The 72,089-nt window shown below is 43.8% G+C and overlaps 4 protein-coding genes and 1 long non-coding RNA gene across 5 annotated transcripts; 4 read left to right on the forward strand and 1 right to left on the reverse strand.

Moving 5' to 3' along the window:
- The first annotated feature begins 22,198 nt into the window (after positions 1 to 22,198).
- On the forward strand, positions 22,199 to 24,434 carry LOC147864242 (Putative lysine decarboxylase family protein). Its single transcript, XM_087320021.1, has 4 exons — positions 22,199 to 22,489; positions 23,175 to 23,303; positions 23,392 to 23,576; positions 23,829 to 24,434. Exons 1-4 carry the CDS (start codon positions 22,214 to 22,216, stop codon positions 24,184 to 24,186), a joined length of 948 nt encoding a protein of 315 aa, XP_087176147.1. The 5' UTR covers positions 22,199 to 22,213; the 3' UTR covers positions 24,187 to 24,434.
- Positions 24,435 to 25,312: 878 nt separating this feature from the next.
- Positions 25,313 to 54,112, forward strand: LOC147864243 (triacylglycerol lipase OBL1-like). Its single transcript, XM_087320020.1, has 5 exons — positions 25,313 to 25,664; positions 52,353 to 52,546; positions 52,699 to 52,732; positions 52,893 to 53,587; positions 53,730 to 54,112. The coding sequence occupies exons 1-5, from the start codon at positions 25,328 to 25,330 to the stop codon at positions 54,030 to 54,032; spliced, it is 1,563 nt and encodes a 520-aa protein (XP_087176146.1). The 5' UTR covers positions 25,313 to 25,327; the 3' UTR covers positions 54,033 to 54,112.
- LOC147864244 (triacylglycerol lipase OBL1-like) lies at positions 25,889 to 27,941 on the forward strand. Its single transcript, XM_087319279.1, is given in 7 exon segments — positions 25,889 to 26,113; positions 26,256 to 26,289; positions 26,460 to 26,866; positions 26,868 to 27,053; positions 27,055 to 27,147; positions 27,284 to 27,358; positions 27,390 to 27,941. Coding segments are annotated over 7 exon segments (1,140 nt in total). The 3' UTR covers positions 27,510 to 27,941.
- Positions 54,113 to 55,455: 1,343 nt separating the features above from the next.
- On the reverse strand, positions 55,456 to 59,268 carry LOC147864245 (acetylajmalan esterase 2-like). Its single transcript, XM_087320238.1, has 5 exons — positions 58,950 to 59,268; positions 58,418 to 58,657; positions 57,736 to 57,893; positions 56,051 to 56,315; positions 55,456 to 55,895 (listed from the first exon to the last, which is right to left on the reverse strand). The coding sequence occupies exons 1-5, from the start codon at positions 59,251 to 59,253 to the stop codon at positions 55,654 to 55,656; spliced, it is 1,209 nt and encodes a 402-aa protein (XP_087176364.1). The 5' UTR covers positions 59,254 to 59,268; the 3' UTR covers positions 55,456 to 55,653.
- On the forward strand, positions 56,391 to 57,680 carry LOC147864246 (uncharacterized). Its single transcript, XR_015529849.1, has 2 exons — positions 56,391 to 56,524; positions 57,612 to 57,680. It is a non-coding gene; the product is annotated as an uncharacterized LOC147864246 (long non-coding RNA).
- Positions 59,269 to 72,089: the final 12,821 nt, after the last annotated feature.

The raw sequence follows: 72,089 nt of genomic DNA on the forward strand, positions 1-72,089 counted from the left end.
GTCTTCAACGGTGTGACCCACAGTTTCCGGTTGTGGTCGTCTATAAACGTCACAAAGTACTGTGCTCCGGCATGTGACTTCGTGTCCACTTGACACACATCGGGATGCACCAACTCCAGTGATGCATTACATCTCTTCGGTGGCCTTGAGCAGAAGGAAGTCCGGTTTTGCTTATCGGCCAGGCAGTCGGTGCACTTCTCAAGATGCACGTCTTTCACCGGAATGAGGTTGTCATCGGCAAGCCTCCTCATCCCCTTCTCGCTCATGTGACACAATCTCTTGTGCCACAGTTTACCGGCAATGTCGGATGCTACATTCACATCTTCCGGGCATAACCGGGCATTCATCAGGTACAACATGTTGACTTTCCAAGCCCGAGCCACTCCTTTGTTGAACTTCATGACTCCGTTCCGGATGCTACCCGTGTAGCCTTCATCGTCTAGCCGACCGACTAATATTAGGTTCAGTCGAACCTCCGGAACGTGTCGAACATCCTTTAGCAGCAGCTTGCATCCGGTTGGTGTTGTCAACCACACATCTCCTATGCCGACAATTCAGCATGTGCCTTCATTCCCCATCCGGACACAGCCATGCTCACCGGTTGTGTAGGATGCGAAGCATTTCTGGTCCGGGGTTAGGTGGAACGACACTCCGGAATCAACAACCCACGTTGTCTTTGTCGAATACGAGTGTATAATGGCCGTATTCACACTGTCCCCTTGGACAACCCAAGCTTGGGCTATTTCTGTAAATAGCACAAAAGGCAGTTGCCCTAGGACAGTCACTATATAAAGTGACTTTGTAACCTATTAGTGTTGGTTGGTTGTAATTCTTGTAGTTGTTGCTATTGACAAATAAAATCCTGATTATTTGTGCCTATCTCTCTCTCTCTCTCTCTGTGTATCTAGTGTTAATTCACATACGCAGGTTCTTCACCATAACAGACGTTGTCTGCTCTTCCGCATTGATGGCCTTGTCCCCAACATTTGGTATCAGAGCGTTGGAGGTTCTTCAACCCGCTACCAGCCATCATAGTACACCACACAACATTTCATTTCCGTTTTCATTGAAGAACAGAGAAGGGAGAAGAAAAAAAAAGAACAAAAGCTCGCATCTCACTGTGTTAAATCACAAATTGGAGTAAGCTAGTCGGCTGTACTCTGTTCCTGTGATTGTAACCGCTTGAGGGGAGCTCCTTGAGCAACAACCGACCCAATCGTGCTTCACTTGGCTGATAGACATTCGGGAGGATCAGTTGGATCCATCCCTCTCATCGTTGCAGTCATCCGAAGCAGAATAGGCCCAAACAATCGGTTTCGTGTAATCGGTATTCGGCATACAATCGGAAGCTAACCGGGCTCACTCCGACTCAGCAACATTCGGGAAGACAAGCCAATTTTGTCCCTCAAGTTACTGGAGTCACTCCAAGCAAGTTCAGCAACAAGTATCCGAAACCAAACCGACTCGGGTTCAAATCCGACTAGAACGATATCGGGTAAGCCGACCGGCTGCACCCCACTAAGGTTCGTAGTCAAATCCGAACCGAGTCTTCCCAACCGAAACCGAATTAGATGGCATCAACATCTGGCTCATCGGAGATGAGTCTAAGGAGGTTCGATGGTTCAAACTTCAACTTCGGGAAGGAACAAATGCAAGACTATCTCATAGTCAAGGGTCAGATAGACCCGATTGAGAATGAAAATCCTCCAGAAGCATAAAAGGCAAACGAGTAGCTAAAGCTGGACAGAATCATCCGAGCCACGATTCGGATGCACTTGTCGAAGTCAGTGTACTTCACAGTGCAATCATGCATGACAACGTTTGAACTTTGGAAAACACTGTTGGAAACTTATGAAAAGAAGGTAGCCGCAACGAAGATGTATCTGATCTGGCGCCTCTACAACTTGTGGATGAAAGAATCCGATTCGGTTCAAGCACACCTCAACAAGTACGAAAGCATAAACTCCCAAATCTCGTCTCAAGGGACGGCAATCGAGGATGAACTCAAAGCAATGATACTCATGAGTAGCCTCCCCTCTTCATGGGAAACTTTCGTTACAACCGTGTGCAATGCTTCAACAGCTGTCGTTAAGTACTCCGAAGTCACGAGCACAATCCTGACTAAAGCAGCTCGGAGAAAGTCTTTTGCCAAAGACTCGGCAGATGAAGCTTACGTAGTACAAGGTTCGATCGACCGATCGAACAATCGGGGAAGAAGTTCTTCCCGACCGCCGAACAATCAGTGAAGCCGGAGCAAGTCCCGGGACAACTAAATCTGCAACTACTACAAGAAACCGGGACACATCAAAGCCGACTATCGGGCACTCAAAAAAAAAACCGACAAAGCTCAGAGAGCGGATTAGAAGAGTAGTTGGCATGAGGAGGTCAACTACGTCGGCTCTTCAGCCAAAATTTTGACGATCGACCCGAACATACTGTTCATAGAGAACCCAGTCGAATCAGAAGTTCTGCTTACAACTGAGGAATCGAGCACATGGCTCCTAGACTCGGGCGCATCGTATCATGTGACACCTCACCGATCTCAGTTTCGGCAATACTCAGACCGGCACTCCGACTAAGTTCGAGTCGGAAACTCGCAACATTGTGCTATAATCGGAATAAGCACTGTAGAGCTCAACCTTTCGGGTGGTTCTACACTCGTACTACACAACGTCTGACACGTTCCTGTTGAAAACAGTGCTCGGCCACAACCGAGGAATAGGATCGACTCACAGAAAACAGGAAATACAAAATACACGAAGACAACAGAGAGAAAGGTACACAGGATGTTTTACGTGGAAAACCCTAAATGGGAAAAACCACGGGAGTCCTCAAACTCCAACTATCACTATAAACAGAGATGTACAATGGTGAAGCTACAAGGCAACTACCTTGAGCTCACTGTCTTCGCCACAGGCGGCGGTAATACACAGAGGCAACGACCTCTTCGTCTCTCTCTCTCTCTCGGCTGCTCTCACTTCGCTCCCTCTAAGTGGAAAAACAGAAAAATGAGCAACAACTACAAAACTGTTTGCCCTAAGTCATATTTATACACATATGACTTTCGGGCTATTTACAGATGTAGCCTAGAGGGCCCTTGGCAAACATATTCACAAATATGTCCCCGCATCCGGATCTCTCTCCGGGTACATTCATCATCCGGCTCCGTAGCCGGGGTCTTCATCATCCGGCTCCGTAGCCGGGGTCTTCATCACCCGGATCCGGAACCGGGTCTTCATCATCCGGATCCGGAACCGGGTCTTCATCATCCGCTTCCCGGACATCCGACCATCCCATCCGGAGGGACCGTAATCCCAACAAACTCCCCCTTCACTTCGGCATGGGATGTCTTTCCAGTCCGACCCTCTTCCGGCACGCTTCCAGCTTGTCGGGTGTGAGCACTTTGGTCAGCATATCTGACCCGTTCTCGTCCGTGTGGATCTTCGTCAGCACGAACTCCTGGTCTTCTATCCTTTCCCGGATCCAGTGATATCTTCGCTGGATGTGCTTCGTCCGGGAGTGATAGGCCGCGTTCTTCGCAAGGTGGATGGCACTCTGACTGTCGCAGTAAAGTCGGTACTCCTCCTGCCGGATACCGAGCTCTCTAATGAAGTCCTTCATCCATATTATTTCCTTGCCGGCTTCAACAGCCGCCATGTACTCCGCCTCCGTGGTTGACAACACAACCGTCTTCTGCAGCCTCGACTGCCACGAAACAGCTCCCCCTGCATACGTCATCACATATCCTGATGTGGACCGGCTGGTATCTACATCAACCGACATATCCGAATCGGTAAAGCCGTCGAGTTCGGGCTTACCGGAGCCGAATCGGAGGCACACGTTTGCCGTGCCCTTCAGGTATCGGAGTATCCACTTGACCGCGTTCCAGTGCTCTTTGCCGGGATTGCTCATGTACCGGCTCACCACTCCGACTGCATATCCTATGTACGCATATCCCATTGCGTACATCAAGCTTCCGACGGCAGAGGCATATGGTACTTTCATCATGTCCTCCTTCTCAGCCTTTGTCTTGGGGCTTTGCTTGCTAGACAACTTGCAGTTTGCCGGGAGGGTTGACCCGACCGGTCTTGCTTCTGACATGTTGAACCGGTGAAGCACCTTTGTCACGTACTTCTCCTGTGACAGCCACAACTGCTTCTTCTTCCGGTCCCGGATGATGTGCATCCCTAGTATTTGCCTCGCCGGACCCAGGTCCTTCATTGAGAAGGTTCAGTGAAGCGCTTTCTTCAGCATCCGTATCTTGCCCTGGTCCCGTCCGACGATCAACATGTCGTCCACGTACAGGAGGAGTATTAAAAAATCTCCTCCTTCGAACTTCTTCACAAACACGCAGTGATCGGACTGTGTTTTGTGGTACCCTTCATCGGTCATGAAGGAGTCGAACTTCCGGTACCATTGCCGGGGAGCCTGCTTCAGTCCGTAAAGGCTCTTCTTCAACCGGCATACCAGGTGCTCCTTCCCTTTCTTCTCGAATCCTTCCGGTTGCTGCATGTAGATCTCTTCTTCGAGGTCACCGTGAAGGAATGCCGTCTTCACGTCCATCTGTTCTACCTCGAGGTCCATGCTTGCCGCTATGCTCAGCACCGTCCGGATGGAGGTCATCTTCACTACCGGGGCAAATATCTCGTCGAAGTCGACGCCCTTCTTTTGCTGGAACCCCTTCACCACGATCCTAGCTTTGTATCTCGGGGGGTTTCCGGCATCTCCCGGTTTCAGCTTGAACACCCACTTGTTTCGAAGTGCCCGTTTTCCTTTCGGCAACTCCACAAGTTCATATGTGTGGTTCTCATGCAGGGAATCCATCTCCTCCTGCATGGCACTTAACCACCTGCAGCTATGGGTGTCGAGCTTTGCTTCTTCAAAACTCTCCGGCTCCCCCTCGTCGGTTAGCAGCACGTGCTCTGGTTCCGGAAATCTCCGGGGGGCCCTTCTCTCTCTTAGAGGATATCTCCGTTCCGGAGCTTCGGTAACCGGCTCCTCCGTTTCCTCTTCATCCGAATCCATTTCGGGATCGGGGCCGGTTCCGGTATCAGTTTCATCTTCCTCGGCCGGTTCTGTTTCTTCACCGTCTTCGGCCGGATCCTCGAGTGCTAACCGGTCCCTTGCCGGTCGGGACTGCTCCTCGTAGAGTTGATCCTCACCGGTCGACTTGGAGCTCTTCATCTTCTTCTCCGACTCCCAGTCGGCGAGTGTCTTGTCCTCCATGAAGATGATATCTCGACTCCTGAATATCTTCTTGTCGACTGGGTCCCATACTCGGTAGCCGAACTCGTCATCGCTGTAACCGAGGAATATGCATGGCCGGGTCTTTGGATCTAGCTTTCCTCTCCGGTCCTTTGCCACATGCACATATGCGAGACACCCGAACACCTTCAGATGCCGGTAGGATACTTCCCTACCGGTCCACACTCTCTGCGGCGTGTCTCCGTCCAAAGGTACTGAGGGTGATCTGTTTATCACGTATGTCGCCGTCGACATTGCCTCAGCCCAAAACCCCTTGGGTAATTTCGCATGCGCCAGCATACTCCGGACCCTCTCCATTATGGTCTGGTTCATCCTCTCGGCCAACCCGTTCAGTTCCGGCGTCTTCGGCACAGTAAACTCGAGCCGGATTCCCTTCGAGCGACAGTACTCCTCGAACTGCCCCCGGTATTCCCCTCCGTTATCCGCTCGTATCGCTTTCAGCTTCTTGCCGGATTCCCTTTCCACTCTCGCGTGGAGTTCTTTGAAGACGCACAACACTTGGTCCTTTGTCTTCAACGGTGCCGTCCACAGCTTCCGGCTGTGGTCATCAATGAATGTCACGAAGTACTGGGCTCCGCCATGTGACTTCGTTTCTACCTGGCACACATCAGTGTGTACCAACTCCAATGGTACATTACGTCTCGTCGGTAGCCTTGAGTGAAAGGAGGTCCGGTTTTGCTTACCGGCCAGACAGTCGGTGCACTTCTCCAGGTGCACATGCTTCACTGGAATAAGGTTGTCTTCTGCAAGCCTCTTCATCCCCTTCTCACTCATGTGGCACAGTCTCTTGTGCCACAGCTCACCGGCAGTGTCGGCTGCCACGTTCAGCTCCTCCGGACATAGCCGGGAATTCATCAGGTACAGTGTGTTGACCTTCCGGGCCCGAGCCACTATCAGGCTCCCTTTGCTGAACTTCATGACACCGTTCCGGATGCTACCCGTGTAGCCTTCATCGTCTAGCCTCCCGGCCGAAATCAGGTTCAATCGAACCTCCGGAACGTGTCGAACATCCTTCAGCAGCATCTTGCATCCGGTTGATGTCATCAGCCACACGTCTCCTATGCCGGCAATCCGGCATGTACCTTCATTTCCCATCCGGACACAGCCGTGCTCACGGCTGTGTAGGATGAGAAGTATTTCTTCTCCGGGGTCAGGTGGAACGACGCTCCGGAATCGACCACCCAGGTCATCTCTTCACCGGCAAGGTTCAGCTCCCTCTCTTCAGTAATGAGCATTATCTCTTCTTCACTTGTCGCGAGTGCCGTCGTTCCTTTCCGGTCCTGCCCTCGCCGATCCGGACCTCTCCGGTCCGTGGCTCCCCGGTATGCACCGTTTCGCTCCGGTGACTTCTTCGAATCGGTACCGTCGGTTCCGTTGTCTTTCCGGAAATGCCGACAGTTCTTCTGGAAGTGCCCCAGCTTCCCACAGTAGAAGCATGTAGGTCTTCCCCTCGACTGCGACCGTGTCCCCGACTTCTCCCGTCTTTGCGGACTCCGGTTCCGTTGTCTTCCCCGTTCCGATTCGGTAAACAGCGCCTTCGAGTCGGAGGCCAGTTCTTTATCTCTCCGACGCGCTTCTTCATTTAGAATACTTGTCTTTACCGTTAGTAAAGACAAGTTCTCTTCCTTACAGGAGGTGCTAAGCGTAACTACCAAGTTCTCCCAGCTCTCCGGAAGGGTACACATCAGCATGATGGCTTGCATTGCGTCATCCAACGGGAACTTGATCGCCGCAAGCTGGTTCACAAATCCCATGAACGTGCTGACGTGTTCGACCATGCTCTCGCCGTCCCGGTACTTAAGATTCACTATCTTCCTCATCAAGGAGGTTCGGGTCAGAGCATTCTTCCTCTCATACAGTCCGGACAGCTTCTGCCACATCTCATAGGCGTTCGTATCGTTCGCCACATGTTGCAGGACACTTACATCGACATATTGCCGGATCGTCGCTACGACTTTCCGGTTCAGGAGCTTCCACTCCGACTCTATTACCCCCTTGGGTATCTCGGCATTGTCGATCGGTTCGTACAGGTCTCGGACAATGAGAAGGTCTTCCATCTTTATCTTCCAGTCGGCGTAGTTCTGTGAGTTCAACACCATCATGCCCGGAGGCCCACTACCGCCGCCTTCCATTTTCTGTGTTACTGTTGCTCTGATACCACTTTGTTGAAAACAGTGCTCGGCCACAATCGAGGAATAGGATCGACTCACAGAAAACAGGAAATACAAAATACACGAAGACAACAGAGAGAAAGGTACACAGGATGTTTTACGTGGAAAACCCTAAATGGGAAAAACCATGGGAGTCCTCAAACTCCAACTATCACTATAAACAGAGATGTACAATGGTGAAGCTACAAGGCAACTACCTTGAGCTCACTGTCTTCGCCACAGGCGGCGGTAATACACAGAGGCAACGACCTCTTCGTCTCTCTCTCTCTCTCGGCTGCTCTCACTTCGCTCCCTCTAAGTGGAAAAACAGAAAAATGAGCAACAACTACAAAACTGTTTGCCCTAAGTCATATTTATACACATATGACTTTCGGGCTATTTACAGATGTAGCCTAGAGGGCCCTTGGCAAACATATTCACAAATATGTCCCCGCATCCGGATCTCTCTCCGGGTACATTCATCATCCGGCTCCGTAGCCGGGGTCTTCATCATCCGGCTCCGTAGCCGGGGTCTTCATCACCCGGATCCGGAACCGGGTCTTCATCATCCGGATCCGGAACCGGGTCTTCATCATCCGCTTCCCGGACATCCGACCATCCCATCCGGAGGGACCGTAATCCCAACAGTTCCTGAGCTCTCAAGACCCTTGATCTCAGTCGAACAACTCGATGAAGCCGGCATTCATGCCAGATTCTCATCAGGAGGGTGGACACTCCACAAAGGGAACCTCCTGCTTGCTCGAGGACCAAAGGTACACTCTTTGTACCCTTTATATGTCACACTTAAAGAGGGTGACTTATTTTTGGTTGATATCCCCGTGTCATCGTTATGGCACGGACGACTTGGACACCTCAGCAAGGCCGGCATAACGCACCTATCCAAAGCCGGTTACATCCCCAAGCTCTCCTTCTCGGATCACCAATTCTGCGAGCATTGCCAGTACTGCAAACAAGTACCCGCATCACATCCAACATCAACACCGAGAGAATCGAGTCCCCTCGATTTGGTCCACTCAGACGTCTGTGGCCCGATGCCACATCAGTCTCTCGGCGGTGCTTCGTACTTCGTCAATTTTATTGACGACTCGACTCGGAAGGTGTGGGCTTACCCCATCAGAACCAAAGATCGGGTGTTCTCGATCTTTACCGAATGGCTTGCAATGGTCGAAAACTAGACCGGTCGGAAACTAAAATGTCTCCAAACCGATAATGGAGGAGAATTCAAGTCTAAAGAATTCGTCAAATTTTGCAGCGAACGTGGCATTCAACGTGAATATACGGCACCCTACAGTCCAAAGCAGAACGGAATTGCAGAACGCATGAATCGGACGATTCAAGAATGCGTAGTATCCATGCTCCAACACTTCGGACTGTCGGATGGCTTCTGGGCGGAGGCTCTACTTACGGCAGTACACATAATAAATATGTCACCAAGTAGACGTCTAGGACTTCAAATACCTCAGGAAATATGGACCGGCAATAAGCCGAATTATGACAAGTTGAGGATCTTCGGTTGTGAGGCATACGCCCTCATACCGAAAAACGATCGCTGGAAACTCGAACCAAGATCAAGGAAATGTGTTTTCCTTGGGTATGGACCCAACGGCGAGATCGGATACCGACTCTGGGACCCCGAGCACAGACAAATCATCCGAAGTTCGGACGTCACGTTCAATGAGTCGGCTATGCATAAAACGGCTGAAAGGCCTATTGAAGTCCGAAGGGTAATATTCTCCAAAGTGCCAACCCTTCATGAAGGCCCAGCCCACAACACGAGATCGGTTTCACGGGTAACCGACACCTCTCATCCCGAATCCACCGATTCAGCACAGCCAAATGGCTTGGCTCTCGACCATCCGACATTGACACTCGGCACGACTAGTTCAGTTATACCTCGCAGATTCGAGAGACTATCGCAACCTCCGGAGAGGTACTCTCCCGGAATTTTCTTTACCGACGCCGGCGAACCGACTTCCTACGAAGAAGCATCGGCATCTGCTGATTCAGCCACATAGCATCTGGCGATGGAGTCAGAAATGCACTCCATTCGAGCAAACAAGACTTGGGACTTAGTCGACTTACCGGAGAATCGACGTGCTCTTCCATGTAAGTGGGTCTATCGACTAAAAGAGACATCCAACTCGACCAACCCAAAGTACAAGGACAGATTAGTTGCAAAGGGATTTAGATAAGAATATGGCGTCGACTTCGACGAAATCTTTTCACCAGTGGTGAAAATGACGACCCTTCGTTTCATGCTCGGCGTCGTGGCCGCCGACAACTTGGAGCTAATTCAGCTAGATGTAAAAACGACATTCCTCCACGGTGACCTACAAGAGGAAATCTATATCGAGCAGCCAAAAGGCTTTGTGGCATCCGGCCAGGAACATCTAGTCTGCCAACTCAGGAAGAGTCTCTAAGGCCTCAAACAGGCACCCCAACAGTGGTACAAGAAGTTTGACAACTTCATCCAATCGGTCGGCTTCTCAAAGAGCGATGAGGAACACTGTCTCTTTACCAAAACAGCTCAAGACAGGTCTCCCGTCTTCCTCATCATCTATGTGGACGACATGCTCCTCTCCGACCGGCATGCCGAAGAGCTCACCGAACTCGTTCGGAAACTACGATTGAAGTTTGCCATGAAGGACCTTGGTCTGACAAGACACATACTTGGTATGAAAATCAGTCGGCATCTCGATATACAACAACTTTTCTTGTCTCAAACCGACTACATCGGACGTGTCTTGGAACGCTTCAACATGCACTCGACCAAGTCTGCTTTGACCCCGCTCCCCATTAACCTTCGGCTGTCTCAGCGTGACTGCCTGACATCTGGTCCGGAGGGGGAAGATATGAAGTCAATACCGTATGCACCGGCAGTCGGCTCCCTTATGTATGCGATGGTTGCGACATGGCCTGATATTTCTCATGCCATAGGAATCGTCAACAGATTCATGCACAACCCCGGCCGATCGCACTGGAACGCAGTCAAGCATGTGTTCAGATATCTAGCTAGCACAAAAGACCACGACATTCTTTTCAGCCCGAACTCAACCTTAGGCGTAGTCGGTTACACCGACTCAGACTTCGCCGACTGTGTGGACAGTCGGAAATCAACAATCGGATACTGTTTCAAATTCGGCAATGGAGCAATCTCGTGGAAGTCGAAACCTCAAAAGTGCGTAGCCACCTCAACGACCGAAGCGGAATATGTAGCTACGTTCGACATGGCAAAAGAAGCTTTATGGCTCGCTCGACTGGCGCACACATTCCGACAGGTTGACTCTGACTCGGCTCCAGTTGTCTATAGCGACAGTCAGGGTGTTGTTGCTTTGTCAAAAAACCCAGTTCACCACAACGCCTCCAAGCATATCAACGTTCAATATCACTTCGTTCGGGACTGCGTCATTTTAGGGAAAATCGGTCTAGAGAAGATATCCACAACCGATAATGTCGTAGATGGAATGACCAAGTGTCTTTCAACAGATCGTTTCTGGTCCCTTCGGCACCAGATAGGCGTAACGAAAAATTGGTCCGATTAAAGTCGGACACACAACACATGACGGTTTCGAACCACCGACATCGGTTCTCTGAGGATCGGCTTCAGCTCTTCCGACCCGACCGGTTCGGTCTTCTGTCTTCGGATCTTGCCGACTCTAAGAAAACCGATCTGTCCGATAAACCTTGTATATATACCTATAATTCTTTAGATAACCCATGTATACACCCATTACGGGGGAGTGTCGAATACGAGTGTATAATGACCATATTCACATTGTCCCCTTGGACAGCCCAAGCTTGGGCTATTTCTGTAAATAGCACAAAGGGCAGTTGCCCTAGGACATTCACTATATAAAGTGACTTTGTAACCTGTTAGTGTTGGTTGGTTGTAATTCTTGTAGTTGTTGCTATTGACAAATAAAATCCTGATTATTTGTGCCTATCTCTCTCTCTCTCTCTCTCTCTCTCTCTCTCTCTCTCTCTCTCTCTCTGTGCGTATCTAGTGTTAATTCGCATACGTAGGTTCTTCACCATCACAGACGTTGTCTGCTCTTCCACATTGACGGCCTTGTCCCCAACAGTCTCATCGCCGGCAAGGTTCAACTCACTCTCCTCGGTGATGAGCATCAACTCTTCTTCACTTGCCGCGATTGTCATCGTTCCCTTCCGGTCGGTCCGGTCCCCTCCTGTCTTTACCGTTCTGGTCCGGTGACCGCTTTGAGTTTGTATTGTCGGTTTCCTTGTCTTTCTAGAAAGGCCGACAATTCTTCTGGAAGTGCCCCGGCTTCCCACGGTAGAAGCAAGTGGGCCTTCCCCTTGACTTTGACCGTGTCCCCGACTTTTCCCGGTTCTGGGGACTCCGGTTCCTTTGTCTTCTGCGTTCCGATTCGGTAAGGAGCGCTTTAGAGTCGGAGCTCGTATCCTTGTCTTTTCGACGTGCCTCCTCATCTAGCAAGCTCTACTTGACTCTTGCTAGGGATAACTGTTTTCTTTCCATCTCGGCGTTGCCCAAAGTGACAACTAACGTCTCCCAGCTATCTGGGAGGGAACCGAACAGGAGCAGTGCTAGTACCTCATCGGCGAGAGGTACTTCCAACGATGTTGCCTGGTGAATCAGCCCCTAGAAGGCATTCATGTTCTCCACCATGCTGGAGCCATCTTGGTACCGGAGTCTTACTAGCTTCCAAAATACCGAAACCCAATTAACAACATTTTTGTTCTGAAACATAATGTCGATCTTCTCCCAGAGCTCATGAGCCTTGCTCTCCTCATAAAAGTTGTTGTACAGGCTCATGTCGATGAAGCACCTGATGTATGTCGTTGTCTTCATGTGCATCACCTCCCACACCGTGGCGTCGATCTTATCCGGTCTCTTGTCACCGAACTGAACAGGCAACCAAAGATCTTTAACCACGAGCATGTCCCTCATCTTCGACTTCCACACTAAGTAGTTGGAGTCGGTGAGCTTGAACATGCCTCCAAACGAATCTTCCATTTCCTGTGTCGTTTTGCTCTAATACCAGATTGACATGAAATATGCGGAATATTACTCGGCCAAGATCGTGTCGTTTAGAATCGAACACCAAGAATGGGAATGGAGGTGAATACACGTACACTTAGACAATATGAGAGAGGGTACATTGGATGTTTACGTGGAAAACCCTAAATGGGAAAAACCACGGGAGTCCACAAACTCCAACTATCACTATGTAAAGATTACAGTAGTAAGTCACAAAGGCAACGACCTCGTGCTCTCAATCTTCACCAACAGGCAGTTACAACAGACACTGTTCAAGGTCTCTCTCTCTCTCTTTGTTGCGCTCTATACAACAATTACACCAATAACTCTATACAATGATAATGACAACTCACAAAACATGTTTGCCCTAAGTCATATTTATACTAATATGACTTTAGGATTATTTATAGATATAGCCCCAATGGACTCTCAGAGACATAATTACATATGTCACTTCATCCGGTGAGAGGCTCTCACTGGGTCTGCATCATCCGGTTCTCACCGGGTCTTCCTTGCCGGGTACACATCATCCGGTTCTCACCGGGCCTTCATCATGACCGAAACCTAACAAATGCACTATCCCACGGGCGTGCCATAATGTGTTACGATACAAGAAGTATGGAGATTTGAGTGTTATGAGTGAAGGTGAAAGACTATAATGTTGTTTTTGTGTCATAGACACGATGGAATGTAGGGAGTTGAACCCATGACCTCTTGGTCTTACTGGGCAACCTTACCAATTGAGCTACATTCCATCTATGCATTATTATATTGTACACTAGAACTTTCAAGAAACTTCTAGAGAATGCACTCTCTAGAAGTTTCCATGCATTCTCTAGATGTTTCCTAGCTTACATGTATACCACCACATTCTTGTATAAATACTTCGGTGCACCTTGATTACAATCAAGGTGAACAACACCAATTATGGAAGCATAATTTAGTTCTCACTCTTTTGTCTACCCTCTCTCTCTCTTGTTCTCTTGTCTATGCTCCTCTCTATCTATATATCTATCTTTCTCTCTTTGTTAATATTGAGCTCGCCTACTTGTCCTTGCCCTCGTCTACATCTGTGACAGTTTGTTCACCTTCCCCTTCTTGTTACCATGTCCGACTCGGCCTTAAACCAAGTAATGGCAGCCTTGGAGCAACTTCAATTAAAAAATGAAAGCCTTCGTCAGTCATTGCGAGAGCTTCAAAATAGCACAACCAACAATCCTTCACCCGTTGAGCCTCACCTTCCGTCAGCCTACCTGACAAATTCAACGGCTCGAGGGCGCATCTTCGTGGCTTCATCAATCAAATTTGGCTTATCATCCGCTTACAACCCCAACGTTATGCTAGTGATTTCTCTCGGGTCGGCCTCGTTGGTAGCCTTCTCTCTGGGCCGGCACAAGTGTGGTTTGCACCATTGATCGAGACCTCATCACCCCTCCTAGATAACTTTCCTGCCTTCCTTGTGGAGCTTGAAGCCACATTCGGAGAGACAGATCGGCGACGAACGGCACTCACGAAACTCTATTTCTTACAACAAGGCTCTCGTCCAGCTTCCGTTTATGCTTCAAAGTTTCGTCAGATCACATGCGATGTCAGCTGGGATGAGCGAGCTTTATGTGACCAGTTTCGTTGAGGCCTCCGAAATGATATCAAGACTCTTCTCTTAAACTTTCCGGAGCCCACATTATTGTCCCAGGTAATCTCCCAAGCCGTTCAATGTGATAATCGTCTTTTTGAGCTTCGACAAGAGGAATGGGGACTCGAGGTTTTCCATCTTCCTCCCGCAATGCTCCACTCACAAGGTCATATATATCAGTTTCGCCAAGCAGGCCATGGCTGCCATCTTCCAATAGTGCTCATACCCTGATGGAGGTCGATCCCCGTATCCCAATGGAGATCAACCATGCTCGGGCCCAACCATTAACCGATGCCCGACGGCAACATCGACGTGACAATGGCCTCTGCCTCTATTATGGTACCCTCGGCCATGTCATCTGCCACTGCCCGATGCGCGGCCCTCGTCATCAATCCCACCATGCACATCTTGCAGAGGTTTCTCGACAACAAGAAAACAACCGTGCATGTCTTGCAGAGGTTTCTGGAAAATAGGAAAACGAGCAAGTCCTGCTGCAGTAGGAGCCATGCCACTGGACACTTTCCGTCGCCCTAGTTCCTCGTGCTCCTCCAATTCAGTCATGACAGCAGGAGGTTTTACTTTGCAAGTAAGTCTTTGTTTTGGGTCTATTTCAATAAAATCTCATGCCTTGCTTGATTCTGGTGCATCTACTTGTTTCATCAATATCGCGTTCGTCTGAGCACATAAAATCCCAATCGTCCGCACAACACAACCCATATCCGTTGAAGCTATCAACTGACGGGTTTTCTCTTCAGGGGCGGTTACCAAAGCCATTGTCCCGTTGGTATTTCAAGTCGGGTTCCACCCGGAGGTATTAACATTCTACCTCATTGCAACCCCTCGTCATCCGATTGTTTTAGGGCTCTCCTAGTTGGAAACACACAATCCGATGGTGGATTGGTGTAGCCACTCCATCACTTTTCCACAAACACTAGCGCGGGCCCTTTCCACAAACATTGTTACTTGTGTGGGGGCTGCTTTCAGCTTGGGTGCACTTTCTTCTGATTTCAACTCAGTCTCCAATGTTGCCGATTTCGTTGTGGCCGATTCTGGCGTGGTCACTTCCGTGCCCATTGTGTCACAGGACGTCCCTACTCTTGTCACCAATTTGCCCGCAAGATATAGAGATTTTTTGGACGTGTTTGAAAAGCAAAATGCAGACCAGTTGCCGGCACATTGCCCCTATGATTACCCAATAGAACTCCAACATGGTGCACACCCACCATTTGGGCCCATCTATGGGCTATCTGAACCCAAACTTGAGGCCCTTCGCACATATCTGGATGAAAACCTCGCCAAGGGCTTCATTCAACCTTCCAAATCACCGGTTGGAGCCCCAATCTTATTTGTCAAGAAGAAGGACGGCTCATTATGCCTATGTGTGGATTATCGGGGTCTCAACAAAATTACAATACGTAATCGTTACCCCTTGCCTTTAATTCCAACACTTCTTGACCGACTTCGAATCGGGCGTATCTTCTCCAAAATCGACCTTCGGGGAGCCTACAATCTGGTGCGTATCAAGCCAGGAGACGAGTGGAAAACGGCCTTCCGAACACACTATGGACATTTCGAGTACAAGCTGATGCCTTTTGGTCTCACCAACGCCCCTGCGGTCTTTCAGCACATGATGAACAATATATTTCGGGAGTATCTCGATCACTTCGTGGTGATCTACCTTGATGACATTTTAGTTTTTTCTTCCAACATAGAGGAGCACACCCGACACGTCCAATTGGTCCTACCCAAACTTCGGGAACATGGACTTTACGCCAAAAGTGAGAAATGTGAATTCGATCGGACCTCTGTCGAATTCGTAGGCTACGTGATTTCACCCTCCGAGATCACAATGGATGCACGCAAGGTAGCGGCAATCACCGATTTGCCTGTCCCTACTCGGTTGAAAGAGGTACAATCATTTCTTGGTTTTGCAAATTTCTATCGACGATTTATCAATGGTTTTTCGTCTTTAATACAACCTCTAATCATCCTTACAAGAAAAGATACTCCATTTCTTTGGACCTCTGTGGCGCAACGTGCTTTTGATGCCCTCAAGGCAGCTTTTCTCACAGCCCTAGTGTTGGTCCACCCCGACCCCACAAGGCCCTTCCAAGTCGAAACCAATGCCTCCGACTTTGCCATTGGAGTTGTCCTATCCCAATCAGACGACGAGGGCACACCACGTCTTGTTGCCTTCTACTCTCGGAAGTTTACTGCCCCGGAAATCAATTATCGAGTCTACGACAAGGAGCTGGCAGCAATCATATCTGCCTTCACCAAATGACGACCCTATTTGGCTAGGGCCCAACATCGCATCCAGGTGCCGACCGGCCACAAAAATCTAATTTACTTCACCACTAGTCATACATTGAATCGGAGGCAAGCCCGATGGTCATCTTTTCTCGTCGACTACAACTTTGAGATCTTGTTTCAACCTGGAGTTCAACATGGGAAAATTGATGCCCTCTCTCGGCGACCTGATTTTGCATTGCGCCCAGGAAATGATGCATATTCACAACAATCCCATTGTTTGTTGTGGCCCGATCAACTTCAGATGTTCGCCACCTGCATGTTAAATGATGATTCTTTGCTCAACGAGATCGCCATGGCAACCATGTCAGACCCATTCGCCAAAGAAATCATGGGTCGCATTAATGACCCATCTCCGGACATGAAAAGCTCATATCTCAACCAATTTACAACCCGGGATGGGTTACTATATCGTAATCATCTCTTGTACGTTCTCGAAGGATCATGTCGTACATAGGTACTACAAAACTGTCATGATGATCCTCTTGCCGGCCACTTTGGGATCACGAAAACCCTAGAATTGCTATCTCGAGGGTTTTGGTGGCCCCAACCTTGGAAATTTGTCAAGGAATTTATCAAGACATGTGATTTATGTGCTCGGTCCAAAACGCCTCACCATCGGCCATATGGTCTTGTCCACCCGCTCCCCATTCCACGTCGACCATGGGTCTCTCTATCCATGGACTTTATCACTGACCTCCCTCTAGTTGGTGGACATGACACGGTGCTAGTCATTGTCGATTGGTTTTCAAAGATGGCTCACTTTGTTCCATGTTCCAAAACCATTTCCGGGGAAGAGACAATGGATCTTTTTCTTTAAAATGTTGTTCGATTACACGGCTTACCCGAGGATATCACCTCTGATCGAGGTTCTCAGTTCATTTCCCACATTTGGCGACGACTTCTAGAAACATTCGGGACTTTTGTCAACTTGTCCTCAGTATACCATCCTTAAACTGTTGGACAAACGGAGCGAGTCAACCAAATCCTCGAACAATACCTTCGGTGTACCGTGAGCTACCAACAGAAGGATTGGGTAGACTTCCTTGCAATGGCAGAATTTGCTTACAATAATAGTATCCATGCCTCGACTAAGGTTTCCCCCTTCTTTGCAAACTATGGATTTCACCCTCGTTTCAGCATTTCCATACCTGCAACTTCGGTCAATCCTTCAGTAGAGACGCGTGCCCACGCTTTACACAATGTCCATCATGACCTCTCCTTAGAGCTCCGTATTGTTGGTGACCACTATAAAGATCAAGCGAACCGACATCGCTTAGCTGCACCGATGTTTGCAATCAGGGACATGGTTTGGTTGTTACGTCGTCACATCACACCACCACACGTCCTTGTGCAAAATTGGACTAGGCCCCTTTTGTATCATCGAACGGATCAACCCAATCACCTTCCGGTTAGCACTTCCTCCAACATTTAGGATTCACAATGTTTTTTACGTTTCCCTCCTCGAACTCTACCATCCTTCTCGAATTTCAAGACGACACCCTCCTGCACCGCCACCTGTGGAATTGTCGACGAATAAAGAATATGAGGTTGACCAAATCCTCGACTCTCGATATCGTCATCGACAGCTCCAATATTTGGTCTTATGGAAAGGTTACCCCATTTTGGACGCCACATGGGAACCAATTACACATTTACAAAATGCTCCGAAGGCCATTCGCAATTTTCATCAACAATACCCACATAAGCCAGTTGCGAGTCCCGGAAAGCGGCCTTAAATGAGGGAAGATAATGTCATAGACACGATGGAATGTAGGGGGTTGAACCCATGACCTCTTGGTCTTATTGGGAAACCTTACCAATTGAGCTACATTCCATCTATACATTATTATATTGTATAAGTTTCAACTTATTACATTGTAAGTTAATCACTAGAACTTTCAAGAAACTTCTAGAGAATGCATAGACATGCACTCTCTAGAAGTTTCCATGCATTCTCTAGATGTTTCCTAGCTTACATGCATACCACCACATTCTTGTATAAATACTTCGGTGCACCTTGATTACAATCAAGGTGAACAACACCAGTTACGGAAGCATAATTTAGTTCTCACTCTTTTGTCTGCCCTCTCTCTCTCTTGTTCTCTTGTCTATGCTCCTCTCTATCTATATATCTATCTTTCTCTCTTTTTAATATTGAGCTCGCCTACTTGTCCTTGCCCTCGTCTACGTCCGTGATAATGTGAAATGAGTAGGAGTGGTAGTGTGAGTGAATGATGTGTATGGATGGCTTGAGGGGCATGCACACCTATGAATCTAACCGCATTGTAACTATTTAACCCCTTATGGGGAATGAATGAATAATGAAGAAGGTCTCTCTTATTTCTCTCTCTCTCTCTTTTTATCATAATTAGCTTACCTTAGTGGTAAGTCAATAACACTACTGTAAGCATTGTGTCTTAGGTTCGAAACCCAATTTCCTCACCTCTCTATTTCACTAGATGCCACTGTGGAATGTAGGGGTTGAACCCATGACCACGTGGTCTCCATTGGGCAACCTTACCAATTGAGTTGCATCCATCCGGGCATCTCTCTCTCTCTCTCTCTCTCTTAGGTTCAAAACCCAATTTCCTCACCTCTCTATTTCACTGGATGCCACTGTGGAATGTAGGGGTTGAACCCATGACCATGTGGTCTCCATTGGGCAACCTTACCAACTGAGTTGCATCCATCTGGGCATCTCTCTCTCTCTCTCTCTCTCTCTCTCTCTCTCTCTCTCTCTCTCTCTTACGTTGAACCCCCACAATGCTTATCAATCGCCATCAATCCCGCAACGTTCATTGCTATCATTATCACACTCACCATTACCATCTTCATCAACATTATTATCATCAACCAACCCTAAACCTATAACACTTGTGTCAGTACCTCCTATTGTAAAAAAAGTGCTCAATGAGCACATTGAATGTACAAAGTCTTTTTAATAGAATTTTTTGTTGTCTACTCTCTCTCTCTCTCTCTCTCTCTCTCTCTCTCACACACACACACACACACACACACACACACACACACACACAGACACTTCACATTATACTACGCATGTTGCACCTAACTACAAAACCATATTCTTTGCGGAACGGGGAAATCGTAAACATCAATACATGTTAGAGCCCATACCGTTATCTGTCATTCAAACCATTGCTTCCATGTGACTTAGCTCACATGCATTGCGATGTGAGACAGGGCGTTGGGGCACAAGTGAAGAGAGTGGTCGGCTATCCACACTTTTCCCTAAACAAGTTCGCGAGTCTGAGTATCACACTTTGATACAATGCTCTGCCTTTGATCATATTCGACCATGCTTTCCACATCTCTTCGATTGAGCCCAATCCTTGCATGAATTCCTCTCACAACCACAATGTGCACTCTCGATTGCAACATTCATTGGTAAAGTTCTTGAACATCGAGAGTCACTACTCACTTTCACACATATCACGTGAAATGTAATATTTTTTGGTCTCATAGGTCATATTTGACCTCCGAAGACGATAATATAATCTATCTATCTCTCTCTCTCTCTCGCTCACTATGTACTTGCCTCTCACACTCATTCTCTATGTGTTACCTAACTGTCTACTGTTTGTCCAGATGTGTCTGCATGTACAAGCTTCCACAACTTACTTTTTACAAAGAAGAGGGGTTATTTCAAGTCGCCCATTTTGTGTTTTGGAGTGTACCATTAGTATTTTGGGTTTCTCTTCTAATCTTTGTCTTTTTTGAGCTTTAAATTTTGTGAGGTTTCTTCTTCTTCTTCTTCTTCTTCAACTCAATGTACTTGAGGCCTTAAGGTTTCATTTTCTTCTTCTTCGTGAGCTTTTGGGTTTTTGTTCTCGCTCTTCTTCTTGTTCTCTAGCGCACCTTGAGACTAATTCGCTAGTAAGTGCCATTATGCATCAGTGAATTCAAAAGAGGGGTTACGAAAACTAGTACACCAATCTTCTAAAGGGAGGACAAAGTGGCACTAGAACATTGTTCTGATTTGAGGCATTGTAAAAGTCAGAGGTAGTTGTAGTCTTGACGGCCCACTTGACTTGCACATTCATCGAAAACTCGGTTGACTCCCAACTTTTGTTTCCATTTAAACTTGATTGTTGTCTTCTAATTGTTCATTGTTACCACCATTTTATCTAATCATTATGTACATTTGTAACCCTATTTTATAAGGGATTTTTTGTTCTTAATCTAGCCTTTTTGGCCTACAAAGTGGCCCTTATTCTTATTTTTGGTGCAAAGCCTTCGTAAATTTTGCGCGTTTCTTGTGCTAATCACATATTTTGATCATTACCTCACGTGTTAACCATTGTTTGACTTTTCGCTTCCTACAAGCCTTTAACTTTGATGAGCTTTCAGTCTGGGAGCCTTTGAGTTTGAATTTGAGGAGCTTTCGATTCTCAAGAGCCTTCAAGTCTAAGGAACCGTCGAGTTTGAAGAGCTTTTGACTCCAAAGAGCTACCGAGTCACCTAACATCCGCACTCTCTTAGTCTTTGCGTCGTTCGTCATCGAAGACCCCCATAGTCTCACATCAGTAGCACATGCATGCGCATTTACGTGATATCGCTATCGTAAAGGGATATGACCGATTGGTGCCACCACGATTCCACACTTGCCTCCACTACAACCACGCATCTCGACTTGGTTCGGTGACCCAACACTCCTTGGAGATCCACCTAATTCGACTCATTGGAGTTGATTTACATTCTAGACTCAAAGTTGTTTTGTATTATTGTTCTTAGGGATTTATTTGCATTATTTTGGAACAAATGTTGTGTAGTCAAAACCATGTAATGTATTTCATGTGCACCATATAACGCACATGCAAAGTTTCTCTACATGTGTGCCACATGGCCCACATGCTTTATATCGCGCACATGCACAAACTTCTCTAGGTGTGTGCCACGTGGCCTACATGTAAAGACATCAATTTAGTATAAGAGGGGAGGACGTCTGTCATGGGGGGGGGGGGCAATCAAAGAGTCTTATTTTGTAAAGGGTTTTTCTCTCGAAGAAATAGTGAATTTCCTATTTTGGCATTTCCTCTTTGTCTGCGTTTGAGGAGTAGCGTTGTACTGTATTTTCTTTATAATTCTCAATTTTGACGTTTGTTTTTGACGTTCTATAGCTCGTTGGAAACCTCTTCCAGAGGGCTTTCCAATCTGTTTGCACACTTAATTTGGTTATGTAGGTGGAACGATATAAGGTTTTTTGTCTTCACGGGTAGGGCTGCAAACCACTCGTGAGTATTCAGATACTTCCGGCTCGACTTCCCACTCTTCTCTTTCATCTTCTTATTTCCCCTCTCCTGGTTTAGAACTCCAGCGATTCCGCCTGGACACACCAAGCTCTTATACGCGACGTGCTTCGACACGACATCGCTAAGAAAATAAAAGAGCTAGACAGACATACAAACACAAAGCACAGACAAATGTAGATAGATAGTAGATGCATTGAGATGAGAAGGCCATTCCATTCCATTCATTCATGGGTTCTCTTCCTCTTCCTTCTTGTGCTACACGTATACACATACACATATATACATACACATACCCATACCCATACACATATGCATAGGCATACGCATACACATCATACACATACACATCATACATATACACATACACATAAGCATATATATACACATACACATACACATACATATACATATACATATACTGTGTACATATATATATACATACATACATATACAGTATACTTATGAAGAAGGAAGAGGAGGAATCGAAAGGGCTATTCTCTGATTTCCTTCATTCCTTCACTTTGATGGAGCGACGGGATGCATGATGCGGACAGCCCATCATGCCCCTCCTCCTCCTCCTCTCCTCGATCCTTCCTCTCTGCACTGCGATCCTTTCTCCAGAAGAAGAAGAAGAAGCAGCAACAAGCAGCTCTTGATGAGTCATGGTGGACGCCCACCACTACTCCCCCGCCGCCGCCTCGCCATTACTCACTACACGCATGCCTCCTCCTTCTCTCCACACATCTCATGCCAAGCGAAAGACGGACAGAAGGCTTCCTACATCCAAGAGCTCAGCACCCGCTCTAGTGCAATGGAGGTCATCTCATTTCCTGCTCTTTCCTTTTCTATGATATGTGCATTTTCTTTTCTTTCCTTTTCTTTGCCGAGGATGAGGAAAATAACTAAGAAAAAGCAAGGAATGTGATGGATTATCATCCGCGGAAAGTGGTTCGTCTAATGGCTATATATGAGACTTGCTTACCAAAGCTGATCACATCACGGAGCATCACAGTGTGTGGTGCTTTTCAACCCTACTAAGTCCCTTTGGTTTAGGGCCAATCGGTTATACTGACTCCCCATTGCCTTTTCCAAGGACAGTCGGGAAATTTGGCACTGTCAGAGTTTCTGATTCTCCAGCATTCGATTCTTGTGATAAGTGATTTTGCATTTCATATTTTTGGGGGACATGGTGACATGCTTGTAGTATATCGCTAAACCTGTCCATGCACCATCTCAATAGCAAGATCATGGCAGGGATTGTAAAGGACTTACTACCTCAAATGGCGCGATAATGCCGGATTTATGAGACAATTCACAAGTGCTACCTGGCTATCCAGTAATGGGGAAATCGTGTAGAATAATAAATGTGATGATACATGTAGTCAATTCTCTACATGGTATTACTACAGTACAAAGCAAAGATCCATTTGAGCCTTCTAAATGTCAACAGCTTTGTTCACAACAATTGGATTTATAATCTGACAGCACTTTATTTGTTTTAGGTAAGAAAAGAAATTCTCCTTTGCTACGGATTGATTCAACAACTTGGCAAAGGTGTAGTGTACTTGGGCTCATCAAGAACAAAACAAGACCATCCACATTTTTTACAGGCAGTAGAGCTAGGCAGAAAGGTCTGGGTTTTGAACTTGGTAAATTGTCAACTACTACTCTTATGTTCATTCGTATGTTTCTAAATCCCTATGTATATTTTGTGTTAAGGTGGCGACATTGTTAGATTGTACGACGTGGACGGGTGTTGGGCCGGGCCTAATGGATGCTGTTGTGAAGGGAGCACTACAATCAGGAAAGCCTGTGGGAGGTTTCAAAATATCAAGGGAGGCTGGAGAGTGGACGAGCTCAAGTACCCATCCATATCTAGACAAAAATGTCTATGTTACTTGCAGGTAATCTTAATTTGATCTCGCATTTTCACATAGGAGTTTTGAAAAATAAACCTGAGACTTTAGTATCCTTAAAACACAAGAATTTGTTGATTCCATATCTGGGGATCGTAAAGTTTTTACTGTTGGAGTTCTTATGAAATATTGGATAAGGAGTTGAAAAGTGTATATTCTATCTATGGAGTTTTTGTTTTGTGTTATAATAAGAGAGTCATTGTTGATGATTGGGGCTGTGTGATGATGCTTGTTTTGCAGATTCTTTTCGGCGAGAAAACATGGTCTTGTGGATGCTGCAGTACGGGATCATTGTCATGAGAAAACGGCTTTTGTGGCTCTTCCTGGTGGTATTGGTACAGTAGATGAAATCTTTGAGATTTTGACATTGATTCAGCTTGGACGCCTTGGTTCCAAGTATCCGGTTCCTTTTCTATTGATAAACTATGATGGATTTTACACCAAACTTCTTGAGTTTCTGACAACATGCAAGGCATGGGGTTCAGTTGCTGAGGGTGAGGTCGAGAAGTTGTGGACTATATGTGAGAACAATGAAGAAGCTTTAGAACACCTGTCAGCTTTTTATGGTATTCAGAACCCAGATATCAAGAATGCCTAGGAAAATCATTCTCAAAATTGGCATATAATGATCTTCACACACACAAGCACACTTGGCATGCATAGATCCATGGATATTATCCATGTACCCACACCCATGCTCACGCCCACGCCCACTCTCACACATGCACCCTGCAAACTAGTCTCCTCTCCTTACCTATAGCCAATGATGATTTGATTGACATGGCTTGGTTCTGGTTAATGGTTTAGTGACCAATGGTTTAATTAATGATTGACACACTTTTCAAACTGGTTCGTTTATCCAATTCTTGGGATGTTTTTGCAATGTTATGCCCTTATTGATGTTTTAGTTATGATGGTATTTGCTTTGATTGGAAGATTTGCGCATTTTTTTGTAAGTTTGGAAAAGCTAGTTTGAAGTTTAAGAGTCAACATCTTCATAGCTATGAAAAGGTTGCAAAGTTCTATATGTTGTATATATATATACAATTCATGTTTTCAACTGCAGATAATGATCAGTATTTAAAAAGTTTTATCATGTTTCCATTGCAATTGAGTCATCAATTGTAGATAATGATCAGTGCATAAATTTCTTTATCATGTTTCCATTGCATCATGGGGTCATCATGGCATTTATAATTCAACTTAATTGTTTGCTGTGTGTTTTCATGCAACACAATATGGATGATAGTAATAGTGTTGTGTGACATGCATCAAAACATGGGTAAATCATAATAGATTGTCTTGTGTGACAGTTTTCTCTTTAGGGATTTTGATGCATGTAACCTTGCCTTGTGCAATTATCGGTTAATCAATTAATGGTTCTATCTTTACAATAATCTAAACTTTTTGGAGTGTAATTATTAACAAATTCATGTCCCAACTAATTCCTCATAAGTTCAATTAGGAAAATGGCATCTTATTTTAAAGAGCGAGTATTATTGCATATTATTCCCAAAATAGGATATGAACTTCACGCAAGGCTATATTTGGTTGCCACAGTGAAAAGAGGAGGAATGGAGCCACGTCTAACCTTTTAACTGAACTCAACTGAACTCAACTGAACTTAGCAACCATGTCCGCAGGAGAATTGTCTATATATAAATTGTAATGCCCATGAGAGAGGCAAGAAACTGGGGGAGGGGAAGGTGCCTAGATACTGACTGAGCTGAGGTGCAGAGATGGATCTTGATGGTACAGGTGCAGAGGTGGATCTTGATGGTGGTAGTAAAGAAGAAGAAGAAGAAGAAGACAAGTTGTATTATGTGAGCACCCATTTCGGTGCTTCATTGACAGATGTGTTTCTGGCGGTGCTGCCCTTGTATCATGCCACTCCGGGTGTAGACGATACCAATCGGCCGCCTTACTGCCCATCCCTTCAGAACACATGGCAGGCCAACCTCTCTGCCATCCTCATCAACCTCCTCAACCTTGCCCACATGCCCCTCCACCTCACCGGCCGCTCCCTCGAGGCTTTTCTCAACTTCGTCCATCGCCATCTCTTCTCTTCCCTAGACGGTACTCTCGGACACAGCCCAGAGAGGCTTTCTCTGATTTTGTCATGTCACCATCATCATCATCATCGGTTCCCTTGCTTGTTTGAAATTTTGATCTCCTAACTTGATTTATTGGTTTCACTCCTTGATTCATGTGATATGTTAACTATACCACAGACCCTTGGTTGTCTGAAATTTTTGATTTCCTAACTTGATTCATTGGTTTCACTCCTTGATTTGTGTGATATGTTAATTAAACCGCAGACCCGCCGTACGATTACTGTCATTAGCTGGCTCAATCCACGCCTGGATTTACTCATCACTAAATCCCTGCCTGGATTTGCATTCAACTGGCTGGCCCCACCAGATGGGATTGTTACCAATGAGTTCCTCGACCTCGCCATCATGGCATCCAAGCTTGCCTATGAGTCCGAAGAAGTCCAACGATATGGCGTTATGAAGAGATGGAAGGTATCGATAGCATATTGATGTGTAACAGATGTATGTTTATTATCTGTGTGCGGTAAGGCACATAATGAATGCATTTTAACAATGGTTCTTTCAATTGATTTAAGTACTCACTAATCATGACCGTACTTTGTTGATGCATCAGATGTCGTATTACAAGTTCTACAACTGTTATAATGGTAAACACATCAGTGAACATGGATGATGATCAATTCGGTTAATAATATGAATGTGAATTCTTTAAGTATGCACGAGAAAAATCTCTCCATGGCATTGTAAACAGTAAGAGGAGTTCCATGCATGCATGCCCTAGTTCCAACTTGCGATATAATATTTTCCTTTCATGTAGATCGTGTCGATGCCAATACGACACAAGCTTTTGTATTCACTGATAAGCCCACTGATGCTAGTATCATATTCCTTGCCTTTCGGGGAACAGAACCCTTCAACACTACTGATTGGTGCATGGATTTTGATTTCACATGGTTTGAGCTCGGCTATTGGGTTGGTGGTCTCCACATCGGCTTCTTGGAAGCTCTAGGCCTAGTAAATAGAGACAAGAAATGGACATTGAAAACATTGCGGGAAAATGTCCTTAACAAAACACCGTGCGCTAGTGGTCTAAATAGGCCTAACATACTGAAAGCCCAAGTGGATGGGAATAAATTGCTAGCATATGATGTCATTACCCAAGACATAGAGGATTTATTACAAGAGAATCTGAATGCCAAGTTCTATGTGTCGGGACATAGCTTAGGGGGGTACCTTGGCACTTACTTTTACTAGCATTCTCATATTGATGAGATGTGAAGGCAACACTATTTTGGAGAAGTTGTCGGGAGTTTATACATTTGGGCAACCGAGGATTTGCGATAGAAAATTCTCCAAGACCTTGAATAACAAGATGGAAGAACTAAATGTAGACTATCATAGGATAGTCAAGACTCTACTGCAATGACATGGCTTGCCGGGTCCCGTTCGACGACGATATCTTCCAATTCAAGCATGCAGGGCATAAGTGTTTCTATTATAACAGTGTTTGAAGAAGAGGTATCAATTTATAACTCGTCCTAATACCAATGTTTGGAAAAACATGTATATATCAAAGAACATTCTAGTATAAATTATAATACACTAATTAGTATTGTGGGATGGTAGTTTGAGCCTTCTTAGTTTTACTCTACTACAGATCTTGAAGAGGTACCCAATAAGAACTTCTTTTCTCCACTCTTATGTGATTCCAATGTGGCTCAATACTATTTGGGAGTTGGTTTGAGGGCAATTCATATATGGCAAGGACGTCAAGGAGGGAACATTATCCATCTTACACAGAATCGTGGGCCTTCTTCTCCCTGGGGTTTCAGCCCATATTCCAGCAGATTATGTAAACGTGATATGATTAGGCGCACCGATCTTCATTAGAAAAAGGTTTGGAGCTCGATACATGTCAAAGTGTGGCAAAAATGAGATGGCCAATGGTTGAGACAGAAAAATACAAATTTCCCTCTTCACTACAATGTAGACCATGCTAACATCATACATAAAAGAGGTAGAACCTCGTAACGTAGAAGTTCAGGTACATCAGAAGCAGAGGATATGGCAACATAGAAGTTGATGTGCACAAAATATATATGTATATATAGATAGATAGATAGATAGATGCATACATACATACATACATACATACATAGAGAAGAGAGTCATGACAAATACTTCTTGTACATGATGAATTGTACACGGTCAAAAGGTATGTGAACAAGTCAATAATAATTGACATGTAGGTCCTTCACTTAATACAATGAATATGAGGACAAAGAATGTTAATTAGTTCCATCCCATGTGTTTTTACAACCTACATATGCCGAGAATTAGTGTATAAATGGAATGTGTAGTTTGATTTGATTCCAAAGAAGCTCACAACCTTATTTTTATTACTAAATGATTCGTCTTCATTACGAGGTTAAGATTTCATGAATGGGGATGTAGCTTGCATGGTTGTAAAAATGTCAAATTTTAAGGTTAAGATTTCATGAATGGGGATGTAGCTTGCATGGTTGTAAAAATGTCAAATTTTACAAGCAGCACAAGTTATCAAATCTTTGCTACAAAGTTTGTCTTCAACATAATCCATAGTACAAAATTTTGGTGTAAACAACTATATTCTGAACACAAGTCTAATTAACCTTTTCTTGGTTCTATTTTGTTCCAGTATGGAAAATGAATCTTTATGTTTGGATAACATAATCTTTTGAATTAACATGACTCCACATTGAGCATAAATACAAGTTTTGTTGGACATGTGTGCCTTCAACCTCTTGTCATACCTTGAGAATGCAACATCCCTCATCAAATGTAAGGGTTATTGAACATAACAAATAACTCTTATAAAGCCAAGAGTAACTCCCCACTCACATCATGACAAGTGAGAATATGGAGGTTTATAAACCAATTTCCTCTCTTTTAGTGTTGGTTACATAGTGATTCAGGAGGTGTCAATCCAAGAACAATATTGAATCAGCAAGGAAAGGGTAAAACAAATTTATATTAACAAGAGATGAGATGACACAAAGTGTGTTGCAAAATGCATTGAGCCATAGTGCTTCCATAATGAAAATAACATTTGTGTACATAACTATGTTGAGCTTATGCATTGTCGCCATCTAATGTCATGTAAGATTGTCAGTTCATCCATGTGTATATTTTAACGATCATGTAAAGTGTTGTATGTCATGGAATGTTAATGTGATAATACTCATGAAACCATCCTTCTCTTTCAAGGAACGTGTACCAATACACAAACTAATTGTCAAGAGATTAAGGGGATTCTTGGAAGATCCCAAGTTTGACCTTTGACATATTGCCTAAACAATTAAATAGGTAGTATAGTTTGTTATGAATGACCTTCAAGTTCAAAATGGCTTTAACCTGATAGTCCCAACAATTAACAAGTTGAAGATGATGTTGGGGAGGAACAATGTGATGTGGAATATAAGAGCTTGAAGCATAAGGTTCCAAAAGCGATACACACATGAGAAGTGAAATCTCAATGCAACATAATGCCATTGGGTGAAGGCATGCTATAGTGTACTAAAATTGCATTGTTTTTAGCAACAAAAAAGCAGGCAAATTTTCATATTATGAGTACTAAAAATTAAGAAAAAATAATAATTACGACAAAAAGAAATATTTTTAGGGAGTGGGGTGGGGGTAGTACAAAGTGCAATAAAGACAAAAAATGGAAGGAAATGGTTGTGAGAGGTCCAGAGGATCTTACCAGTTTGGCTGATATTAACCCCTCACATTAAAGTTTTCACCTTTTTTAAGTTTTTATTTTTATTCAATTTTGAAGCTACTTCTTCCTCAACGTTCTTTTGCCAACTGAGCCTTCTCGTAACTGAAATTTGAACCTTATAACTAAGATTGAATTGATCTCATAACTAAGATTGGAAACTTATATATGAATCATTCTCCTAACTCAAATTTCACGCTTTTTCCATGGGTAACTTTCTGCTAATGACACTCTTGGAGCTTCCTCCATGAATCATTGTTCTAACTCAGATTTGAACCATCTTCAAACATGAATCCTCCTAACTCAAACTTGAAGTTTCTTACATGAACCATAAGTGGCTCATCATAAATCATGGGGGAAGTTCTTCCTTACGTTCATCTTTCTTCTCATATTCTCATGTCGATTATTTGAATGTGCATCCTTCTTCCCCAATTTCATCATTTTCATATCTGAAATCATGGCTTTCTTGTTTATGAATTTTTTATGTGATTCCTTGTCATATTCAATTTCATATTCTTATTCCTTGGAAGAATGTTGCACGTTTATCATCTTTCTTCTATTTCTTGGTTTTCATATTTGAAATCATGCTATCATTGATTCTAAAATTACTAAGATGGTTCTTGTTGATTTATTATGCTTGCAGGTCCCATTTGGTAACGTTACTCCATTATTTCTTATTCTAACCTTTATTACATTAATTACTTACCTTCACACTCTTTTTAAACAATACACATATTGAGAATGGTATTCATCAATGAGATTGAGGTGTCTTGTTTATAGATAGACCGATGTAGCAAATCACTATCCGAAAGGAGGAAGAGACGGGTGGTTCTTCACATAGTGCGTTACTTATTGGATCCTAATGATATTATTTCTATAGAGTGTTATGCCATCAAATTTTGAATTAACACATAAAAAATATTAAGTTTAAAGATTAGTGTGTTTCAAAGGAGATTGTTGAGTTCATGAAGTCATCTTTACACTTAATGAAAGGGCTAGAGAGTGTAGATAAGCTTGCTACACAAAGAGAAGCACTTCACATGGTTGTAAATGGGGTAACAAAGAAAAAATACAGTGATACAAAAGTTGCACTATCCCTTGGTATTGAAAGGAGGGCCTTATAGAAGCATTCGAAAAATACACAGCTGTTTCCGATTCGTCCTCCTTCAGGCCCTTGACCACATTTGCCCATGTCTTGGTCTTGGCTTTCGCTCGGTCGGCTCTGTCCTCCTCGACTCTGGCGCCTCTCTTGCCCTTCTCGACTTTTCCACCCTTCGGTTCGATTGGGTTTGATTTTGGCTTTCCTTTGTTCAAAAGTTGGTATACTATAGCTAACTTTTACCCCATTATCTAGCTAGAGATCAAGAATGGACCAAAGCATTGACAAACTAACTTGTCACATTGTTTTGTCTTACACCTAATCTCTAAAAAAGATTATTGTTGAGGCATGTACAAATAAAACAAACGAAAGAGCACAATTGTAAATGACCAATTCAGTTTAATATCATTGCGAGTTTTATAAAGGACGATTTCAAAAATATCAAGCCAAGCTAGCTAGTAAACCAAGAAATTCGACGAATCCATGAGAACCTACGACACATGGGAACAAGTGGCGATTTCGGAGCATAAGGAGTTGTGCTTTATCTCCTTTTAGAGAGCAATGAAAAATGCACTCTCTATGTGTGGGGTAGATTTTCCATTCTACATTCATGTACATACATAAATGTCCTAAACCTAGAATGTCCAATAGGGACAGTGTGAATACGTCCATTATACCCCGTATTCAACAGTTTGTTGATTCCTAGCAAATAGAATAGTGGCGTTTGTGTATTTGTCCCTCATTATTTCTACCTCTCAATCAAGTAATCTAGGCTATTGTAATGTGCGATAATGTTGAGGTCTTTGTTATGAGCATAACTATAACCATAGTTGAGTTATCTCAATCCTACAGTGGAAGATAACTTTAGAATGTTAAATTATCATGTGACAACTATTTATAAAAAAAACAAGCAAGTGGGAAATGCACAGAAAGGCCTAGGAAGAGGCATCTATTTTCTTTATGTTTTGATATAGAGACTCTGATATTGTGGCAAAGTTGCACGTTCATACATGTGTGGTTCCTTATTCAAACCCAAGGTATGATCCATGTCTGTACACGGTGGTATGAGACACCGGGGGGGGGGGGTGTCGAATACAAGTGTATAATGGACGTATTCACACTATCCCTTTGTATAGCTCAAGTTTGGGCCATTTGTGTAATTAGCATAAATGGTAGTTGCCCTAAGTCGGTCAATATATAAAGTGACCTAGTAACCTTTTTGTAAGGTTGGTTGTATTATTTGTTTCTATGAAATAGAAAGAGTCTTTGTGCCTCCTCTCTCTCTCTCTCTCTCTCTCTCTATCTCTGTGCACGATCTTGGAAACTGCCGAACGCAGGTACAAAACAGCAATCGAATGCTACTTGATCTTCCGCATTGACGGCCTTGTATACAACATCTGGTATCAGAGCCAGGTTCCTCAACCCGTTGTCGGCCGTCGTCTCAGCCTGCACAGCGTTCGGTTCCTTGCGTCATTCGAAGAAGGGAGAAGAAGAAGAAAAACGAGGCTTGCATCTCATCGCGTTAGATCATCTTCGCTTGGAGTAAGCCAGCAGGTTGTACTCTATTCCTTGTGATCGTAACCGCTCGAGGTGAAATCCCCTTGTGCAACATTGACACGATCGTGCTCCATTCGGTTAAACGGCATCCGAAGAGATCATCAAACGCTGCTAGCCGCTCATTGTAACCACTCGGTGCAGATCGGTCTCAAGACAACAACCCCAATTCGTGCTTCATCCGACTGATCGACATTCGGGAGGATCAGTTGGATCCGTCTCTCTCGTCGCTGCAGTCACCCGAAGCAGAATCGGTCCAGACAATCGGTTTCAATAATCGGTATTTGGCATATATATTCGGAAGCGAACCGGGCTCACTCCGACTCGGCAACATTCGGGAAGACCAGTCGGTTCTGTCCCTCAAGTTACCGGAGTCCATCCGAGCAAGTTCAACAATACATATATCCGAAGCCGAACCGCCTCGGGTTCAAATCCGACTAGAACGATATCGGGAGAGCCAACCGGCTGCACTCCAACAAGGTTCGTAGTCAACTCCGAACCGAGCTTCGTCAACCGAAACCAAATTTGATGGCATCAACATCCGGCTCGTCAGAAATGAGTCTACGAAAGTTCGATGGATCGAACTTCAATTTCTGGAAGGAGCAAATGCAGGACTATCTCATAGTCAAGGGGCAAATCGATCCCATCGAAAATGAAGAACCTCCAGAAGGATACAAACCAATTGAGTGGCAGAAGCTGGACAGAATCGTCCGCGCCACGATTCGGATGCACCTATCGGAATCGGTATACTTTACGGTGCAATCGTGTACGACAGCATTCGAACTGTGGAAAACACTGTCGGACACCTACGAAAAGAAGGTCGCTGCAACGAAGATGTTCCTGATCCGGCGCCTCTACAACTTGAGGATGAAAGAATCAGATTCGGTTCAAGCACATCTCAATGAGTACGAAAGCATAAGCTCCCAAATCTCATCTCAGGGGACGGCAATCGAGGATGAACTCAGAGCAATGATACTCATGAGCAGCCTTCCCTCATCATGGGAAACTTTCGTCACAACCGTGTGCAACGCGTCAACCACGGCTGTTAAATACTCCGAAGTCACGAGCGCAATCCTGACCGAAGCAGCTCGGAGAAAGTCTTTCGCCAAAGACTCAACAGACGACGCTTATGTAGTACAAGGTTCGACAGACCGATCGAACATACGAGGAAGAGATTCCTCACGGCAGCCGAACAATCAGCGAAGACGGAGCCAGTCACGGGATAATCGAATCTGCAACTATTGCAAGAAACCCGGACACATCAAAGCCGATTGCCGCGCACTCAAGAACAAGAATGACAAGTCTCAGAAATCAGACAAGAAGAGTGGCCGGCATGAGGAGATCAATTACGTCAGCTTCTCAGCTGATGTGCTACCAAACGACCCGAATATACTATCAATCGAAAATCCAGTCGGATCAGAAGTTCTGCTCACGACTGAAGAATCGAGCACATGGCTCTTAGATTCGGGCGCGTCATTTCACGTGACTCCTCATCGATCCCAATTTCGGCAATATACGATCCGTCACTCCGACTCAGTTCGAGTCGGCAACTCGCAACACTGTGACATCATTGGAATCGGCACAGTAGAGCTCAACCTTGCAGGTGGCTCTACACTTGTACTTCACAATGTCCGACATGTACCCGAGCTCTCAAGGCCATTGATCTCAGTCGGACAACTAGATGAAGACGGCATTCGTGCCGGTTTTTCTTCGGGAGGGTGGACACTCCACAGGGGGAACCTCCTGCTTGCTAGAGGACCCAAGATACACTCGCTGTATCCGTTACATGTTACGCTCAGAGAGGGTAACCTGTTCTTGGTGGATATTCCTGTGTCATCACTATGGCACAGAAGATTAGGACACCTCAGCAAGGCCGGCATCACGCACCTATCTAGAGCCGGATACATCCCTAAACTCTCCTTCTCGGACCATCAATTCTGCGAACATTGTCAGTATGGCAAACAAGCAGCCGCATCACACCCGACATCAACACCAAGAGAAACGAGACCTCTCGATTTAGTCCACTCGGACGTCTGTGGCCCAATGCCGCATCAGTCTCTCGGCGGTGCCTCTTACTTCGTCAGTTTTATTGACGATTCGACTCGAAAGGTGTGGGCTTATCCAATTCGCACCAAAGATCGTGTCTTCTCGATCTTCTCCGATTGGCTCGCTATGGTAGAAAATCAAACTGACCGAAAACTGAAATGCTTTTGGACCGACAATGGGGGAGAGTTCAAATCAGAAGAATTCGTCAAATTCTGCCGACAACGCGGCATCCGACGTGAATTTACGGCACCACACAGTCCGGAGCAAAACGGGATTGCAGAACGCATGAATCGGACAATCCAAGAACGGATAGTTTCCATGCTCCAACACTCCGGACTGTCGGATGGCTTCTGGGCAGAGGCTCTACTCACGGCAGTACACATAATCAATATGTCGCCAAGCAGACCTCTAGGACTTCAAATTCCTCAGGAACTATGGATCGGCAGTAAGCCGAATTACGACAAGCTGAGGATCTTCGGATGCGAGGCGTACGCCCTTATTCCGAAAGATGATCGCCGAAAACTTGCACCTCGGTCCAGGAAATGCATTTTCCTTGGATATGGATCAGACGGCGAAATGGGATACCGACTCTGGGACCCCGAACGCAGACAAATCGTTCGAAGTTCGGACGTTGTGTTCAACGAGTCGGCTATGAATCCATCAGTCAAAACACCGATCGAAGTCCGAAGGGTAACATTTTCTGATGTGCCGACCCTTCAAGAAGGCCCCGCTCTTAACACACGGTCAGCTTCACGGGTAGCTGAACCTTGCACTACCGACTCGGACAACTCCGACTCGGCACAACAGAATAATTCGTTTTCGGACCATCCGACCTCGATACCCGATGCGACCAGTCCAATCATACCTCGACGATCCGAGAGACTGTCGCAACCTCCGGAGAGGTATTCTCCGGGAATTTTCTTCACCGACGCCGGCGAACCGACGTCTTACGAAGAAGCATCGACATCTGTCGATTCAGCCACCTGGCATCTGGCGATGGAGTCGGAAATGCACTCCATTCGGGCAAACAAGACTTGGGACCTGGTCGAATTACCTAAGAATCGACGTGCTCTTCCCTGCAAGTGGGTTTATCGACTAAAAGAGACGTCTGATTCGACCACCCCAAAGTACAAGGCCAGATTAGTTGCGAAGGGCTTCCGACAAGAATATGGCGTCGACTTCGACGAGATTTTTTCACCAGTGGTGAAAATGACAACCCTTCGTTTTCTACTCGGCGTAGTGGCAGCCGACAACTTGGAGCTGATTCAGCTAGATGTCAAAACAGCCTTCCTCCATGGTGATCTTGAAGAGGAAATTTATATGGAGCAGCCAAAAGGCTTCGTGGCAACTGGCCAAGCACATCTAGTCTGCCGACTCAGGAAGAGTCTATACGGCCTCAAACAGGCACCGCGACAATGGTACAAGAAGTTCGACGACTTCATCCAATCGATCGGCTTCTCAAAAAGCGATGAGGACCATTGTCTTTTTACCAACACAGCTCAAGATGGATCACCCATCTTCCTCATCATTTACGTGGACGACATGCTAATTTCTGGACGCCACGCGGGCGAACTTGCCGATCTCATTCGGCAATTGCGGTTGAAGTTTGCCATGAAGGACCTCGGTCCGGCACGACACATACTTGGCATGAAGATTAGTCGGCATCGCGATAAACGACATCTTTTTTTGTCTCAGACCGACTATATCGGACGTGTCTTGGAACGCTTCAACATGCAATCAGCCAAATCTGCTTCAACCCCGCTCCCCATGAATCTTCGGCTCTCTCGACTGCCCGACATCCGGCGCGGAGGGGGAAGATATGAAGTCGGTACCGTATGCACCGGCAGTCGGCTCCCTCATGTACCTTATGGTCGCGACACGGCCTGATATTTCTCACGCCGTAGGAGTCGTTAGCAGATTTATGCACAATCCTGGCCGATCGCATTGGAACGCAGTCAAGCATGTGTTCAAATATCTGGCTGGCACAAAAGACCACGGCATTCTTTTCGGTCCGAACTCAACCTCAGGAGTAGTCGGTTACACCGACTCGGACTTCGCCGGCAGTATAGACAGTCGGAAATCAACAACTGGATACTGCTTCAAATTCGGCAATGGAGCAATTTCGTGGAAGTCGAAACTTCAGGAGTGCACAACGACCTCAACGACCGAAGCAGAATATGTAGCTGCGTCCGACGTTGTCGTAGTGTAGGTTGCACACTATGTGGAAATTATATTTTTGTCCCTCCGGATAGAGAATGGAGTGCTCGGTGAGAACCGGAAGAAAACGGCATACCGGCAAGGAGGAAAACGGCATACCGGCAAGGAAGAAAACGGCATACCGGCAAGGAAGAGCCGGATAAAGAGACATAAATGTAAAATAAAAGGAAATACTCACTACTGCGCAGGGCGTGATTTGAACTCTACACCTCCACGTTGACAAACCCCAACCTTACCATTACATTAACTTATCTTAAGTGTTTTCAATATAGATTTAATATGTATAAGACCTTTATTTATGCATACCTTTATTAAAAGGTAAATCGTGTATTTTTTTAATATATGAAAAAGAAAAACGAGACACTAAAAATAACTCATGCACATCTAGTGTGCATGAGCCCTATACTTAGGAAATAAAAAAAGCATCACATGCACATTTAGTGTGCATGAACATATGAGAAAAAGCATGTAGCTATGCTTAGTCTCTCCCATCACTATATAAGGATGGGGAGCACATTGTAGTTTTTGTTGATTATTTGGATTAAATATATTTTCAATACAAAAATTATTCGTGGGATTCACGATTTATACATCTACTTCTCTCTTAACACCCTAAGTACCAATTAAAATAGGATACTCGTGTGATTCACGAGTTTCTTATCTTTCTCTTTGCTATTTACTCATAATTAATCTCTATCTCACGAACTTCTTTCTCCTAGTCCAAGACCTCTGTGGTTCCCACCCGACTCACGCAACGATCCGGAGCCGAAAGGCACGACACAGTTGGTGAACCCGACGTGAAAACGGGTGGCAAGGAGATGGAGGCTCAACAAGCTAACAATATGATGGCGATGTTCGAACAGATGCTTCAAGAACAACGCACGATGTCGGAGATTTCGGCATCAGTAGAGCGGCTCGTGCAACGCAACGGGCAATTTAATGGTAAGGATGTGTCGCGATATTTGCAGGACTACAAGGCGGAGATGCTCCGGTGCCGGGCTTCGGAAGGACTGCAAGTGACATCCTTTAACCGGGTGGCGACCGACGGGCTTCAAGGGAGTATCCACGGGTTGCAACAACAAAATCCGACGTGGGAAGCATTCGAAGAGGCGTTAAAGACCACGTTTGCAATCGAGGACTCCTCCAAGGCAACGCGGAGGGGATTCGAGGATTGGGTGGAAACGTCAGGTAAGGGGCTGAAGGTCCTCGAAGTGTTTTCGACATTCGAAAGTCGGTTCGGGAGGTTGTCCGCGAGAGATCAAACTATTCTTGCGCCGCACAAAGTCATCATGTTTTTGCGAGCTGTGGACGTCCAGGACCGGAAAGATCTCGGAGTGCTTCTTGAGGACACGACCACCGAAAGCGGCCTCACCGAAACATGGGAAAGCGTGCGGGATATCGTCGCGCGGTACACGAAGAGGGGGCAATGGCTTGCCAACGAAGAAAAGAGGGTTTCGGAACCGATTCCGAAACCGAGAACGGGACTGGAAGACCATCAACTGAGGGCTCGGGAGATTACGGCCGAGAAGGGAGTCGACGCGTCTACGGTGGAGCAGCTGCTGAAGGAGATGGAGAATCTAAAGATCGCGATGGTGAAGAAGTCGGATGACCGCCCCACAAGCTCCAAATATACGGATCGACGGTGCATATGGTGCGATAGCGCCGAACACGATCGGAGGGATTGCGACGACCATAAGGAGGCGCTACGACGGGATCTCATCTACTACGAGGGAAACGGATTCATTCGATGGACTCTCGGAAGCCACTCCGACCGAACTTCCGGAAAGGCGGCATGAAGAAGGTGCTCGAGGAGGAGTTAGCGGCAAGAAGCAACTATGCGACAACCGCGGGAATATGTGTCGGGGAGTCATCGGGAGCGAAGGCGTCTTTTTGGCCGGAGGTGCTAGGAAACACCGAGAAAACCGACTCCAACGATATCCGAAACACCGCGGAAGGCGTCCGGGAAGCTACGGGATGGGAGTGCCCTGTCGACAAGAATAGCATATACGCCCTGTGTCAATTACATGAGGTGTATGTGGACGAGAAACGACGGCGCACGGAGGATGCGGCCGGACCATCGAAGATACCGGAAAGCTGGAACTCCGGAGGTAAGGGAAAAGAAAAGGCGACTCCGGCATTCAAGCTCGCCTCGGACATAGAACAACAAACCGACTTGAAAAGAGTGTTCGAGGAAAGAATCTTGGATAGCGGGGTAGATTTTTCGCTGCGGGAACTACTCGGAATAGCGAAGAAGGAGTTTCACGATCTTCTCGTGGATCTCGTGAAAAGGAAGAGACAAAGTACGGAGGAAAATGCTCCAAGGGTGAATGCAAATACCGTTTCAATGAACGACACCGAAGTGGAAGGCGAAATTCCGAACTCCCACTATACAAGGCCACACTGGGCACGTGCGACTACGGAGACTCCGGTTCGAATCGGCAACATCAAAGAACCCGTGCTAGCATTGATTGATCACGGATCGGAGATCAACTTGATGTCCAAGGAGTTCTACCGAAAGGGGAAGTGGCCTATAAACACCAACCATGGATGGAAGATTCGGGCAGCCACGAAAACGACAGAAGACCTATTTGCGGCTTGTCCGGATGTGACGGTAAAGATCGGGGATGTCGAAATTGACCAAAATTTCTTTGTGCAAGATGAGGTTTCGCATTCTGTCATCCTCGGCCAACCCTTTATCACGGCTTCACGGATGGAGACGAAGGTGCTCGATAGTGGTGCGGCTTTTGCGCGAATTCGGAGCCAAAACGGAGGGAAATCCGTCCAATTCCTAACGGTGCCGGCAAATCACGAAAGGAACAAGAGGGAACTCTTGTCCCAAGTGAGAATGGATTTTTAAAGCGGACTGTTGCGGAGTGGGGAAGTGATAGTCCGAGAAGCCCTGATACCCCACACAGGAAGAAAACTCTCGGAGCAAAACAAGTACGAATCGGCCCGGATGGGGCATCTACGTACACGGCCGTAACCGGAGGAATGAAGAAACAATACCGACAAGTGGAGGCTAAGTTACGGTCGGCATCAATAATAAAAGAAGACGAAGAAATCGTGGGAGTGATCGAGGAAGTGTTCTATGGGAATACACTACAACGGCTTGAAGAGCTTGCGGAAGATAAAAGCCAAGGGAACCGGGTAGTCCCGGTGGAATCGGTCGAGATGTACGAGATCGTTGCGAAAATGGGGCCGGATGCGCTCCGCAAAGAAGAAGCAATGGTAAGTACGAAATACAAGACCGTGGAGAAGAAGGTGAAACCGGCCGCGGGACCACTACCCGCCGATAGCGAACAAAAGAAGAAAGAAGTCTCGGGAGATCCGACACTTCGGAAGTCCGTGGATATCGGACATGCCTTCACAGATGAGACCCGGAAGAAACTTCGGATCGGTGGAGGTGGGTTCCTCTTACAAGAAGAAGAAAAACGGTTTCGAGAGATGTTGGAGCAACATGGCAAAGCATTCGCGTTCACATCGAGGGAGATCGGATGCATTGATCCAAAGATAGTGGAGCCGATGGTGATTTTCACGATTGATCATGTACCGTGGAACCTGAAGCCGATTCCGGTGCCACGGGCGCATATTCCGAAAGTCATCGACTTGCTCAAGGAGAAGGTGGCGATGGGGATTCTAGAGCCATCAAGTGCTCCGTACTCAAATCGATGGTTTACGGTTCCGAAGAAGAATGGGTCACTCCGATTCATCCAAGACTTGCAACCGGTGAACAAGGTCACGATCCGGAACTCGGGAGTCGGTCCGATAGTGGACGAATTCGCGGAAGCTTTTGCCGGACGTGCGATATACTCCATCGGGGACCTATACTCGGGGTATGACCAATTCCAACTAGCCGTGGAGAGCCGAGACATCACTACCATGCGGACACCGATAGGACTAGTTCGAATGTGCACACTACCACAAGGAGCGACAAACTCGGTTGCACATATGATGAACGCGATGAACAAGGTGCTTCGAGATTGCATCCCGGAGATAACGATGCCGTTTCTAGATGACATTCCGATAAAAGGATGCGCGGTGGAAGAAAAAGATGAGACTATGGATGATCGGGGATGCCGAAAGTTCGTGGTCGACCATATTCATGATTGCGAGAAAGTGTTGCGAAAGCTAGAAGATGTGCACCTAACACTTTCCGGGGAGAAATCGGCATTCGGGCAAGAAGAAATATTGGTGGTCGGACATCTATGTGGACCCTATGGCCGAAGACCGTCACCAACAAAGATCGATGCGATTCAAGCTATGAAGGAAGTATGTGAGTCGACATCGGAAGTCCGAAGGTTTCTGGGTGCGTGTGCATTCTATCACATATGGATTCCGCACTATGCACATATAGCGGACCCGCTATATCACTTGTTGCGGAAAGGTAAGAAATTCGAGTGGAAACCGGAACACACTAAAGCCATGAGGAAGCTCAAGAAGACACTATGGAGGGCGGAATCACTTAAGAAGCCAAGCTACGAGCGGCCAATCATAGTAACGGTTGATACAAGTCCAACCGGTATCGGGTGGGTCATCAATCAAGCCGACTCGGATGGTTCGCGGTATCCGATCCGATTTGGAGCAAAGGTCCTCAACGAAAGGCAACGCGGATATGCACAAGTCAAAAGAGAATTGTGGGGAGTCGTGTCGGCGATAAAATCGGATCGGGATTATTTGATCGGAGCTGAAGTGGTGATCGAGACGGATTGTCTTCCGATACTCGGGATGATGCGGTGTTGTACGATACCGGATGTGGCTATGCTAAGGTGGATTGCATATGTCAAGTCACTTAATCCGGAGGTTCGACACATCTCGGGGAAGGACAACGCAGTAGCGGACATGTTATCGAGGGCGCGGTTTGAAGACGACATAACCGAATCAGATAATGAAGAAGTTTCCGAAGACTACTTCACGTCAGAACACATATGCCGAGTGAACGTGATCCGAGAATTCCGGGAAGAAGAATACGAGGGGGAAACCTTGATGATCGGGAAGATGCTACAAGAGGTCGAGGATTCAACCAATGATAAAGAAAGGAGAGCCGAGATCCGAAGGAAGAAGAGGCAAGTCCAAAAGTTCTTCTTGGAAAACGGTTTAATATGGAGGACGCCGAAAAGACCGGATGGGATACCACTTCGAGTAGTCGGGACGAAAGAGCAACGAAACCGGATAATGTCCGAGTTCCACGAATCCGATTGGGCTGGACATCGAGGAACATGGGCAACTTTTGTGAAAATCAAGCAAAGATATTGGTGGAAGAACATGTATAAAGATGTCGCGGAGTTCACAGAAAGCTGCGAGAAATGTCAAGTCTACTCCGGGGTCCGACACCGAGATGAGCTGCATCCGACATTCTCACCGACAATCAACTTCAAGTGGATGGTCGACATTGTAGCTATGCCGACCGGGATTGGACAAAAGAAATACTTGGTGTTAGCTCGAGAAGATCTCACAAACCAAGTTGAAGGTCGAGCGCTTCGGAGGAAAACGTGTGCCGCGGTGTGCCAATTTCTTTTGGAAGAAGTGTTTTGTAGGTACGGCTGCGTAGGACAAGTGATTGCGGACCGGGGAGAACTCGACTCGGACGAAGCTAGGGGATTCTTCGCCAAACATGGAGTTCGGTTAACGTTGACAACGGCCTACAATCCGGAGGCCAACGGGAAGATCGAACAAGGACATAGTCCGATCGTGAAAGCACTTGCGAAGGCATGCGACGGAAGGATGAAGGATTGGCCACAAATGCTTCCGTATGCACTATGGGCGGATCGGACGACGCATAGCTCCGTGACCGGTTACATGCCGGCAGAACTCATGACCGGACAAGCACCGGTAATGCCAACGGAAACCGCAATCGCGACATGGACAATACTACCGTGGAAGGAAGAGATGAGCCGGGAAGAACTACTAGCGGTCCGGATACGACAACTGGAGGGAAGACCGAAAGATGTAGCGGAAGCGTCACGCCGACAACAAGAAGCACGGTTCCGGAACAAAAGCCGGTTCGACACAAAGCACCGATTACGACCGAGGAGGATTGAAGAAGGAGATTGGGTGATCGTCTATGATAGTAGCTTGGACCATCAACATACAACGATGCGGAAATTCGCGAAAAGGTGGTTCGGGCCGTACGAGGTTCGGAAGGTCTTCGACAACGGGACGTACCGACTGTCCGAGTTGGATGGAACAATACTACGAGTGCCTATAGCCGGGAAGCGGGTGAAGATTTTCAAGAAGCGGACCGACGACAAACCTTATGTGATCCAAGTCGAGGCCGACAACGAGGAGCAATCGGACGAAGACCACAATGATGTGGGAAGCGAAGAAAGTGGATTACAACTCATAGTCGACATAAGGGGAGAATCGGAGGAAGCTTCGGATGAAGACGGATACGAAGAATCAAGAACTTCGGCACATACCGGAGGATGTGCGGGTTTGGAGGGGGCGAGTGTCGTAGTGTAGGTTGCACACTATGTGGAAATTATATTTTTGTCCCTCCGGATAGAGAATGGAGTGCTCGGTGAGAACCGGAGGAAAACGGCATACCGGCAAGGAGGAAAACGGCATACCGGCAAGGAAGAAAACGGCATACCGGCAAGGAAGAGCCGGATAAAGAGACATAAATGTAAAATAAAAGGAAATACTCATTACTGCGCAGGGCGTGATTCGAACTCTACACCTCCACGTTGACAAACCCCAACCTTACGATTACATTAACTTATCTTAAGTGTTTTAAATATAGATTTAATATGTATAAGACCTTTATTTATGCATACCTTTATTAAAAGGTAAATCGTGTATTTTTTTAATATATGAAAAAGAAAAACGAGACACTAAAAATAACTCATGCACATCTAGTGTGCATGAGCCCTATACTTAGGAAATAAAAAAAGCATCACATGCACATTTAGTGTGCATGAACATATGAGAAAAAGCATGTAGCTATGCTTAGTCTCTCCCATCACTATATAAGGATGGGGAGCACATTGTAGTTTTTGTTGATTATTTGGATTAAATATATTTTCAATACAAAAATTATTCGTGGGATTCACGATTTATACATCTACTTCTCTCTTAACACCCTAAGTACCAATTAAAATAGGATACTCGTGTGATTCACGAGTTTCTTATCTTTCTCTTTGCTATTTACTCATAATTAATCTCTATCTCACGAACTTCTTTCTCCTAGTCCAAGACCTCTGTGGTTCCCACCCGACTCACGCAACGATCCGGAGCCGAAAGGCACGACAACGCTGCAAAAGAAGCTTTGTGGCTCGGTCGACTGGCGCACACGTTTCGACAAGTCGACCATGACTCGGCCCCAGTTGTCTATAGCGACAGTCAAGGTGGTGTTGCCTTGTCGAAAAATCCGGTTCACCACAACGCCTCCAAACATATCGACGTTCGATATCACTTCGTTCGGGACTGCGTCATTTCAGGGAAAATCGGTCTAGAGAAAATATCCACAACCGACAATGTTGCAGATGGAATGACCACGTGTCTTTCGGCAGACCGCTTTCGGTCCCTTCGGCATCAGATGGGCGTAACGACAAACCAGTCCGGTTAGAGTCGGACACAGCGCAGGATGGTTTCGGACAACCGACATCAGTTCCTTAATGATCGGCTTCAACTCTTCCGACCCGACCAGTTCGGTCTTCTGCCTTCGGACCCTGCCGACTCGAACAAAAACTGATATGTCCGAGAACCTAGGTTTATACCTGTAATCTTAGATAACCCATGTATACACCCATTACGGGGGAGTGTCGAATACAAGTGTATAATGGACGTATTCACACTATCCCTTTGTATAGCTCAAGTTTGGGCCATTTGTGTAATTAGCATAAATGGTAGTTGCCCTAAGTCGGTCAATATATAAAGTGACCTAGTAACCTTTTTGTAAGGTTGGTTGTATTATTTGTTTCTATGAAATAGAAAGAGTCTTTGTGCCTCCTCTCTCTCTCTCTCTCTCTCTATCTCTGTGCACGATCTTGGAAACTGCCGAACGCAGGTACAAAACAACAATCGAATGCTACTTGATCTTCCGCATTGACGGCCTTGTATACAACAGGGGGGGGGGGGGATTTTCATTCATCTCTCACCTTCACTAGGGGGTGGTCAGGTGGACTTGCACCCTTTCTTTCTTATTTTCCTCTTTATTTTTGCCGCGGCATGCAAATTCACCAACAAACTTTGAGGTGTGCAACCAAGAGCTCGAGTACGAACTAGTAAGAAGTTTCATGTTGCATTCAAGTATAATGTCTAGTTTGGCATTTAAAAAGAACAAGTTAACTTAGTTTCCACTAACTAATCCATGAAGACTTATAAATATATAGCTCTTCCTTTTATCAACCAAATTTATCATTCGGTGATTAATATAAGACGATATAGGATTGAGATTATTCATGTTCATTTTATTTCATTAAAAATATGAGCCGCCACATACGTGTGCCAAAGCCCATTTTTTTTGGAAAGGCACGTATTATATTAATTGTATGTAAAAACCCACTTGTTATGAAGTCTTGGTCTTCTTTGCCCGCCTATGTAGGGAGAGGGACATAATGTCATTGCTATTAGAAAACCTGAATATGCACTTGAGGAAATGATCCCCACATGCTCTAACCAAAAAAAATTCCAAACAAGAATGGCTTTCAACTTCTTCACATATACACTTAAATTGAAGGAGCAATTTGAACAACTAACCCACAACATTATTGAATGTCATTGTTGAGGAAGCTACAAGCTAGAAGAGATGGTATGAAACAATTGGAGCATCATCACAACATCAACAAGAAACATGTAGCATCAAGCAAATAAAGAGTTTCAAGAAGTAACGACAACGGTCTTGTATAAAATGGCGTTGAGAGTTTGATAATTGCACACCAACCAATCCGAAGCATGATAAATTAGGTACTTTAAATTCAAGTGCTTTGCAAACAATATAAGTTTGGACACAATAGGTGCAACAAGTAGGATATAAACTTCACACATGTGCATTGATCCTTTGCGATTAATCATAACAAAGGTGACCAAGCAATTTCTTTGTAAACATTACTGGTTATTTAAATGTCCCTTACCCAACCAATAGAAGGGATTGACAATGGCTTCCTAACATCATCACATCGGTAAACTCAAATACATGGATAACAACCTAGAGAATCGGTGAACGGGATTATTGATGATGGGGGGGGAAGACATGGTGGGGGGGACAAAATGCGCACCTTGAGATCAAACCATAGGCGAGCGATTACGATTACGATTACGATTACGATTAAGATTAAGATTAAGATTACAAATATGATTAAGATTAGGATTTAAGATTGAGATTGAGATTACGATTGTGATAGTATACATGTATTAGTTAGCAGAAGAAAAGGTAAGGTTGTAGGCTGTAGTCTTATGTGTGGATCCAATGTGGCTAGTGTTTTTAGCAATGGCATGTGTTTGTTGGAAAATGGGAAAGAAAAGATGCGATGTGTCCATGCAGATTGTTGAATCTGGAGTAATGGAGGCGGACGAGCTGCTGTTTTCTGGCCTGCACAGAAAATGTCGAACACACACACACACAGAGAAAAACAGCACACACGAAAAAAACAGAAAAGAGAAAGACAAAACTTTTTGGGGGCCAATGAAACCCTCATTTCTATTAGTTTATATACCTATGCGTAAATAGTAAGAAATTACAGATTTGGCCTTTTCTTACTATCAATCTCCCACTAAAAGGCCAAACTAGGGATCAACAAAGCTGATGGGGAGATTGAACAAGACCTACACATCCTACTTGATGAGTATGTTACACAATGTACAAGAAACAATGTGTAACCTCATGACCTAAGTTATCCCCATCAAGTGGCAGCAATGCTCTAGTGCTTCGTGCGATAGAGCCTTGGTCAACGCATCTGCGGCATTGTCTTGAGAGACAACTTTCTCAAGACTAATATAGCCAGCAGCTATGCATTCTCGAATGAAGTGATATCTCACTCCAATGTGCTTGGTCTTCGCATGGTATACTGGGTTTTTAGCCAATGCAATGGCACTCTGACTATCACAAAACAATATGGGTACAAGCTTAGATATGCCCATGTCACAAGCTAATCTGGACAGCCATACGGCTTCCTTACAAGCTTCGCTAGCTGCGACATACTCTGCTTCTGTAGTGGACAGAGCAGTACATTTTTGGAGACGAGATCTCCAAGATATCGCACCTCCCATAAACTGAAAAATATATCCTGAAGTGGATTTTCTGCTGTCAGAGCAGCCAGCATAATCAGAATCTGTGTATCCGATGATGGATACAGTTCCACCACCTAAACATAGACACCTATTCTTAGTGCCACACAGATATCTTAAAATCAGTTTAACTGCCTCCCAATGTTTATTACCAGGATTGGACATAAATCTGCTCACAGCTCCCACTGCGAAAGCAATGTCTGGTCTGGTCGCTATCATAGCGTACATAAGACTCCCAACAGCGGATTGATAAGGAACCTTGGACATGAATTTCTTGTCCTCATCGGATGTGGGGCAATCACGTGTGCTCAGATTTACATATGAAGGTAGTGGAGTGCTTAACGGCTTCGCATTCTCCATATTAAACCTCATGAGCACTTTCGATATGTACTCAGCCTGAGACAAGTAAATACATCGCTTACTCCTATCACGAGTGATACGCATACCAAGAATATGTTTTGCATCTCCCAAATCCTTCATGTCAAAATTCTGGCTCAAGTTTTTCTTTAACGAGGATAACTCATCCTTGTTTTTACCAGCAATAAGCATGTCATCAACATATAATATCAATGTGATAAAACTCCCATCTGAACAGTTTTTCGTATAAAGACATGCATCTTCATTGCTTCTAGTACATCCTTGAGTCTTCATAAAGGCATCAAATTTCTGATACCATAACCTCGGGGACTGCTTAAGCCCATACAAACTCTTCTTGAGCTTACATACCAAATGTTCTTTTCCCAATACTTCATAACCTTCTGGTTGTTCCATATAAATGTCCTCATCAAGGTCCCCATGCAAGAAAGCAGTCTTCACATCCATTTGGACAAGTTCCAAATTCTGATTTGCAGCCAATGAAAGCAACATACGTAATGTAGTCATCTTAACTACAGGAGAAAAGGTTTCATCAAAGTCAATTCCATATTCTTGCTTGAAACCTTTTGCAACCAAGCGTGCTTTATACTTTGGAGAAGCACTATCAGATGTATACTTATACTTGTATACCCATTTGCATGGCAATGCTTTCCTGTCCTTTGGCAAAGGTACTAAATCCCAAGTACCATTTTTATAAATGCTGTCCAATTCACTTTGCATGGCCTGTTTCCATTTCACATGGTCATTTACAGATATGGCTTCATTGTAACATGAAGGCTCACCGGCATCTGTTAGCATTACATAATCAGCAAACTTACTAGGTGCCTTGGGCACACGCATAGATCTCCTCAATGAATCCTGAACCTGAGTGCCATCAGGTTGTGCATGAGAAACCTCATTCTGAGCATCATCATTATGAGCATATTCTTGCTGAAAAACATCATTTTGCACATCATTGTGCTGAGCATTATCATTTTGGGCATCTTCATCCTGGTCAATAACAGTTTTTTGTGACTGCGGAGCATCTACATCAATAAGATTTTTCTGTTTTTCATCAACAAAAGGCGTACTATCTTTAAATGCAACCTTTCTCACTTCTACCTCCTTTACGGACTGTTTATGCATTTTGTTCTCGTCAAAAACAACATCACTACTTCTGACCACAGTACGTGTGTCAGGGTCCCATAAGCGATATCCAAACTGTCCATCAATTCCGTAACCAAGAAATATACATTTTCTGCATTTATAGTCTAATTTCTTTCTTAAAGTTTTTGGAATGTGTACATACGCTTCGCATCCAAAAACTCTAAGATGAGCATAATGAGGTGTCTTGCCAGTCCACACCTCTTGTGCCACTCTTAGACCTATGGCTGTGTTCGGTGATAGGTTAATCACATGGACTGCTGTTAAAACAGCTTCTGCCCAAAAGCCTTGCGAGAGGTTTGCATGGTGTAGCATGGAGACAACTCTGTCCTGGATGGTTCTATTCATCCTCTCAGCCACACCATTTTGGACAGGGGTGTAAGGAGCTGTAAACTCTCTCCGAATACCTCTAGACTTACAAAAGTCAACAAATTCGTGAGAGGTATACTCACCTCCATTGTCCGAACGTAAAGCCTTAAGCTTTATGTCCTTTTCTAGCTCAACCGAACTAAGCCATTTTCTGAAAGTGGGGTATACATCATCCTTTCCCTTAATTGGATAAGCCCAAACTTTCCTAGTGGCATCATCAATGAAAGTAACAAAATATAGGGCACCACCCAAAGATCTTGTGGGCATAGGTCCACAAACATCCGTGTGGACAAGATCCAATGGTTTAGTGGATGAGTTTACACTAGTCTTATGTGCACTTCTAGTTTGCTTACCATGTTGACAATGCTCACATAAGGCAAAATCAGAGAATGACAACTTAGGTAAGTGGCCATAACGAGATAGGATTTCCATGCCATTTCTTGACATGTGGCCCAAACGACCATGCCAAATGCTCGTCATTGGCTGGTCTGTGACAGCCAACAAGTGTTCCTTTTGATGAACAAATAGAGGGTAGAGGGAACCAACTTTGTTCCCTTTTGCAACAATCATATTTCCTTTCGTTATACGAAAGGATTGAGAAGCAAACATCACCTTATATCCATTGTCATCAAGCTGACCAACGGAGATCAAACTACGAGTTAGTTGGGGAACATGGCGTACATCTTTAATGGTCAAATGAGCACCATCACTAAAATGCATTGAGATATCTCCAATGCCAATCACATCACATTGATGTGAGTCTCCAAGTCGAACTTTCCCAAGCGACTTGGCTTCATAACATGTGAACCACTCTCTATGTGGAGTCACATGAAACGATGCACCGGAGTCCAACAACCACGTATATGATGGAGAAAAAACCGTGTTCACCCCAGCATGTGTGCTAACATCATCTAGGACCAAGATGTCCGTCTCACCACATGTTGCATTTACTTCCTCCGTTTCCAACGAGGAAGAGGGACCACTAGATTGTCTACCATGCCCTCTAGCATTATCTTTCTCCTTATTTTTAAGGGCATAACAATCTTTCTTAAGGTGACCCTTTTTATGACAGTAATGGCACTCCATATTTTTCTTCCTAGATTTGCTTCTACCTCTATCATTTCCACCACTATTTCTTGTTTGGCTCCTACCACGATGTTGGTTCTTGCGAGGACCAACATCAGAAACATTATATGCATCTCCATTATGTGATGCAATCACAGATTTTCTACGAATTTCTTCACCTAAAAGTGCTCCACATATATCATTATAGACTAGTTTCCCGTTTGGTGCACTAGCACTAATGGCAGTGCAAAAGGTGTCCCATGATGTAGGCAAAGTGCATAACAGAAATACACATTTCAGCTCATCATCCAAAATCATTTTCTGAGCTAGTAGTTGTGACCACAATGCATCAAAGTCGTTCAAATGAGAGGCGACACTGTCATTGTCCTTCATTCGAAGATCATAAAGTTTTCTCATTAGATAAACTTTGTTTGATGCGGTCTCTTTTTCATATGTGTTGCATAATTTGGTCCATAGTATTTCAGCCGAGTCACAATCTAGGACCGTGAAATACACATTGTCGGCTAGGTGTAGTCTTATAGTAGACATTGCCAAGAGATCGAGCTCTTCCCAATCATCTTTGGTCATGCCCTCAGGTCTCTTGGCTTCACCACTTAATGGTCTTAATTGCCTTCTTTGAATCAGGACATCTCTCATCTGATTCTTCCACAAGGCAAAGTTGGATCCGTCAAATTTACGGATCTCAAGGTGGTCTTTTCCACTCATAGGGTGATTTCTATGGGAATTGAACGAACCACCGCGTGAGGTACTTGAAACCTCGGACATTTCAGAGGCAGCCATTTGGAAGCTAGGTAAACTTGGTCAATCCCAAATATAAACAACTAACAATAGTTGAGACACTACTCCCTACCTAGTCTCAAGCCGTGTTCTAGGGTAGGTATGTGTGTTCGATTGAGGACAACACCTCTTTCTTATATCAGCCAAGGTAAAATGTCTGTAACCAAGACGTAACTTCAACGTCACAAACTCACATCAAGTGAGCAAGCATCGAAAGGAGAAAAAAAAGAAACCAAACACAGGTTCTTTTGCGTGTAAATCCTCACTTCTGTATACTAGAAACAACAAGTCTTCTCTGTTTCTACCTTCCACCAAGGTCTATTTTTCCCCAAAAAATAGGCACACAAAAAAAACTGTTCAAGACGGAAACGTGTAGTAGATATTACCTCTGTCGAGGTCCTGGAAAAATAGCATGCGCAGAGGGGGAAAAACGCAGAAATGTAGATGCTTGTTGCTACACACAGTCTCACAAAGTCCACGCTCTGATACCACTGTTGAATCTGGAGTAATGGAGGCGGACGAGCTGCTGTTTTCTGGCCTGCACAGAAAATGTCGAACACACACACACACAGAGAAAAACAGCACACACGAAAAAAACAGAAAAGAGAAAGACAAAACTTTTTGGGGGCCAATGAAACCCTCATTTCTATTAGTTTATATACCTATGCGTAAATAGTAAGAAATTACAGATTTGGCCTTTTCTTACTATCACAGATCCGATCAGAGATTTACGGTCTGAAAAAGTAAAAGAGAAGAAATATAGATGCCTGCTAAATTTGGGTGCCACCATGAAAAGAGGAGGAAAGGAAATAGGAGGCATGTCTAAGTCTCTTATTAACTGAATTCAACTGAACATAGCAACCATGTCCGCAGGAAGACCGTGTGTGTGTGTCTATATATATAAAGTGCAAATGGCCATGAGGAGGAGAAAAGGTGTGGGTAGTAAGATTCTGACTGAGCTGAGGTGCAGAGATGGATTTTGGTACTAGGAAGAAAGAAGAAGAGAAGCTGTGTTATGTGAGTACTCATTTCGATGCGTCCTTGAAGGATGTGTTTCTGGCGGCTCTGCCCTTGTATGGCGCCACGCCGGGTGTAGACGATGGCAAGCGCCCGCCTTACCGGCCGCCCCTTCAGAATACATGGCAGGCCAACCTCTCGGCCATCCTCATTAACCTCCTCAACCTTGCCCACTCCCCCCTCCACCTCACCGGCCGCTCCTTCGAGGCTTTTCTCAACTTCGTCCATCGCCATCTCTTCGCGCTCCGAGACGGTACTCTCTCTCTCTCTCTCTCTCTCTCTCGGACACCACAGCTCCCCACAGGCTTTCCCCATGTCAATGCATGTCATATTATGTCATGTCAATGCATGTCATATTATGTCATGCCATGTCATGTCATATTATGTCATGCCATGTCATGCCAATGCATGTCATGCCATGTCATGTCAATGCATGTCATGCCATGTCATGTCAATGCATGTCATGCCATATCATGTCAATGCATGTCATGCCATATCATGTCAATGCATGTCATGCCATATCATGTCAATGCATGTCCTTCCATATCATGTCCATGCATGTCATATTATGTCATGCCATACCATGTCAATGCAGGTCATGCCGTATCATGTCAATGCATGTCATGCCGTATCATGTCAATGCATGTCATATTATGTCATGTCATATCATGTCATGCCATGTCCATGCATGTCATATTATGTCATGCCATATCATGTCAATGCAGGTCATGCCATATCATGTCAATGCATGTCATGCCGTATCATCCCATGTCATATTATGTCATGCCATATCATGTCAATGCAGGTCATGCCATATCATGTCAATGCATGTCATGCCGTATCATCCCATGTCATATTATGTCATGCCATCGTCATCGTCATCGTCATCGATTCGCTTGCTTGTTATGTCATGTCATGTCATGTCATCATCATCGATTTGCTTACTTGCTTGTTTGCAATTCTCGATCTCGTTTCCTCAGCCTAAATTCATTCATTGGTTTCTTCGTTCCTTGATTCATGTGATATGTTAAAAACTATACCCACAGACCCGCCGTACGATTACTCTGTCATTGGCTGGCTCGATCCACGCCTGGATTTGCTCATCACTAAATCCGACCATGTGCCGCCTCAACAATACGGGTTTGTCACCAAGGACTTCCTTGACCTCGCCATCATGGCCTCCAAGCTTGCCTATGAGTCGGAAAAAGTCCAACGATATGGCGTTACGGAGAGATGGAAGGTATCGGTAACATATTGATGCGTAACAAATGTATGTTGATTAATTATCCGTGTGTGCGTGTTAAGGCACATAATGCGTGCATATTCACACAATGCTTCTTTCAATTGATTTAATTACTCACTAATCGTGGCCATACTTTGTTGATGCATCAGATGTCGTATTACAAGTTCTACGACTGTTACAATGGTAAATAAACACATTAGCGAACATGGATGATTGATCAATTCGGTTATTAATATGAATTGTCAATTCTTTAAGTATGCATGAGAAAAATCTCTCCATGGCATTCCCATGCATGTGCATGCCCTAATTCCAACTTGTGATATAATGTTTTCCTTTTACGTAGATCCGGCCGAGTCCAATACAACACAAGCTTTTGTATTCACTGATAAACCCAATGATGCTAGTATCATATTCCTTGCCTTTCGGGGGACGGAGCCCTTCAACACCACCGACTGGTGCACAGATTTTGATTTCGCATGGTTTGAGCTTGGCGATTGGGAAGGGGGTCTCCACATCGGCTTCTTGGAAGCTCTAGGCCTAGTAAATAGAGACAAGAAATGGACAATGGAAACATTGCAGGAAAATGTCCTCAACAAAACACCGTGCGCGAGTGGTCTAAGTAGGGCTAACATGCTGAAACCCCGATTGAATGGGGATAAATTGCTAGCATATGATGCCATTACCCAAGATATAGAGGCATTATTAGAAGCGAATCCGAATGCCAAGTTCTATGTGTCGGGACATAGCCTAGGGGGTGCCTTGGCACTTACTTTTGCTAGCATGCTCATCTTGATGAGGCGCAAAGGCGACACTATTTTGGAGAAGTTGTCAGGAGTTTATACGTTTGGGCAACCGAGGATTGGGGATAGGATATTCTCCAAGACCTTGGATAACAAGATGGAAGACCTAAATGTAGACTATTATAGGATAGTCTATTGCAATGACATGGTTTGTCGGGTCCCGTTCGACGATGATGTCTTCCAATTCAAGCACGCGGGGCATACATGCTTCTATTATAACAGTATGTTTGAAGAAAAGGTATCAATTTACAACTCTTTCTAATACAAATTTTTGGAAAAAAATGCATATATCAAAGAACATTGAAGTCTAAATTATAATACACTAATAAGTATTGATTGATAAGAGTAGTTTGAGCCTAGTTGGTATTATGCCTCTACAGGATCTTGAAGAGGCTCCCAATAAGAACTTCTTTTCTCCACTCTATGTGATTCCAATGTGGCTCAATGCTATTTGGGAGTTGGTCCAAGGACAAATAGGGCAATTCATATATGGCAAGGACTTTAAGGAGGGAACCTTGTCCATCTTACAGAGAATCCTAGGCCTTCTGCTCCCGGGGATCGCAGGCCATATGCCAACGAATTACGTAAATGCGATACGATTAGGCCCACCAATCCTCTTCAGAAGAAGATTGGGAACTCAATACATGTCGAAGCCTTCCAAATATGAGATGGCCAACGGTTGACTTGGAAAATTATGATTACTAGCAACAAAAAATTTCCCTCACTACAGTGTAGAACATGGTAACATAGTACATAAAGAAGTAGAACAGGGCAACATAGAAGTTGATATGCATAAGACATATATTTAGATACATACATACACACACACACACATAGAGAGAGTCATGATATATACTAGTTGTACATGATGAATTGTACACGGCCAGAAGATATATGAAGAAGTGAATAATAATTTTACATGTAGGTTCTTAACTTCCACCATGAATATGAGAACAAACATCATTAATTAGTTCCATCTCATGTGTTTACAACCTACATATGCAAATATTTAGTGCATGATTCTTGTCAACCTACATATGCCAATAATTAGTGGATAATTCTTCAGCCTACATATGTTGATAATTAGTGTATAATTGAAATGGGTACTTTGATTTGGAGGCCTTTATTATGATATTATGATATTCATGAATGGGGATGTAGTTCGCATGGTTACAAAAATGTCAAATTTTACAAGCAATGCAATTCATGGAATCCGTGCTACAAATTTTGTCATGAACATATCAAGTGCAAGTTATGATATCCTTAGTACAAAGTTTTGGTGTATAAACACCTATATTCTAAATTAACCTTGTTTTGGTCCATCCTCTCTTATAGTGTTGGTTACACAGTGATTGAGAAGGTTTCAATCCAAGAACACAAGAGATTAGATGACTAAGAGTGTGCAATAGCACACTTGCATTGAACCATAATGGTTTGATAGTGAAAAAACTTTTGTACATAATAATGTTGAGCTCATGCATGGCCATGTAAATTTTATGTAAGATTGCCAATTGGCAATCATCCACGTCAATCACTTGGCTACCATGTATGTTTATTATGCGCATCATGAATTTGTCAATGTCATGGAATGTAAGATTAATATGAGATGAACATGGCTATAAACATCAGATGTTATAGTACATTAAGGTTGAAGGTTCTCATTCAAGAGGTCAAGGGTTGAAATCTCTAAGAAGGCTATGTCATTTGTATGCATACTCATAAATGAAACCATCCTTCTCTTTCAAGGACAAGTTCCACGTGTAGCAATACACAAACTGATTGTCATGATAACGGTCATGAAACCCTTTGAAAAGAGTTGGATTAAGGAGATTCTAGGAAGCTCCCATGTTCTATGTTTGACATTTGGCATAAACAATCAACTAGGTTAAGTATAGTTTGTTATACAACCTTGAAGTCTAAAATGGCTTCAACCTCATAGTCCAAGGCATCAGCAGGTTGAACATGAAGTGCAGAAGGAACTAAGTGATGTGGAAGATAAGAGCTTGAAGCATAAGGTTCCAAAATCCATACACACATGATCACAACATCATTTAGGGAAAACTTCAGAAATCAATTCAGTTTACCGTCATATCTTGTTTCTTCATGTAGGCAAAACTTCAGAAATCAATTCCAAAGGCCAATTTCAAAAATTTAAAGGCAGGATAATTGGGAAACCAAGACCTTGGATAAACCCATGAGGACCTATGACACATGGTAACAAGTGGCAGTTTGGGAGCTTATCTCCCTTTACAAAGAAATGAAAAATCCACTCTCTATGGATGAGGTAGGTTTTTCATTCTACATTCATGTAGTATTGGATGTAGCATGAATATATGTCAACAACCCATCCGATGGATCCAAGAAAGAGCCAGTCTCAAAGATTTGTTGGAAAAGATATCTATTGAAATTGTCGGTATTATGCACATTGTCCCAAAAAACCGATGCGTTTGGATTTTCACAATAAGTCGATGAAGCATCACCACAATTAATCATTGCATTGTAGTAATATCCACCTCCACAACATGCATCAATTGTGTCTACAAACCCTGTTACAAAACACATGCAAAGCGGTGAGTGCTCTCTTATTTGAAATGGCACATTCACCATCCAATCTACCACCATACAAGATGATCAAATCTTCGAATCAACACATTAGCTTTGTTCATGACATAATCGGTGGACACAGTGATATAATGATTACCAAATGTTTGTTGATTCCTTGCAATGAAGAGATGAGCATCAGTCGCATCACCAAATAGAAAGGTAGCATTTGTGTATTTGTCCCTCATTATTTCTACCTCTCGGTGAAGTAATAGGCTACTGTAACGTGCGATAATGTTGAGTTCTTGCACACATCCGTAATCATCCCTCACGGCATCCAAATTCAAAAACAAACTTTGAGGTGTGCAACCAAGAGCCCGAGTACCAACTAGTAAGAAGTTCCGTGCTCCATTCAAGTATAATGTCTAGTTTGGCATTTAAAAAAGACAAGTTAACTTAGCTTCCACTAACTAATCCATGAAAACTAATCAATATTTAATTTCCTTTTATAAACCAAATTTATCATTAGGTAATTAACATAAGACAATCTAGGCTTGAGATTATTCATATTCATTTTATTTCATTAAATCCATGTTCATGGACAAAAGTAGCCATTCCTTAGAAACATTCATTTGTTGTAAGTACATTTATTTTATGCCCATAAGAATACGGTCTGATAAGAACCGTGAATCATGTTGGGTAAAGTGAATGGTGGAGTTTTATAAAGATGAACCGCTTTCTCTAAGTACAGCGAATCATGTTGGGACATAGGCTTCACGTTATGGATTTTTTTAAATCAAACAAAGCAAATCATGAACCACATGACTGTCAATTTCTACCTATGGAATTATCTACCAAATGTGAACTATAATTAAAATCCTCTCTAGCGTATATTAGATTCACATGCATGCATATCCTCTCTAGCATAAAAAAGGAGCATGATGATATTTGTTATGAATACCCACAACATGCCATGAGGGTGCGGGTGCGTCTGTGCACACATGCATGTGCAAGAGACAAGCGAGATTCTAGGCATGACCTTGAGATGCGTATTCTGTTTCATGCAGCCACATGAATTTCTACAGCACCTAGTTTTAAAATAAGATATTTAAAATTGTTGCATGAAAAAATGGCATGACATTCGTGTATACCATTCCATGTAATTTGAATACAAGAATTCAAATACAAAGTGGCATAAATAATACTCATATCCTAGAAGTCAAAAGCATATCTATATATACCTCTATTGATGTCATCATGTCTAACAATTATGTGTATAAAAAAGGAGATAATAAAGTACGAAGCAAGGTATGGACGTGCAGAGCACAATGTGATATTACTTGCAAACAATTATGGTTAAGTACGAGCTTCTAAATTTTGAAATTTGAGTTTAAATATATTTTCAAGCCAAGGCCGAGAACTCATTCTACTCATCACCGTGCTCAAAGTTACACTATGAAGCTAGAGCATTTCCTTGCTAGAAAAGAGGCACTACTTTCTTAATTCACCCACAATGAAAAGGCTTGTCATTTTATCATAACTCTGCTTTAGCAACAATAACAGGTGGTGCATAGTTTGTCTCTTCTTATCCAGTATACATTTTCCTAATGAGAATAGTTCCCAATGTAAGCAGGCTCTCTAAGGGACAAGCTTAGTGTGGGCAGCTGGCTGGATGCATGATGACAAGCCCAATATTTGTGCGGCTTTATATTGATGTCAAGTTTTTATATTTATAGCTTATAGCCATGATCACATTACTTCTACATCAGAAAGTTGAATCTCTTGGAAGGCTAGGTGTTTAGAAAGAAAAAAAGAATACCGACAAAAACTCTCGAACTGTTTTACCTCTACAGTCTCGTGTATTGATTGGATGACCATAGGAGCAAGAATATTGAGAACAAAGTTCAGCGTGGACGCATTCAAATTAAAAGCGAATGCAAAGTCATTACCTCCGATGCTTATTATATAAAGCCCCTCGGCAAAGGAAGACAAGGAGGGCTTCCCTACAAACATTATGAAACATAAAACAATATACACAGATTAGATCGAAATATGTGTTGCATAGCAGGTTTTCTATTGCAGAGAAAATAGAGAATGCACAGACAGCTATTCAACAAGAGAACGCAATGGACAAGGCAGAGATTTATACTATGGCACCAAAACACTGAAATGCAGTTAACACAATGGGTTCTATACAGCTAGGGCATAAGATGCATGGGAATCTTAGTCCATTTCATGCCAATTTAATATAACACAATCACTTGTAACTGTTTTAGAAGGATTGCGAGGCAGTTCAAAGAGAACGATTTGTGTCTCTCTATAGTGCTTGGAAGTGACGTAAAAAATCTAATCTGCTAGGGCATAAACTTTGTGTTCAAACGTTTCTATAAGGCACAACATATGCCTATTTTTAAGTCAGACTGCTTTAATGTTGTTCTAAAATCAGATTCACGGTATAAAAAGAGGTGACCTGATCAGATAGTTTTCTTCAAATTTATTTTTGTGTTAATTGAAAGGTAATACTTACATGGAAGCGTTTGATTGGGCGCATTCTCCACCTCTGCCTTGAGAGTGAGATGCCATTGAACTTGATCTTCAAGACTACCATCAAAGGAGTCAGAGGGATAGATAGAAAGGCTCTCAAAGAGGGAGAGGTTGAGGGCCGTAGAACCAACGACCGCATAATTGACCCCCGAAGAGCTAAAGTCAGCAATCGAAGCATTGAGCTGGAATGGTGGAACTGTCGTGGGCAAGCCCATATATGAAGCTAGAATGCCAAGAAAATGGAAGAATCAGGCAACTTTCGCATAACTTCAGACTTGATATTAACTTCATTGTTAGAAATGAATGAGGCCGATGTGAACATGTCAAACATGACTTGCTCCCCCTGGAATTGATATATTTTGACATAGTTAGATATAAGGCGACTTGATTGTTCAAAGTGGATCCCAAGTTAGAAGCTGCTTTTAGACATGAAAGTATATTACTCTTTAAGATGGGCAGAAATTTGTTGGTGAATTCCAAGAAACCATGGTGGATTGACAGTCAGTAGAACTTACCTAGGTAGTCGAGAAGGAGGCGGCCATCACAGAACCTTCGTGCAGGATGTCCGGGGAATGTAATACCATAGGGAAGCTTCATGGAGTTTAGGGCATCTTTATGCCCAAGAAGGGCAGCATTTCCTGTGTCCCACAGGGAGTCCCCGAACACAAACAGCAAGGTTACGCCAGATTTTTCTTCACCAGATGATGATGATGATGATGATGATGAATCAGCTCCAGCGAGAAGTAGCAAGAGGATGGAGAAGAATAGCAGACCCATCTGTGCTACTCCCCTGCAGCTGCTGCTGCTGCCCGTGGCCATCTGAGAAACTGAATCCACAGATTCAGAAGTGGGCAAACCACTGCAAGTACTCTCTCTGCATACCACCACGCAAGTGGGTTCGCGTCGATCTCTCTCTCTCTCTCTCTCTCTCTCTCTCTCTCTCTCTCTGTGTCTCTGAGTTTTCTGTATTTCCCTCCCCTGCCCCTCCCATGCCAGGGAGTTCCTTACTTTTCTTTTCTTCTTTTTTCTGTGTAAGTCTATGTTTCTTATTAAAACAAGATGATAATACTCCTCTTTTTTCTGCGTAAATCTATGTATTGTTATTAAAACAAGATCATAATACTCATCTTTTTTCTGTGTAAATCTATCTTTGTTAATTTAAAACAAGATGATAATACTAATCTTTTTTTTGGTGTAAATCTATGTTTGTTAATTTAAAACAAGATGATAATACTCATCTTTTTTCTGCGTAAGTCTATGTTTGTTAATTTAAAACAAGATGATAATACTCATCTTTTTTCTGTGTAAATCTATGTTTGTTAATTTAAAACAAGATGATAATACTAACCCTTGCTATCTCCACTACTTCATTATTAAACAGAGAATGCATTATCTCTTGGAGAGAATATTACGAAATTCTTTGAAGATCACTTTGCTATGCGAGATGCTATTGTATATGCCGCACATAGGTTTGGCAAAAAGCAACTAGAGGGAAAGTCATCTCGGGCTATTGTTTGTACAATCTTTGATGAACGTAAAAGGGCAATGATTCTAGATAGTAGTAAGGTGTAATTAAAGGGGACAAGTTTTTTTGTAACAGAGGATAGAACTCCACAAGAGCAAGAACGTAGAAGGCAAGCATATGAATTGAGGAAAGCAAATAAAAAAGGCATAGCATGCAACAACCTATGGGACTATAAGTAACAATCGGCAACGGTTCGGTTCGGTTCGAGAGGGTCCAAACCGAACCGGTTTGGAACCGAACCATTAAAAAAAGTTGAAACCTGAACCGAACCGAACCGCGAAACCTTTAAACCGAACCATTAAACATTTTTCAAACCATTAAACCGTAAAAACCGCGGTTTCGTGGTTCGGTTTGGTTTTCAACATAGGTCAAATTTATTTTATTTTATTTTTAAATTTATAATATTTCATTATTTAGAATTTTTAAAATTTTTAAGATGTTCCTAAAATGTGGGAATAAGAGTAAAAATGAAAAGATTGTTTAAAAACAATTTTTAAAATTTTTTAGAATTTTTTTCAAATTTTTTTAAATTTTTTTTTAAAATTTAAAAAATTAAAAATTAAAAACCGTTTAAACCGCGGTTTTTGACTGCTGAAACCAAACCGAAACCGAACCGAACCGTTGAAACCATTAAGCCGTTAAACCACGGTTTCGCGGTTCGGTTCGGTTCAAACCGAACTGTTGCCGATTGTTAACTATAAGTGCTTCACGATTGAAAGTAATGTTTTGGAATTGTAAGGGATATCCATGGAATAAGGGTTTAGGACTCAATGATGTAGCTCAAGATATGGATATTGTATTTTTGGCTGAAACATGGGAGCATGAGGCAAAACGTATACCTAAGATAGACAATTACCTCATAAAATTGATATGGCCTCACTCCAAAGGGAATATCGGACGTGTCGGGATAGCATGTATCTACCATGAGAGCTTAGATAATTCTATCAAAGTATGCAAATATGATGACTAAAAGAGATACATATGGATAGAGGTTAATTTGGGGAAAGAGAAATTGTATATAGTTGCATGTTCCATTCCTCACAAAGATTAAAACTACTATAGTAGCTTTGGGTTAGATTGTGACGATCCTTTTATAGAATTATGCCATGATATACTTTCATTTCAGAAGCTTGGTAAAGTTTGAATTATGGGAGGCTTCAATGCATGAGTTGGAAATTTCCAAAATGTGGAGACATTTGAAGAAAATGTAGTAGAACATTGTCTATTGTGTGACTCAAAGGATTGTGCCATGTCAGATTATGGAAAACTTTTGATACATATGTTAAATTGCAGAAAGTTGATTATCCTAAATGGTATAAAGGCATTCCCATTAACAAATGTGCTCACATGTTTACCATCCTCGGGTGGAGGAAGTGTGGTTGATTTATCATTGGTGAATGTGTTTAAAGTTGGTTCTCTATCTTCGGACTCAGACCACAAGCCATTGTACTTAGAGTTTGCAGTTCCACATTTCACCAATAAATACCATGGAGTGAAAGATGAAAAGAGATGTATCATTCGACCTTGCTACGAAAAAGCTAAGATGTATGCAAATGAAGTGGACAACTATTTCTTAAATTTTTCTCTAAGCAATGATGTTAAAGAAAATTGGCAACATTTGAAGGATATCATCCTTAAGGTTGGGTATCAATACTTTAAGAGGCATGTGGGTGGGCATAAGATATGTAGTTTTCCATGTAATTCTTGGTTCGACGATGAATGTAAGGTGTATCTCAAATGGTTTGAGTCCATAGAGGGGGGAAATGAAATGATCGTTGCATGACACTTATATAAGAAAGTAGTGAGGAGAAAGAAAAGAAGATATTTCCAAATGTAGGAGATGGAAAAAGAAAAACTTGTTTAAGCTCAAACCAAAATTAGCATGGGGACAACTCAAGGGTAAGAAAGAATATGTGAAAGGCCACTTTACAAATGATGTTAGACTATGTACAAAGGCTATATATGCATGAAGGTGTGGCTCCTATGGTTGAGAAAATTGAAACACCATGCACTACATGTATCGATATTGATGATGTCGATAAGGGAATAAAGAAGATGGCGAGTAGGAAAGTAGTAGATGCAACCTACGTCTCAAGTGAGCTTTTAAAATGGACAATGCCACATACTCGTCATTAGATTATGACAATTATAGAGCAAGCTATAAAACAAAGATTTCCAAATGATTGGCTTATGAATTGGATTAAACCAATATTTAAAGTTGGAGATAAGAATCAAGTATCAAATTATCGTACAATAATGGTGAGCTCAACTATTGCTAAATTATATAGCACTATTATGGAGCAAAAGATAAGCACATGGGATGAAAGTACAAGCAAAAGAGCACTCGGGCAAGCAGGATTTAGACGAAAACACTCCACTATGGATCATTTGGTCACATTGAGGGTAATCATGGAAGAGAGTTAACTACAAGGAAAAACACTTTATTGTTGTTTTGTTGATTTTAAGGAAGCTTTTGATACCGTACCACGAAATGAATTTTGGAATAGAATGGTAGAGATTTGTTGGGAAACAGGTTCCTCCGGATGGGAAGAGAACGAACTGAATCGGATGGAGTCAATGAGTATTTCGGTTGAGGCCGAAACCGAAATCGGGAGACTATCTATGTAAATAGCCTAAATGTGCCCCTTGTGGGCTATGTATGTAAATTGCCAAAAAGTTGTATAAGTATAAATACGACTAGGGCAAACTTTACAAGGGTAGTTGAATCATTATAGTTGTAATAAGTTACACTGTGGGTCATTGCCTCAGTAACTGTGTAAGAGTGGGAGAGAGTGAGAAAGAGAGTGAGAGTGTGTAACTCTACATCCGTCTATCTGATGAAGGAGAGCTCAAGGTTGTTGCCTTGGAGCTTCTTATTGTACTCCTCCCCTTATAGTGATCTAGTTCGGAGTTCGAGGACTTCCGTGGTTTTTCCCTTTCGGATTTTCCACGTTAAATATTGTCTTTGTTTCTCGTTTTCTGCCTACTCGTTTTTTTATTTGTGCATTATCTTGCTCGTTTCCTTGCACCCTCATCCGAGAGAGAAACCCGTTGTGGCTAGTCGATCCTAACAAGATTGACATTCCATTAGAGTACCGAGTTGTTGTTGCACACTTATATGAACAAGTTAAATGCCAGCTAAAAATGGATAGTGGATTCTCAAAGCACTTTTTAAGTAACATGGGGGTCAAGCAAGGACGTCCACTATCACCCACACTCTTTCGCTTATGAATTGATAAATTAGAAGTGGTGAATAAGGTTGCAAGAGAAGAAGAATTGGATGGCCCCAAATTGATGCAACACGTTATCTTATTGCTTCTATATGTAGATGATGTGGTACTCTTTGTTAGTAATATGTCCCTCCAATTGGAAGAGCCGACTGTTTGGAGAGGGCCCGACAGTCGAAGACAAGGAGCAGCCGACTGATCGAATGAGTCGGTTGATTAGTAAGACTATTATTAATGGTAGATAATAATAGGAATGATAGTAGTAGTGACTACATTTGTAAATAGTCCATACAAGGCAAAAGTATAAATACACTTAGGGCAAACAATTTGTTATTCTCTGTAGTAGCTAGCGATAGAGAAGAGTGAGAACGAGAGAAGAGTGAGCGACGCTGTCGTGAAAATCCGTCACTATGTGCGGATCGCGAGGCAGAACCGCCGGGGTTCTGGACTAGAAGGGTTTAGTGCAACATGTACAACACAAGCAAAATTCACATATAAGACAAGCAGATGAGAGAAAACATTCCTTTATTGCATAAGAAAAAATATATTCTTTTATAATTCAAGAATCTTGTTACAACGGGTTGGAGATGAAAATGAGAGATAAAATTTTTAAAGAAAGGAACCAACAACCATATAAGGAGTGGTCCAATATGAATATGAGAGACAATTTTTGGCAAGAAAGATTGAGCAAGCCAAGCCAAGAGTTTGATATCAATATGACAGATAAGTTGTTTTGGAATCCTAGAGAGAAGAAGGAAGGAAAAAAAAGTAGAGGGAAAAAATGGAACATATTGAGTTCTTTGTTGATCCCCCTTCCCAATGTTACTTTGCATGCTCACTTTTAGTTGCATGCTTCCATTTTTAGTTACATGCCTTTTACTTTTAGTTGCATGGCCTTGGCTTTTAGTTGCATGCGACCGTCCGTATAATTCAGCCAAATGACCCAATCATCCATAAATTTTAGCACGTGCGCAATTCGTACGTGCGTCACAACCAAACCGTAGACGCGTCTTCGCGCAAAAGTCCCGACAGCGCAGTGTACGCATCCACACACGCGCGCATCCCGACCGCATCGTGTACGCATCCGCACACACGTTCGCACACACGCGTCCGTCCGAAAACATCGAAACTTGCATGCGTACGCCCGAAAACGTGCACACGCACGTACGTCTGAAAACATCCACGCAGCCATACACACGTGCATACGCCCGAAGCATCCACGCGGCCATGCATATAGGCATATGCCAGAAGCATCGTGTACCGCATCGTGTACGCATCCGCACACACGTTCGCACACACGCGTCCGTCCGAAAACATCGAAACTTGCACGCGTACGCCCGAAAACGTGCACACGCACGTACGACTGAAAACATCCACGCAGCCGTACACACGCGCATACGCCCAAAGCATCCACGCGACCGTGCATATAGGCATACGCTCGAAGCGTCCACACTACAAAGTGTAGCTCAAGTCACCTTGAACATTCTGTGCTCCACACATTAATAGAATGAATATGTTTTGGTTTCTCTTATATATTCTGGGTTCCAATGTTGTCCTATCTATGTGGGATATCTCACAGTTTTGTCTTTTCTTTTTTTTCTTCAAACTTCACACTTGCATAACTTAATACTTGTTTATCCGTTTCATGCGTAGTAAAATACATTATGAAGCTCTTGAAGACATCTATCTTTCCAAATAAATACATTAAGCTAATCATAAATAATTGTTTTACTAGTTTTCATATCGTGTGTGAAAAACCACATGACAACGCCATAGTTGTGTTCTGCAACAACATATGCCAAGAGCCCTGCGCAGCTAATACACTCGGTGTAGAGTGTGTTGTGCTCTAATCTCGTTGTTGTATATCCACTGTATAGTGAAGCTCCATTCCCCGTGGTTTTCTCCCGCTTTAGGGTTTCCACGTTAAATCTGTGTACACCATTTTTTTGTGTAGAAGAGTTGTGTATTTTAGCATATTCCTTTTCTAGTGGATTGACGATTCATTTCTCAACAAACTGGTATTAGAGCTTGAGGTGCAAGCATGGAAGGAGGTGTGCATGGCTTCCTAGGAATGATAGCTCTAAATTCTCAAAACTATGTAGACTGGAAGATAAAGATAGAGGACCTTCTCATAGTCAAAGACCTGTACGAGCCGATCGAAAGAGCAGAAATCCCCACGGGGGTATTAGAGTCAGAATGGAAACTTCCAAACAGAAAGGCGGTGGCCACCATATGATAGTGCGTCGATGTAAGTGTCCTTCAACATGTGACGAACGACACAAATGCCCATGAGATGTGGCAGAAGTTGTCAGGTCTATATGAGAGGAAGAACGCCCTCAATAAAAACCTAACTGATGAGAAAGTTTATACGACTAAAATATAGAGACGGTGAGAGCATCATGGAACACATCAGCACATTCATGGGGTATGCAAACCAACTTGCCACAACCAAGTTTCCCCTTGATGATGCTATGTAGGCCATCCTACTTATGTGCACATTGTCGGATAGCTGGGAGAACCCGGTGGTTACTCTCATCACCTCTTGTCAAGAAGAGAACTTGTCTTTACAAGAGGTGAAGACAAGCATCCTGAACGAGGAAGCGAGAAGGAAGGACAAGGGTGTCCTAGTCCAGTTGGAGTCAAATTTGACTCAACATATCGGTAGAGGAAGGAACCGGCAAAGGATTCCACCAAGGAGAGAAAAGTCTCAAGCCATGTCGAAGTCCAGAGGAAAGCTCATCTACTTTTATTGTGGAAAGCCTAAACATTTCCAGAAGGACTATCAACACCTTAAAAAGGAAAAGAGTGTCGATAATGGTGTCGAACTCAGGAAGATTCCTGATGAAAAGGGCACTTCAGCCATTGCTACGAGCAATGAAGAACTTATGTTCATCTATGAACAGGCAAGTGCAAACCTAGCGAGTGAGGAATGCACTTGGGTGATCGACTTTGGTGCATCTTTCCATATAACTCCGTCGAGAGAGTATTTCTCGACTTACATAGCTGGGGATCATGGTTATGTAAAGATGGGTGACAATGGGGAGTGCAAGATAGTTGGAGTTGGAAGGGTTTGTTTCACGACGTCGACAGGGTGTCGGTTGACTCTAAAGGATGTTTGACATGTCCTCGACATCAGATTGAATCTGATATTGACTAGATGACGAAGGCTACAATGGTAGTTTTCGAAATGGTAAGTGGAAGTTCTGCCGAGGAAATCTTATAGTGGCCCGAGCACAGAAAGAAGGCACATTGTAGATGATGCAAGCCCGACTGTAAAAATCGGAAGTGATTGTGGCAGCCGACTCGGCAAGACAGATATGGCATAAGAGGCTAGGCCACATGAGTGAGAAGGGACTGCATCTGTTGGCCGACCAGAAGTAAGGGAGTGCACCTAGAGAAGTGCGTTGACTACTTAGTCAGAAAGCATAATAGAGCAGCATTCCACACACAGCCACCAAGAAGAAGAGAAGTTGCACTAGAATTGGTACACACGGATGTGTGTTATGTAGATGCTCCGTAGCATCGAGGCAGATAGTACTTTGTGACTTTCATCAACGACTATAGTTGGAAGTTGTGGGCTTTTGTACTAAAGTCAAAAGATCAAGTATTGTCATCCTTCAAGGAGTTCCAGGCAAGAGCCTTGGGTTAGATGTTGAAGGATGTCCGAATCGACAATGGTGGCGAATATAAAGGTAGTTTGAGGAATATTGCAAGGCCCAAGGTATTTGAATCGAATACGTAGTACCGAAGACCCTTAAGTTGAACGGGCTTGCAGAGAGGATGAACCCGACAATCATGGAGAGAGTAAGGAATATGCTCTCTCATGCTAAACTGCTGAAATCGTATTGGGTTGAGGCGATGTATGCAGTTGTTTATCTGATCAGCAAGTCTCCCTCAGTACCATTGAAGGGTGATGTTCCACAGAGGGTGTGGACAGGAAAGGATGTCTCCTACCGACACCTGAGGATGTTCGGATGCCTAGTGTATATGCATGTGCCTAAGGATCAGAGGTCGAAGCTCGACAATAAGCCTAAGCCATGCATATTCATGGGATACTCAGAAGATGAGTTCAGCTACAGGTTATGGGACCTAGTCGACAAGAAAGTAGTGAGGAGTCGGGATGTAGTCTTCTTGGAAGGCAAGACGATAGAGGACTGGAAGCAACAGAAGTCGGAATCTACTACCCAGTCAACCTCTACTACTGTCGATTTGAGGTCAAGTGAACTGACACAATCGGCTATTCAGAGACAGCCAATCGGCACAACCGATTCTGAGTCGATTGACTCAGAGAGACCGACCGACGATGAGTCTGAGTCGGCTGAGCTGTTAAGGTCGATCGAGGAATACGAGTTGGAGTCGTCCAACCTTGAGAAGATGATCAACATATATGAACCCGAGCAAAGAGGAGAGTCGGGAGAGACACCCGAACGAGAGCCAACAACGAGTGGAAGGAGATACCCACTTAGAGAACGGAGAGCACCGACAACATATGCCAGTGAATACAGCCACTTGACTGATGAAGGTGAGTCAGAGTGCTATGATGAAGCCATTGCCGACGAGCACAAAGAGAAATGGTTGAGCGCGATGCAAGATGAGATGGACTCCTTGCACAAAAACTACACCTACGACCTAGTAGAATTACCGAAAGATAAGAGAGCACTTAGGATCAAATGGGTCTACGAGGTGAAGACTAGAGAAGTTGTCAATGCACCTAGGTATAAAGCCCGCATTGTGGTGAAGGGTTTCCAACAGAAAAAGGGTGTCAAATTTGACAAAATATTCGCTCTAGTTGTGAAGATGACATCCATTAGAACTGTTCTGAGCATAGCTGGCAACATTGACATGGAGATCGAATAGTTGGATGTCAAGATGACATTCTTGCACGGGGAGCTGGATGAAGAAATTTACATGCAGCAACCCGAAGGCTTTGTGGAGAAAGGGAAAGAGAATCCAGTGTGTCGACTAAAGAAAAGCTTGTATGGGTTGAAACAAGCTCCACACCAATGGTACAAGAAGTTTGAATCCTTCATGGTGGAACATGGGTTCCAAAAAACATAGGCTGATCACTGTGTGTTCGTCAAAAGGTACGATGAAGGTGATATCTTGATTCTCATATTATATGTAGACGACATGTTGATAGTCGGTCAAGATACAAGGAAGATCGGAAGCTTGAAGAAAGTTCTAGGAAAATCATTTGTCGTGAACGATCTTGGTCCGGCTAAACAGACCTTAGGGATGCACATAGTTTGGGACAGAACTAAGAAAGTGTTGTGGTTGTCACAAGAGAAATACGTGAAGAAGATCCTAGAAAGATTCAACATGTTAGAAGCAAAGTTGGTCAGCTCTGGTTACCGACAAACTGCAAGTTAAATGCAAAGCAATGCCCGAGAGGGGAGAAAGAAAAGGTCGAGATGAGGAAAGTCTGTCGACAATCTAATGTAGGCTATGGTCTGCATGAGACCAGACATAGCCTTTGATGTGGGAATAGTAAGCCAATACATGAGTAATCCAGGAAGAGAACGATGAAGTGGATACTCAGGTACTTCAAAGGCACCTCAAGCGTATGCCTAAGGTATGGTGTCAGAAAACCCATGCTTAAAGGGTTTACCGACTCGGACATGTCGGGGGATGTAGATTCAAGCCAATCCACGTTAGGGTACATGATGACCTATGCAGGGGGAGCAATATCGTGGCAATCACGACTGTAGAAGTTTGTGGCCTTGTCGACCACAGAGTCAGAGTATATGGCAGCGGTAGAGGCCGACAAGGAGCTGATTTGGATGAGAAACTTTATCAGCGAGTTGGGGATGAAGCAAAGGGATTTCTTGCTTCATTATGATAGCCAGAGTGCCATACATCTAGCCAAGAATGCTGCATACCACTCCCGAACCAAGCACATACAAAGAAGATATCACTGGTTGCGGGAGAAAGTCGAAGAAGGAGAGTTTACCGTCGTGAAGATCCATACTGACGACAATGGATCCGACATGCTGACAAAGAACCTACCGATGGACCGACTTAGAGTTTGTCGACAAAGGACAGGAATAATGGACTCCTCCCCATAGGAGTGAAGGGGGAGTTTGTTAGGAATATGTCCCTCCAATGGGAGGAGCCGATTGTTCGAAGAGGGCCGACAATCGAAAACAGGGAGCAATGGACTGATCGGATGAGTCAGTTGATTAGTAAGACTATTATTAATGGTAGATAATAATAGGAATGACAATAACAATGGCTACATTTGTAAATAGCCCATACAGGGCATAACTATAAATATACTTAGGGCAAACAGTTTGTTATTCTCTATTGTAGCTAGCGATAGAGAAGAGCGAGTGGCGCCATAGTTGTGTTCTCTAACAGCATACGCCAAGAGCCCTGCGCAACTAATACACTCGGTGTAGAGAGTGTTGTACTTTGATCTCGTTGTTGTATATCCACTGTAAAGTGATTCTTTGTTCTCTGTGGTTTTCTCTGCTTTAGGGTTTCCACGTTAAATCTGTGTACACCGTTTTCTGTGTAGAAGAGTTGTGTGTTTTGCCATTGTAGTGGACTAGCAGTGAATGTGGAAAAAACAAAAATGATGGTAGTGCAAACCATCCAACCTCATAATTACCCTATGCTCACATATAGCCACAAATGAATGGAGTGCATGCTTTGATTCTAGGCTCCAAGCCAGTTGGAAATCGTATTACCTTTTGGAGAACCAATGCAACCAAAGTGATACTTGTGGATGGGAAGTAAAACTAATGTTGTTCAATGCCATGGTAACTCAAGTATTGCTTTATGGAGTAGAAGTATGGGGTGGCACCATCTCTCTTAACGCATGGAATGAGATTGAGAAAATTCAAAAGATGTTTTTAAGGAGGCAATTAGGAGTTAAATGCACTACCTCTTACCAGGTTATGCTCTTGGAAACAAATGTTCGACCCATAGAACTATTGGCACTCCAAAGAGTATATAAATACATTACAAAAGTCAAGAATATGCCAAATCATCGATTACCACATCTTGCTTGGAATGTTGGATGTAAGCTACAAGAGAATTATAAAAGTAAGATTCTCTCATCCGGTAGCCAGGTTGTTGACATAAGGAAATGGTTTAGATGATCTTTTAGAGCTTTCAGGCAATGCTATGTAGTATGTAATGATTGAGGAAAGGTTGGTGGAATCATTAAGGATGAAATGGGAAGATGCTAAGAGGACAAAGCTATAATAATACATTGCAAATGTCAACCCTGAATGTTGGTCTCAATATAAAGCAAGAATGCCTATTGATCGTATCCAACCTTATCTCATTACATATATGAGTAGTAATGCTCGTAGATTGCTTACACTACTTCGCACTTGATCTCACAAGTTAGGTATTGAAGTTGCATCATGGTATCAAAATGTAACTAATTTGAAGACATGCAAAGTATGCAATGAAGGCATGGTAGAGGATGAATGTCACTTGCTCTTCACATGCTCCACATATAGTGCAATTCGTTCAAGATATGTTGACATACTAAGAGGGAGTGATAACTTAAGTGCCATACTTAAGACACCACCGAGAAGGTTGAGGTCATATGTGTATGCTTTATTCACACATAGAGACTTTGTGCTTCAATGTATGAATACCCTTCTTAGGAAGGAGACACATATCAAGAACACATGTACATACTCTGGTCCCATAGGTCAAAATTGGCCTCTTTATGGACGATAAAAATTATAATTCTATTAGTAGTGATATTGGCATTATGGTAAACCCTCTCAAAGTGTGTTGTAATACTAGATGACGTAATTGTACCATACATAAAAAACATGCCCCATTCAAAATATTATGTCCTCGTTTTCCAATACCAAATGATCAATCTTTCCATGGTTCGTCGACCACCACCTCTGGAATCGGGTAAACAAAACTAGGCAATGCCACTATTGATTGCCAAACATACCCATATCCACATTGTCGTGAAGATTTTCGACAATAGTGTGAAAATCGTGTGGAACGAGGAATATCGAGAAGGTGCAATGTGCACACATATGAAAGGAGTGATGGTTACACATGTATGTTAGCACGTTAATGTGCCCGTGTGATGTGTGTTTGGGTGTTAATTACACAAGATATAAATCTAAGCCTAGGGCATAGTGGCATACAATGAGGTGCAAGTAAGGTTTTGAACCTTACACTTCGAGGTTAGGAGGCAATTGACATACCATTAGGCTAAGTTGTTTTCTTTAAATTTTATTTCTTCATTGTACTTATCACATGTAATAGCTCATACATGACAGCTTGAATGAGGGACATGGTCATCATGCATCACATGTGATGCATGAGTGCCAAATGGCAATCATGCATCGCATGCATTTCATGCATGGTATGCATGTCTTACACCCTCCATGCATCATATGCATGGGGGCATCTATATAAGAAGGAAAGGAAGGGAAAGGAAAAGCAATGTATGAAATCAATAGTGTAATAATAGTTGTCTCATTGGCAATGTGTCTTGTCTCACAATTTTGAAGTCAAAGGTTCAAACCGGGAATTGGAATTCCCGTCCTATCTATCTACCATCTATCTTTAATACTTTCTCGCTTGCGCTAGTACTTCCGGTCTAGAACATTGACGGTTTCGCGTCATTGTCTTAAGCGATCCTTTCGATCCTCCATCACCACTTGCGGATAGAGGCTGGTGCTTGTCTGCGCACATCGCAACGTTTGGCACATGTGTCACATGCTTCACGACATCTTTGTGTCAACCCACACAAGTGTCTTCGACAACAAGAACGACCCCATTGTAAACCTAAACAATGGTCAATTCCTTGCAAGCACAAGTCAACCAATTCATCCTCTTTGGTCAAAGACCCTGGTGGTCCCGTTCGACCGACCCGCAGGCGCGGATTTCCGCGACATAGATTTAGTGAACCCCCG

The sequence above is a fragment of the Azolla caroliniana genome, unplaced genomic scaffold (genome assembly GCF_043228905.1).
Source record: "Azolla caroliniana isolate FFs.n. ecotype wild unplaced genomic scaffold, voAzoCaro1.0.p SCAF_5, whole genome shotgun sequence".
NCBI classification, from domain to species: domain Eukaryota; kingdom Viridiplantae; phylum Streptophyta; class Polypodiopsida; order Salviniales; family Salviniaceae; genus Azolla; species Azolla caroliniana.

What these genes read in the sequence shown, in the direction of transcription:
- LOC147864243 (XM_087320020.1), top strand. Translation starts at nt 25,328, where the DNA reads ATGGATCTTGATGGTACAGGTGCAGAGGTGGATCTTGATGGTGGTAGT. An exon ending in TCTCTTCTCTTCCCTAGACG is followed by an intron (nt 25,665 to 52,352) that starts GTACTCTCGGAC and finishes CTATACCCACAG; the next exon opens with ACCCGCCGTACGATTACTCT. An exon ending in GTTCTACGACTGTTACAATG is followed by an intron (nt 52,733 to 52,892) that starts GTAAATAAACAC and finishes CCTTTTACGTAG; the next exon opens with ATCCGGCCGAGTCCAATACA.
- LOC147864245 (XM_087320238.1), bottom strand. Translation starts at nt 59,253, where the DNA reads ATGGCCACGGGCAGCAGCAGCAGCTGCAGGGGAGTAGCACAGATGGGT. An exon ending in GCCCAATCAAACGCTTCCAT is followed by an intron (nt 57,894 to 58,417) that starts GTAAGTATTACC and finishes TAATGTTTGTAG; the next exon opens with GGAAGCCCTCCTTGTCTTCC. An exon ending in AAGGAATCAACAAACATTTG is followed by an intron (nt 55,896 to 56,050) that starts GTAATCATTATA and finishes GTTTTGTAACAG; the next exon opens with GGTTTGTAGACACAATTGAT.
- LOC147864242 (XM_087320021.1), top strand. Translation starts at nt 22,214, where the DNA reads ATGATGCGGACAGCCCATCATGCCCCTCCTCCTCCTCCTCTCCTCGAT. An exon ending in CCCGCTCTAGTGCAATGGAG is followed by an intron (nt 22,490 to 23,174) that starts GTCATCTCATTT and finishes TATTTGTTTTAG; the next exon opens with GTAAGAAAAGAAATTCTCCT. An exon ending in CAGTAGAGCTAGGCAGAAAG is followed by an intron (nt 23,304 to 23,391) that starts GTCTGGGTTTTG and finishes TTTTGTGTTAAG; the next exon opens with GTGGCGACATTGTTAGATTG.